The sequence below is a fragment of the Pelobates fuscus genome, chromosome 2 (assembly GCF_036172605.1).
Source record: "Pelobates fuscus isolate aPelFus1 chromosome 2, aPelFus1.pri, whole genome shotgun sequence".
In the NCBI taxonomy this organism is placed as follows: domain Eukaryota; kingdom Metazoa; phylum Chordata; class Amphibia; order Anura; family Pelobatidae; genus Pelobates; species Pelobates fuscus.
This window is the reverse complement of record NC_086318.1, coordinates 385,359,935-385,432,023: the sequence shown is the minus strand read 5'-3', so window position 1 is coordinate 385,432,023 and position 72,089 is coordinate 385,359,935. Positions and strand designations below refer to the sequence as shown.

General features: G+C 44.1%; 1 protein-coding gene across 1 annotated transcript; it reads right to left on the bottom strand.

Annotated features, from left to right (window-relative positions):
* Positions 1–13,482: 13,482 nt before the first annotated feature.
* On the bottom strand, positions 13,483–57,761 carry CNRIP1 (cannabinoid receptor interacting protein 1). The gene is made up of 3 exons (XM_063443792.1): positions 57,326–57,761; positions 53,878–54,022; positions 13,483–15,266 (listed from the first exon to the last, which is right to left on the bottom strand). Exons 1-3 carry the CDS (start codon positions 57,502–57,504, stop codon positions 15,102–15,104), a joined length of 489 nt encoding a protein of 162 aa, XP_063299862.1. The 5' UTR covers positions 57,505–57,761; the 3' UTR covers positions 13,483–15,101.
* Positions 57,762–72,089: the final 14,328 nt, after the last annotated feature.

Genomic DNA, 72,089 nt, shown 5'->3' with positions numbered 1-72,089 from the left:
ACCATGAAAGAACATCGGCTATTACATACTTCAAACCAGGAATATCTGATTTTTGTTTGCATAGCCCAGGAAGGCATTATAGGTGTCATGTGGGTAAGATAGGAGCTCAAGATGCAGAACAATGGGGATGATGGGAGAATCCTAAGGGCAAGGTCAAAGTCCGTTCCATGGTCAGAATCGAAGAATGCAAAATATGCCCGAAGCGTATAGATAGAGGGTAAAATCCTAGAAGCACAGTCAGGGATGTATGCTAGGGGTCATTATGTGAAATAAATAAAGAATTGCATACACAAGTATGTCCCGTCGAGACCCCTGCGCTCATCCCAAGACCTACGCCTATCCTCTGCCCAGATCCCCACCTCTGACGCTCGCCTTCAAGACTTCTCTAGGGCTGCACCTGTTCTGTGGAACTCGCTTCCCTCCTCAATCAGACTTTCACCCAGCCTCCATTCCTTCAAAAAATCTTTGAAAACTCACTTCTTCATTAAAGCGTATCAATTAAACTGTCAGCAGGCTTCTCATCCCCCACCCCATGACTCCTTTCCTGCAACTGTCAAAAATGACCTACCGAGCACTCAATAAACCCTTCTCTAACAAACTATTTAATTCCCCTACTTTAACCCTTTGTGTCACTATACCCCACTCCCTCTAGCATGTAAGCTCATTGAGCAGGGCCCTCAACCCCCTCTGTTCCTGTACGTCCAGTGGTCTGATCTCAATTATGTGTCTGTTAGTCCACCCATTGTACAGCGCTACGGAATTTGTTGGCGCTATATAAATAATAATAATAATAATAGTAACACACACTATCTGAGAGAACATAATGACTGAGCAACTTGTTGAGGTCGTTCTGTGCTTTTAAAGAGAACGCTTGTACAGGAAACACCACCCACCAACCTCCCTGCACCACCCCCAAATCCCAGAGGTTTGGGCATTGGGTTTGGTAGCTGAAAATGCACCAATCAGAGGGTAGGCCAGAGCCCCGCTTCTCCGGGACAACCGGGATTTCCCCTGGATGTCTCAATCCTCCCAGGAAAGTGTACTGCCTCAGACAGAGTGAGGCTGTGCGGCCACTAGTCCCAATTGGTGTTGCTGACCCCCCACAAATGGATTGCCTGAGATATGTCTTGATGTGTTCGATGCCTTTTGTGCTCCATGTGCTCGATGTGCTCGATGCCATTGCTGCGTAGATGGTCCCAGCGATATTTCTCTTCAGTTGAAGTTCAAGAACCAGTGATTTTATAAGTAATATACTTTATTACAATAAGTGAAAAAAAAACCACAACAAGCTTAGGGGTGAAAGATGTTAGAACATTCAGAGAAATGGAAGTGTTTACATTGCTGCCTAAGGACACCTCCAGTGGAAGTCACTCAGATGTATTTATTTATTGCATCTCTATGAAGAGGTGATGATTGGCTCAGCGCAATGTTTTGCGATGCATGCTTAATAGCCTCCCAATGCTGTCCTATGGGAAAGCCTTCTCTGATCTGCTAATGGTGTTATAGGTAACCTTTTCATTGTCTTAGTCAATGGTGTAAATTTCAGAAAAGAAACAGTTCCTAGTGAACACAAAATGCATTTAATACATGAACATCAAGCGCCATCTGCTGGATTAACATTTTTAAAACTTGGGCCTTTAATGATATTGATTTAATATTTTTGGAAACGTTTTTCAAATGATTTAATATTGCAAGATAAACCATTCAAATGTTTTTTCTAAATATTAAAATATAAAAAAGTTAAATCAATATATTAAAATATTAATATGTTGATCAAAACATTAAATCATTTTAAAAGGTTATCCAAACATATTAAATCATATAAAAATCTTGTTACAAATATTACATTGAGACCTAGGTGAGAAATTTAGGATAATACAGCTATGGAGTAACTAATATGAAATGAACATTGTTTGTTTATAGTCGATGAGGCAAGCTCTTTTGAAGACATTCTAACAGAGACAGATGTTAATATAAGAGAAACTATGCTTCAAAAACACTGATGGTTTTTATTGAAACAGAGGAATCTATTTAGGAAAAGTCTGAGGTCTTTGTGAAGTCACTACAATTCTAGTTTCGCTGATGGAAATATAAGAGGGCAAAGAACAGAGACTGTGCCCCATTGCTTCTCTTACCAGAGGATGAATATTAAGAAACAAGTGTCAGATAATCATTAAGCCATTTTTCGATCTCGGTTCAAGGGTTGAATGCAAGACTGAAGCATCTTCAAGACAAGCACTTCCTAACAGTAATGTAAAGGGAATTCTCACATCCATGGAATTTAGACAATTAAATAAAACATTCACCTATAACATATAAAAACTTTTTTTCATATGATGCTTTCCTTTGCAGTTATATTAAAAATGTAGCTCATTACATCAGAGGATAGTCAAGTCCAGGCACAGACAGAGCAAACATTGCAAATGTAGAGACAAAAAAAAATAATAAAAAAATGTTAATTTAGTTTTTTCCTGTATGCTTTCTCTGACTGCTGGGGAAAAAGGACAAAGCTTATAATAATGATTGACCCGAAGCAACACTGTGGTACCCAGATTCAAGATAACAGGTCTGGTTTCTGCATTTATTTCTAACACCTCAATAAAATAAAATAAAAATAATACATATAATACATTTTTTAAAACAATTCTAGGTGACACGTAAATATAATAAAACTCGGATTATGTTTTGTAAATATGTGAAAAAACTAGTATTGTACAACTAAATCTGCATATGGCTTAGTAAAAATTACATTCTGTTGAAAATAAGTGATAAATGCAAGCACAGAAAATTACAGTGGTAAGCAACAGGTAAAAAATGGTAACGTTGTTATAGTGAACATAGCAATATAGTGACAACAAGTTTTAGACAAAGAAAGCCTTAATCATGGATGACATGACTTGGATTTAAACCCCATAAGAAATTCTCATTGGGCAATGATCAATGTGATCATATGACTACATGTGTCACATGATACACTCCAATGTCCATATTGAAAAAGGGCAGAGGACGGAGCAAAATTCTAAATTAAAATAACAATTAAAAAATTAGACTGACTCAAAATTGGGGTGTTTATCTATTACATACAACTGGGAGCAAAAGATTAAGTAGATATTATATGCATAATTGTTGGAGGCTAACTTTTCCAATTTTTATAATAATTCCTGAAAGTTAAAGGCAGAAATAAATAACAGACATGACTTTATTATTTTATGTGTAAGGTGAATGGGAGGGACTAGTGCAGTTTAATGTAATTCTTCTTCTTGAAGCTACAGAATATTAGACAGAAGACCAAATGTATTAGTGTAAAAGACAAAATTAACACATCATTGTTATAAACCTCCCCAGAACATATGATCATAAAACTGCTCTTCAGATTGCAAAGAGAGTGGGGAATCAATGAAAATATTGTATAATACTAAATATGAGTGGCAGGTCCATATGAAGTTAAACTATAACTTTTTTTTTAGGTTGTGGTTTTTTTTTCCAATTAAGAAAAGAAAAATATAACCAAAACAAGGTATTTAGATTGCTTGACTATCTAACTGACCATTAGCGAAACGCGTCAGCTAATATTGACAGAACGTATGCGATTGAGTTAGTGTGAAGCACAAGGCAATATAGTAGACATTCTGGTGAAGATTTTAACCAGTGTGCTCGTTTAGAAGCCGGCTATTTCTTGCGCAACGACCGAGCTTATGTGTCTCTCCACAGCTCTGCCTTTCTCTCTTTTTATAATTGTCTTTATGTCTTTTTAGATGCATTCCTTTCCATCTGTTCACCCTCTGTTCACAGACTATTAGCGAAGAGTTAGTCTGGTCATGACTATTTAATTGGATATACACAGATTGTGATGTATTCCAATGAGGAGGAAGGGGATAATTGACTTAACACGGAGTTTGAATCTAACTAGATAGATAGTTTTCATTTCTGAGAATATAACTGACAAAAAGAACATTGTTGACACTAGAGGTTTTCCTAGGCAGTAATGAAAACACTTATTTTCTCAGAAAAGGCAGTGTTTACATTGCTCAGTCTGCAGGGACAGGATATAGACACCAGAACCACTACATTACATTTTAGTTGTTCTGGTGACTATAGTGTCCCTTTAAGTCTAGTTGCTGCTAATCTCTGTAGAAATAACTCAGTAGAAATAACTCCAAGTCTGTAAACAGCAAATAGCACAATGTACCTATCAGTAATTTTGCTAATTTTGCAGTCACATACTTATGTTCAACTTTTCAAAGGAACACTATAGTCACCTAAATTACTTTAGCTAAATAAAGCAGTTTTAGTGTATAGATCATTCCCCTGCAATTTCACTGCTCAATTTCACTGTCATTTAGGAGTTAAATCACTTTGTTTCTGTTTATGCAGCCCTAGCCACACCTCCCCTGGCTATGATTGACAGAGCCTACATGAAAAAAAAACCTGGTTTCACTTTCAAACAGATGTAATTTACCTTAAATAATTGTATCTCAATCTCTACATTGAACTTTAATCACATAGAGGAGGCTCTTGCAGGGTCTAGCAAGCTATTAACATAGCAGGGGATAAGAAAATCTTAATTAAACAGAACTTGCAACAAAGAAAGCCTAAATAGGGCTCTCTTTACAGGAAGTGTTTATGGAAGGCTGTGCAAGTCACATGCAGGGAGGTGTGACTAGGGTTCATAAACAAAGGGATTTAACTCCTAAATGGCAGAGGATTGAGCAGTGAGGCTGCAGGGACATGTTCTATACACCAAAACTGCTTCATTAAGCTGAAGTTGTTCAGGTGACTATAGTGTCCCTTTAATAAATCTGATTACCTCATGTGATCTGCAAACCCAATGATACTTACCTTGTCAGGGTCCCAGATTATATAACGGACATTAATATGATGACCCATTCCTTGATTATGCATATCATATTTCTCATCCTACCAGTCGAGACCCACTAAATAAAATTGTGACCTATTTCTGCTCCTGATCCAAGAATTAAGGATCTCTGTCAGGGGTGTAATAGGCCCCAATGCTCCCCTAGAAGCAATACATCTGAGTGGAATGTGTGTGGTGACTTAGTGTGATACAGTTGCAATCAAGTTTATTCAAACCCCATTAAAAAAAAAACAATGTTGTGACCTGCTGCAAACGAGATGCATAACTAGACACCAGCTTCTGGCAGCGTTCCTGACTAATCCTGACTAATCTTAGCCCATTGCTCATGAGCAATGGCCTCCAGTTCAGAAATATTCTTGGGTCTGGGTGTTGCAACCGCCTTATTCAAATCCCACCAGGTGACTGTGATGGCCACTAGAATTTTCAAGGACATCTTCTGTAACCAAGCCATGGTGGAATTTGTGGTATGGTTGGGATCATTGTCTTGTTGGAAAGTCCAATAGCGCCCAAGCTTCAGCTTCTTCACAAACGACTTGACGTTTTCTCCAAGGATTTCCTGATATTTCAATGAATCCATCTTGCCTTCCACATGCTGCAGGTTTCCAGTGCCAGATGAGGCCAAGCACCCCCAGAGCATCACCGAGTCCCCATCATGCTTAACTGTAGGCAGACTGTTCTTTTCAGTGTATGCTTTATTTTTCTTCCTCCAGACATACCGCTGATTAGTGATGTCCCGAATGGTTCGCTGGCGAATAGTTCCTAGCGAACATCGCATGTTCGCGTTTGCCACGGACGGCGAACATATGCGATGTTCGGTCCGCCCCCTATTCATCATCATTGAGTAAACTTTGACCCAGTACCTCACAGTCAGCAGACACATTCCAGCCAATCAGCAGCAGACCCTCCCTCCCAGACCCTCCCACCTCCTAGACAGCATACAATTTAGATTAATTCTGAAGCTGCATTCCTTTTTTTTTTTGTATTTTTTTTGTGTGTTTATTATACATTATCCTCCATAGCCAGTAACCTGTGTTTATTATACATTATTATACATTATCCACCATAGCCAGTAACCTGTGTTTATTATACATTATCCCCCATAGCCAGTAACCTGTGTTTATTATACATTATCCCTCCCATAGCCAGTAACCTGTGTTTATTATACATTAAATAAAGATAGGGGGGGGGGGACCTACTGTCCTCCCCCCGGCCCCCACCCCTGAGCGTTGGGTGGGGGCCCTAAATAAAGATAGGGGGGGAACCTACTGTCCTCCCCCCCGGCCCCCACCCCTGAGCAGTGGGTGGGGGCCCTAGATAAGAATGGTGGGGGGGACCTACCGTCCTCCCCTCCCCCCCCCCGGCCCCCACCCCTTTTTTTTGTGCTCGGGTTTTTTATTTTATTTTAAGTTCGTCAGGTATGATGGCTTTTTATTTGGCCTTTTTTTGGGGCTGAAAAATGAAGATTTTAGAAAAAAGAAGACGTCAAATGGTAAGTTTAATTTTTTTTTTACAGGTTAGTTATTTTATTCCCCCCTCACTATTTTTAGGGTGAGGGGGGTAGGTAGGGAATAGCTTGATTTGGGTGGGGCTTGGGACCCCTAGTCACCTTGATTAGGGGGGGATTTTCATTTAGGGCCCCCAGCCGTCACTCAGGGGCCGGGGGGGGGGAGGACGGTAGGCCCCCCCCACCATTCTTTTTTTTTTTTAATTCTTTATTTTTGTTTGTGCATGAATTGAACAATCTGGCTTGCTATGCCACAATAGCTGCAGGAAGCCTTTCAATAGCAGAACATAACATGGCATAAAATACTGTGCACATTTTTTATTTTTTTTTAAAAGGTCGGGTGAAACTAGGCTTTGTCGGAACATATTATAGTATTCAGGCTTTTTCTTTTCATCTGTGATATTGGTACATTGTGCATTACTTACTTAAATTACGCACTAAACAAATTGCCTGCTAAACAAATTAACTTTTCTATATGAATGCTAGGCTAGGTAGACTTATGAGATTATTAGTAACGCTTAAAGTTATGATAAGGTATGTGATATTGCAGTTTCGAGAGGGGTATACAGTATGCTTATTTAACAGGTTAAAACAGATCTCTAGTATGGTGTGACTATATGATCCTGAACATGCTAGGATTAGTATACCCCTTAGCTTGTAATGTCCAAAAGATATAACGCTATACCCGTTTGGATGTGCGAAAGTCCCCTGGGGTTTCCCAGATGTGAGTCCCTCTCTGGGTAAGTTGGTGTAGGGGGGATCGTGTTCCCAGAATCATGATGTGGCGTTGTGAGCCTTGTCAGGTCCCCCTGCTCCTGGACCGTAGTGTCGATGGATCCCCGGCGGTTCACCCGATGCCGCATTGGGGCTGTGCAGAGCCTTGTTGTGGATTCTCGAGGGACTCCGTTGTGGTGTGGTGAGTGCACTGGTGTAGCTGGGTAAACGGGTGTAGCTGGGGTCGGGTAGTAATGTCGCTGTGCCCAGGCAGGGTCACCCTCCGGGTGGTGAGTGGACGGGGTGAGCCAGTGCTTGGTTTCTATCGCTTCACTGCCCTACGCGGGCGAGGTGCAGGCTTGTTCCTCCGCCGCCTATGTATAGTGTGAGGCCCCGTCTGGGCTGCAGGCTGGTGCTGAGGGTTAGGTGGCTGCTGTCTGGGTGGACAGTTTGAGACGACTGGACCTGGAGCCCCTTGTTGTAGTCTGAGCGCTAGCTTGAGCCAGAAATCTTGGAAGATTTTATCCATGTTGGACGTGGGGTGTCTTAATGTCTCGTGGTTGACTGGTGGCTGCATGGTCTCCGCCATCTTAGGTGGGCCCCTCGGCTCTCCAGCCATCTCCCCAGTTATTTTCGCCGTGTTGGGGGGGACCCCCAGGGGTGGACCGGGATCACCCCCGCCGGTCCAGAGGGGGGGGGGTTGCGGGGTATGCGCTTGTGGCAGTTGGTTTCCATGTGGCTCCAGGCTGGGGGATCGGCCGCCTCTCCCGCCCGTTGCGCACCAGGCCGCATGCCCTTGCAGGTATAGTCTGCTGTCTGCTGTCCCTTCATGGGCCGCATCACCGGTTCACCATTAGGGTAGAGGGCTGTTATGTTGCTTGGGGTCGTGTGTTGCTGTTTGTTGTAATTTAGAGGTGCCATTTTAGCCGTTTTTACAAGGGTTTGTGTGGAGCTTCAGTTAGGCACGTCTTCCCTCCATGACAGTCAGGCCCCGCCCCCATGTTTGAGCCACTTTTAACAGCTCAATACATTAGGGTACTCTAAACCACAGGCATACAACACTATATGGAACTCTATTAATCTGGAATGATTCACTTATTCCAAGATTTGGTGTATAAATTATGCCCCTGCAGTCTCACTCCTCAAATCTCTGCCATTTAGGAGTTAAATAACGTTTGTTTCTGTTCTACAGTGTTCCTTTAATATGTATTCTGTAATCTTGTGCCAGGGAGGGTGAGACAGGAGCTGCAGCCTGCATCCAGTCCCCCCCCCACCATTCTTATCTAGAGCCCCCACCCACCGCTCAGGGGTGGGGGCTAGGGGGGAGGACAGTAGGTCACCCTATCTTTATTTAGGGCCCCCACCCACCGCTCAGGGGTGGGGGCCAGGGGGGGAGGACAGTAGGTCCCCCCCCCTTATTGTTAGTTAGTAGGTGTCCCCCCCCCCTTATTTTACGTGATTTACGTGGCCAGAAAGAGTCCCTGTGGGTTTAAAATTCGCCTACCTATGGCGGTTCACCCGTTCGCGAACCGAAAATTTTATGTTTGCGACATCACTACCGCTGATCCATTAGACCGAAAAGTTCCAGTTTTGTTTCATCACACCACAGAAATAATCCCAAAACGTATGTGGATTATTTATATGATTTTGAGCATATTGGTGCTGACTTTTCTTGTGCTTTTGGGTCAGTAGTGATGCACGTCTGGCATGGAGACCTTCTATGTTTAGTACAACCAAAAGTCGCCTAACAATCTGGAAGTCCCCCAGCGGCTGTCTGTTAAACAACCACTATGGGTGGAAATAACTCAAAGTTTCTTAAAAACTGCAATAATGGGGGGGCGGAGTCTGACCGCCAAGCAGCACAGACGTGCGGGGAAAGAGCTCCCGCCGGGCGGACAGAAATAAAGCCGTTACCGGCGACCACACGGCTCCAAAACCCATCGGGGTGCGCCACCCGAGACGGGGGTGCACCACAGAATCGGAGGAACCCTTTCTGGAGCCTGTCGGTGCCTGAGGCCCGACACACGACTTGCGGCCTGCGGGAGTAAGTGCCGGGGAGAGGCGGCCGCTCTCCTCGACGCCGGAACCCCCAGAATCAACTAAGATCTCCAGCTAAACAGCCTACTGAGACACGAGTGTATCAGAGCATGCCTAAAATGGCCGCCCAGCACGGGCCAAAGAAGGAGCACGCAGACAGCTACCAACACTCGCAACACTTGGAAGCCCTAGACCGACTTTGCTCAAGTCTCTACGCGATACTATGTGACAGGGGAGTGTTTTACCTTCGAGCGGCTCAGATGGTGTCCTCATGGATCCGTCCGGAGACCCGCCGACGCCACTACGGAGTTCCACTGCGGGCCTTCGGGGTGGACAGGCGGCCCAAAAAGCACCGGCAACAACGGCGGCGGGCGAAAGCCCGGAGCAAACTGGGTGCATGCAACCACGCACATGCAAATGAGAACGGGACAGCCAGGCAGCCACAAAGCCCCAGCAAAACACCTGGATACAGCACCTTAGACCAGCAAGCCTATACTCTGCAATCATGGTCTACAGCAACCTACCAAGCCACGGCACAGCTTAATGCCGAAAACGATCAAGCCAGAGAGGGACCCTTCCCCTCCCCAGTCGCAGAGACTGTCTATCCCAAGTGGCCCATGTGTGGGGTCGGCTGATCCAGGACTGGAACTGGTATTACCGTAAGGGGCATTGGCGGACACTCCAGTATAATATGTTTATTTAGACGTGCTACCACCTTGCACCTTATACCTAGCAGCCTATGCCTGAGGCCACATCTATACACTAGGCGACAGCCGACACTAACGAGAGGCATACCGCCTTTAATACCCACTACACTTGTTCACAGCTCGGCAATAGCTGGCAACCCAACATTATAATCATATGTGCATATCTACCCTGATAACACATTACTCACTGCATAGACAAGCCTGAACAAAACGATAAACATGCATTTTAGCAGTTGCAGCATTGTTATGCTTAATGTACTCGTCTTACTTAAGATTCAATACTACCTATGTTTTAATTTGTTTTCACTTTAAATATAAAAACGTGCAAAAGCATCTAAATACCCCATTGTCACAAATGTTATAACATGCTCTATAGTCACTACTAATATGGCACATTAGACTGATGGGGTTGATTTCACTCACAGTTGATATTACCTAGCAATTACAGACCAGCCAAACTTGTATTGTTAAGCTTGCATACCCATAAATGCCAACTATACTCACCTGGCAATCTGGGTAATATGTTTTACTCTAACTCCATGCACCGTACCACAAGCAACAGTTACTACTAATATTGGCTTGTCTAGAGTAAATATAACATTATCCGGCTCTCACAGGCCAGCCATAGCCTGTATTGATCTGCTTACTTATTTTTCTAAACGCTAAATGTACCCACCTCGGATTTAAACATAACGTTTACTGGTGCCCACAGGCCAGCCTTAGCCTATAGTGTTCTGCTAGCGTATCTTTAATGGTTATAAAGCAATATCTAACCTATGTTATCTCACACTTAACGTTTCAACATAAAAATGTGCACTGTGTTTTCCTGTGGCCAGATGTATCGGTCCACTCTCTTTAATAGGCAAAATGCGCTAGCCTGTCTATACAGTTAGGAAACACGGCCTAACAGATTACCAGTTAAGCTCATATACACCGTTAGATTACAAAACGATGTTACTTTATTTATCAACATGACACAGCAACGTTTATTGCTCTTCAAAGCCCTGCAGTCTAAGTGGGTACAGTGCAACCTGTCTATCACTAGCCCAGCAGGTCCTACACAAGTAAGACTCATTATCACTCTATTGTCACAGAGGATAGTAATGTGCTGTAGAAAAGCAGTTTCCTGGCATGTTTGACTCGTGACTAGTTATGTTGTTTTTCTCGTTTTTTTTTGTTTGTTTTTTTTCTCCTTTGTTTTTGCTCTTTCACACAAGGAGGGAGAAAGAAGGAGAAAGGCAACCTTAGTTAAGCTTGTGATCCTATAAATTTACAAACATCAGTATGATAACCCGAAATAGTGTTTTGTCTGCCTTCTCTTATAACTGACATGTTGATCTAATCCTTGATGTATCTACATAAAAATATAAAGAAGTGCAATGCTCTGATATGCCTAACATGTCTCTAAATGTTGACCTAAAAGCTGGCAATTGCTGTTGTGGCATTGCTTGCCTCTTTGTATATCCTTGTGCACAATAAAATAAAGAATTAAAAAAAAAACCTGCAATAATTACCTTTGCAGGGTTAAGGGACCTGGGACAGTGCACCCAGACCGCTTAATGAGTTGAAGTGGTCTGGGTGCCTATAGTGTTCCTTTAACTTTGTGGATCATTCTTTTGATTTAGCCATATTTCTAACATGAAGTCAAATGTGATACTCAACAAACCTCTAGACAGTTCAGGTATTTCAAGTGTTCCAACTCAAGCACACCTGGTGCAACTAATGAAGCCCTTTTTTAGTTGCATCAACAGTATTTGTTGAGTTGAGCAATTTCAATTGTTTTTGTTTGATTTGTTCATTGCAAACAGCTGAAGGTCTGTAAATAGTTAAAATAAACCTGATTTTCAATGGGGGTTAAATAATTTTGATTGCAACTGTATGTATGTGTGGAGTTAGGACTGTGAGGACTGGCTGAGTGAGATTGCGTGGATGAATGTCTAGGTGTGATTGTGTTTAAGGTCTGAATGAGTGTGATTTTGTGTGTGGCATTGGCTGTATGTTAAAGTGTGTGAGAGCTAGCTGTGGGTGAGCTTAACTGAGATGGCAGAGTGTGGAGGTTGTTTGTGTAATGTTATCATAAAAAAAAATTAAAAGTTTTCCCCCCTCCCTGCCTTCTGCTTACCTTATTGTACAGAGGGAGATGTACCTGGTGGACCAGCATGAGTGTGATCCCTGGAGGTCCCGTGCTCCTGCTGACCTCATCCCTTGTGGTCCGGATGCAGACCAGATAAGCACTCTTCCAGCCCAGTGCTCAGGCAAAGAGGTAGCGCATTGCTGTAACATCCTGTGGTGAGCGCTCTGAATCGTTCATTGAGCGTAAGAACCATGAAGGAGTGCTTAAAGTACCCCTTGCGTTAATTTTTTTTCCCAATATACTAAATAACTATTCTGCAAGGGGGCGCCCCTTTCGACTGACATGGCCTAGTTGCAATAGCGACGTCTGTGCTAACCATCTTCCATTTACCATGCAACTTTTATATTTTTTCACAGTACATGTGTTTCTATCAAAACCATAAAGAAATACACATCACGCAGATTGCAAAATACAGCAATGTTATTGTAGTTTACCAAAACAGTCCAACCATACCCAATCACAGATTATTCCTTCAGGAGAAACTATACTTATTTTTGGTTACATTTATGTCAATGTTTAATAGGTACTTTTCCACTCAGCATGTTATATTGTGTTTTTTTTATGTAAAAATAACATAGTGTCAGTGGTTAATCTGCAAAATGTGCTATTTACTAAAGAAGAATTTAAAATGAATTTCAAATTTAAAGCAGCACTGTCACCCTAACCCCCCTCCCTCCAGAAAAATTGTATTTCATAAATATAGAATCTTTACTAAAACGGCAGCACCCCCAAGGACAGGTTCAAGTAAAAAATCTCACCTTTACCTGCCCCCTCAGCCACGAGAACCCCAGCGGAAAGGTTACCGTCACGAATCTTTGCGAATTCTGCAAAGTCCCCAGACGGTGACAGTGCCGCTTTAAGGCCACTATAGGTGAATGGAAAGCATGGCTGATTTAGAGAAATTTGTAGTTTTTGAAAAATGTTTTTAATTTTTAGCTATTTTGACCTTAAATTTCTAATTCACCTTGAATTCTTACTTTACTGACTAACCCGTATAGTTTTTGTATTGACTCCTGTACCTTTGAAAAGGTGCAAGTGACCCTTTGAATCCATATTCTAGCACACAATCAAACTACATTTTTATGATCAAAAATTGATCCAGCACTCTTGCTAGAAATAAGAATTTGACAGTATTTTGTTCTGTGTTCAGGGTGACACCATTGTCTTGTGATTCTATGATGTTCTGGAGTTCTCACACATGCCACATGTGCGGTTCCACCCTCAGACATTCCTTTAATAGTGTCACAGGTGGTTATTATGCAGCCAGGTGGAATTGGAATTATAAACATAGCCTTAAGCACCATAGTAAAATTCGATTTCACAATGTAGGGATGGGGCTATTATGAACATACAGGACTGGTTTAGGGGGCAAAAAGTGCTTACTATCCTAATCTGACTAACATATCAATATCATATCATATCAACATATCAATAGGGGTTACCATAATACTGCTAATGTAAAATAATGTTTTATTTCAGAAGTAGAATGAACTAAATTGAACTATAGACATTTAAGGTGGGAAGGAAACATCAATTTATTCAATAGGAGAAAACGCAACTCACCGTTTAAGAACCATTTTGTTACTATTAACCTGACAGTTCAATCTGTGCCATTTTAACGTTATAAGGTATCCATATATTCTGTTATCACTTGCTACTGCAATTTATGGTTATTATATATCATTTTTATTTAGATGCTTTCCTGAGGAAATAATACCACGCCCTTTTCCTCATGGAGGTCATTAACTGTAGGCATCTATTCAGGACTTTTTCTTTAAATGCTTGATAATAGCATTTTTATTTATTTGCAGAGGGAGTTCGTGAAAAATGTATCCTCTTACTCTTGAGTGTTCATCAAATCATTGAGCAGCCGATAAACTGGAAATTGGGGCTACTAGGGGCACCTGAGAAGGCTGTGCCAATTGGCACACAATATATAATTCTGGGCATGGCTGTATTGCACTATTAAAAACTTTAAAGCCCTTTTTTTTAAAATAGGTGTCTCAAATTAATAATGTAGCCATAATCAAGCAATGAGCATGTCTGTTTCTCCATATGAACTGAATAATGCTAACCTGGCACACAGAGCATTAGATAAGCAGTTTTCATTACTTCAAATAAACAACATGAGGAGTAAATGATAAGAAAGCAAATACACTACACGAACACTTAAAATGGTACAAAAATGTATAAAAATAGTAAAACATAAAACTACTCTACTGTACACTGCAATAGGGTTAAAAGGCACAAAACAACAGTTTCCCTTAAACAAAACAAAAAAAAAATGGTCTCCATCCAATAAGAATTTTAGACACATGTACATATCCAGCTAATATCAGTTGATCACAAGGGGTTTATTCACTAAATAGTGATCTGAAGCAAACTAATAAATAAATGCAAAATTTAGACTGAAATATTCAAGATGATCACATGGAGGGAGTTGTTTTAATAAATGTTAGCATAAAATGTTCATTTTGGATTTCAATTTGCTGTATTTTAATGTTTAGTGAGTAAATCCTTAAATTATTACCTATGGTGCAATCACAAAAGCCAAAAAAAATGAAGGACTTCATTAGAGGTTTAACCGCCGAATAATCAGTTGTACTGAGTTGGCAACTGAGGTGCAAAATTAATGTTAAAAAAAACTTTTCGTCCAGGAGAGCAGCTGATTGCATCAGTAAACAACACTGGTTAAAAAGGTTGACAGGGTTAATAAATAGATACCAACTTATAAATAATGATAAAAAAAAAGTATCACATAAAAAAATAGCTAGTTACCTCCACTTTAAGCCATTTTTTCCCCCTTTGTTGAAACAAACATTTAAATACTACTTGTAAAAAAAATAGGATTTCCAAACAGTGAGCAATTACATAAATAACAACAGTATTTATAAAATAATACAATAAGCAAAACAATCTGGAAAATACACAATTAATAGAAACATGTATTTGCACTGATATAGATTATCTAAATAAACATCAAATTAGTCATCAAAGTCAAGAAAGTGGTTCGTAGCTCATGATATGCAATGTATGCTGTGTTCAGTGGCTTTTTTCAGTTGGCTATTAGTGCTGGTTCAAGTTGATCTTCCCGTAAGACTGTCCGTTTCTGGTGAAATTGAATAACCATTAATGGAACATCTCTTTGTTGATCCACATCAGACTGCGTGTCTCATTGGGTTTACACTCGTATTCGATACTGCTGAAGCTGTTCCCCCATTGGCAGTGATCTCTTTTGTGATAATTGTAGAACTTGACTTGCCATACAGTTTCAAAATTCCCAATGTCATCAAACTGTGCAAAAAAATAAATTAAAAAGGAATTAGTACATTAGTCACAATCTAAAATCAGAGCATTAAACCACAGTGTTAGGAGGCTGAACCCAGTAAGTGTCATCTCTTCAGCAATGAAATGTTTGTTTAAAATCCAAATTACAGTTAATTATTAATTACATGTATACTAATATTGTATTACGGTAGGCCTTCATTCTGTGTTGAGACAAGGTTTACGTCTCTCAGTCCAGTCTCATTTATTTAGAATGAGCAGGGAAGCTCTATTCATTTGGTTCACCTTTTGTAAGAGACAGATAGTGCTATATCATCATTTATTCCTATGCAGCTTTTAAATCATGAGTGCTTTGTAGATTACCCTGTGCTTCTCTATTTATATGAGGCAGACATCATTATGACAGATTGCCACACTGCTATGAGATTATTGGCGCCCAGTGGTGGAACTAATGTAGAGAGGGCCCCGGTGCAAGAAATGTTTTGTTGGGCCTCCATCTAGGAATGTAAACAAGTTTTTGTATGGAGTATGTGTGTGTGGATGTAGGAGTGTATTTGCATGTAGTGTTGGTGTTCAAATGCAGGTATACGTTTGTGTATAGTGTAGGCATTTGAATGCAGATGTGCACTTGTATGCAGTGATGGTGTTTGTATATAATTTTGATGTTTGAATACAAGAGAGTGTTTGTATGTAGTGTTGGTGTTTGAATGCAAGATAGATGGACATGTACACAAAGTGCCACACACAAACATACCATCACAGATACACTTACACTCTGTCGCACACACTCACTGCTTTTACTATGCACAAACACACACTATCTCCCCTACACAAACATACACACTACATTCACTGTACACACACTGTATTACCTATACACACTATTTCCACTACACAAACACACACTGCATTCACTACACAAATACTGCATTCAATATACACACTACCTCAACTACACAAAAACACACACTTTGCATTCATTCTATATACACTACATGCCTACACAAACACACGCTGTATCTCTACACAAACACACACTCTAAATTCATACCTGTGGATGGACTCGGGTGTGGGCCCCAGGGGGAGCCCAGATCTCGAGCTGTGTCAGGGGCCCCAAAATTTCTGATGGCGGCCCTGCACACACATACAGATACACATACATACTGACACAGATACACATACGAATCATACTTTACACATTTTTAGCCATCCCCTGCTTCCATACAATTTTGACATAGGAGTGTGGCTTCATTGGAATCTAGACCTGGCTGCTGCCTGACACTGATGGGAGTGTAGTATTGTTAAGAATCGGGTCAGGGCTCTCTCTCCCCCTCCTTTCTCTGTGTCTTCCTAGCTCTCCCTGCACAGTGCTCTGTAAGCTGGGGGGAAGTGTCCTGATCTCTGCTGTGCTGATCTGACGTAGAGTCTGATCAGAGAAGTTGACCGGTGGTCAGTGTCCTCAAGTGTGAGGGACACTCAATGGGCCTCCCAAGCTTGTGGACCATGGTGCAGCCAATTGTTGGCTCATTAACAGGTAGCCCAGCCAGGCCTCGAGTGAGATAGGAGTAATTAACTGGAACTTTCTACGTATGCTGTTTGTAATCTTGTGTACCTGGATTTTAATTGCTCATATTTTGGTATTTAACAATTAAGCACCATCACTACATGTGGTCTATCCATTACAAAGTGACGAGAGACACAGAGAGCTCTATTCTGTGGAACAGAATGCTTGGTGTGATTCATATGTTTATGGTTTTATAAATATAAAGAATACATATTTCCAGACTATGGTTATCTCTGCAGTACTGCATATACGCTCACATACACAAAAGGTCAATTTTTGTTTAGTCTATATATCGTATTTATATGTCCGGTTATGTACACCATACATATACACAGGGGCAGAAAAAGAAGCAATATGCAAAAAGCTAATTACATTTTCCTAGGTACTTAAGGAAGGAAATTGGACGTGTACCTGAGAAGTTGACAAGTTTATATTTTAGGACTTGACAGACACCTGACGAACAGTACAACAAGCCTGACTATTTATTAAACAAAAATAGCAAACTAAACCAAGTCATGCGGGAATGCAGGAAACGGCTAACTTTGATTAGATGTTCGCCACTATAATTTTGCTGATTCAGTTAAAAACAAAACAAAGACACAAAAAAGGAAATAAGGCAAACCAAACATAAAGGAAATAAATTTCGATTGGGAAAATGATTAATTTTGTTTGATAAAGCAGACTCTGAAATATGAACACACTGCATTTTGCTTTTGGAAACATGTTGTTGATAGTACACACATTAACGAGAAAATCTGCTTTTTTGTGTGTAAATTTACTCAGATTCTGTTTATGCAGCAACTGAAAAAACATCCCTGCTCATTCCAACCTGGATAACCCTTGAACTGCAGCCCATAGTGGAAAGGTATTGGTGGGGAGGTCATATTGCCATAGCTCAAAGTTTTAATATGGAGCTTTGCGGAGGGAGGGGGCGGTTTAAGTTTAATTTGTTTTTTATTTGCTTTTTTAACTCTGTGTGCATTATTTAACCCCTAAAGACCGCAGCCAAATGTACAAGTTGTGAGCCAAAAAAAAATGTAAACAAACCACAGAATTTTACTATATGTCTGTTCAACAATAATTTACCTCTTTCATACTAAGTGCACCCACACTTATTATATATCACTTTGTTCAGGGGAAACAGAGCTTTCGTTTAATATCAAACATTCATATATGGAACTCCATTTTATATGAATAAAATCTAAAAAACTTGAAAGAATTAAGAAATCTTGTTATTTTTCAATTTCAGCATGGCAATTTAACTGTTAATGTCAGAATACTGTTCGGTTTTCCTGCAATAAAACATAAATATTTGTATTCAGAAATGTCTCACGAGTAAAACAGTACCCCCCATGTATAGGTTTTATGGGGTTTTGGAAAGTTACAAGGTCAAATATACGGCTTGTCCATTATTTTATTTTCTGCATAGAAATTTGACAGATTAGTTTGCAGTGTCCAGGCTGCCTTTGAGACCGTATGGCAGCCAAGAAATGAAAATTACCTCCATCATGGCATACCATTTGAAAAAGTAGACATCCCAGGGTATTCAAAATGGGGTATGCCCAGTCATTTGTAGTAGTCACTTGGGCACAAACCCTAGCCAAATTTAGCGTTTGTTGTTTTTTTGTGCATTTTTCACATAAAATCTGTACTCTCACTGATAATATTATTATTAGTATATAGTTTACTGCCCTGAAACACTCCTAGTTCTGTTCAGTGATATCTCACGAGCGCCATGGTACCCCCCATGTATAGGTTTTATGGGGTTTTGGAAAGTTACAGGGTCATATATACGGCTTATCCATTTATGCTTTTTCACCTTGAAATTTGTCAGATTAGTTTGCAGTGTCCAGGCTGCCTTTGAGACCGTATGGCAGGCAAAAAATGAAAATTACCCCCATCATGGCATACCATTTGAAAAAGTAGACAACCCAGAGTATAAGAAATGGTGCCGAGCTGGACGGTCGCAAGCCTGAGCAGCTCCTGCAATTCAACACAAGTTACCCTCTAAAAACATGCCTCACCACTTAAAATCAGACCGCCAGAGCAGATACCCAGAGCTGAGGGACTACTGGACCCGGGGAGAGGCTGGCTCACAGAGCTTCAGTCCCTCGGGGGGAGAAAAACGCATTGCCCAAACCGGGGCCTTCTCTTGCAGTCAGTGGGGCGGACGGCCGCTGCCCCACTATCCTGCGCCACGGAACCTAGCCACAGGTACAGACCGTCGCGGATCCGGCTCCGTTCCCCCCCCTCTGTACCGGGGGGGTGATCCCGGTCATCACACTGTGGCCATAACCGCGATACTACAACTGAGGCGGGGAGCAACACCTAAAATGGCGGGCGCCATGTGCCGACAGCAACACCTAAAATGGCGGGCGCCATGTGCGCGGACGGCAGCCTGAAGGCCCCAGCCGGACGCAAGTACCCAAACCGCCAGCGGACAGCAAGATACCCTGAGCCCTGTCACATGGGAACGCAACAACAGAGCCCTGCCACATACCGCGGCAAACTCCTGGCTTACCCGGCTCACATACCCAGGACATGGACCCGGTCTCCACAGCAGCCTTCCTGGGCCTTGAGCCCCTAGAGGACGTTCCCCGAACCGCAGCCCCAAGCCCACGCACACTCCACCAGCCAGGCACCCCGTTACCGGCCAGCAGTGGAACCGGAACAGAGGGCACAAGCGGCCGCTCAAGCAGAGCCCAGGGCTGGCAGAGTGGAATACACCGGGCCAGCCTTCCCATCAAGCCTCCGCTCACAACAACATCGGGTCAGAGGCGGGTGAGCCACGAGAATGGAGGACTCGGCAAGCCCTGCTACAGAACCTGCCCAGCAGCACGATGCAGAGGATCACGAAAGACAGCGTGATTACTACGTACGGACAAGTACAGAACCTGCTTATGTCCAGCACGAAGGGGACGGCGGTTGTTGAATTCTACAGGTCGCAATATGGTGCATACACCCAAGCAGCACCCCGAAATGGCGACACGCCACCAGCGAGAACACAAATATGGAGAACCCTGAAATCCCCACCCCCCAAGCTGGGAATCGGCTGAGAACGCACTAAGATCCCAGATGCTGCGGGGCAAGCTGAACTCTCTGACCTGAGACTCACCCGCACTCGCATTGCTGGACTCCTGTTCTCAACCACTCCTATGAGAACTAGCCGGTTAAGTCTGATCCTTATGTTATTACTCTCTTGACAATCTTAATGGTCTAACATGTAATCAACCAAATATTGGTTTAATAATACCAACTATACTGTACTTAGCATGTAACCGAACGGAAATTTCATAAGTAACTACAGTCATGTATAGTCTAGCATAGTACTCGTCACTTACTTAATACCTAAGCAAGCCTATTAATGTTTTGCCTATTTTCCCTGACCCACCCATGTAATATCTCTACTTTACGCTTAATAGAAACTAAAATGTGAATGATCTAGACAAATCGCATACTAACTATAAAATTGTGCAAGTTCTAACATACCCTTACTGTTATAATTGTCTGGAAAAAGCATGTGGATTGCCGTCGGGGTACCCCATGCGAGTTGTTCCCTCAAATGCACTACAAAAATAAAGAATTAAAAAAAAAAAAAAAAGAAATGGTGCATTGTAAGATGTTTGGTCTAACCACTTTATCAGAAATGAAGGGCCCACATAGCGGTTATAGCTTTATTTGTGTTTTTTCACACACATTAATTCAATTTTCACAGGACATTTCATATTCCTGATATGAGTTATTGCAACAAAGCCTCACTATTTGTATTTAACATTGTCTCCTGAATGTAACAGTACCCCCATGTACTAGATTCTCTGTTTTGGGGGGGGAAGTCACAGGGACAAAAATATTAGATGTCCTTTTCAAAGTTGGCAATTTGACAAAGTGATTTTCTGGGTCTCTCTCGCCTTTGAGAGAGCATCGCAGCCTGGGTAATAACATTTCCACCGTTATGGCATACCATTTTCAAAAGTAGGCAACCCAGAGTATAACAAATGGCATAATTTGAGATGTTTGGTCTAGCCATTTTAACAGAAATGCTGGGCCCATGTAGAGATTTCTACTTTGATTTTTGTCTTTTTAATCAGATAAATTGCATTTTCACTGAAAATGTCATAATACTGATATTAGTTAGTGCACTAGAGACTTGGTATTTTGATTTAACACTGTCTTCTGAATGTAACGGTACCCCCACGTACTATTATTTCAGATTTTACTGATAAGTCACAGGGCGAAATATATTAGATGCCCTTTCAGCTTGTAAGTTTGCCAAAATTATTTTCTGGGCCTATGTAGCTTTTCAGAGAGTATGGCAGCCTGGGTAATAACATTCCCACCGTTATGGCAAACCATTTTCAAAAGTAGGCACCCCAGAGTATAACAAATGGCATAATTTGAGATGTTTGGTCTAGCCATTTTAACAGAAATGCTGGGCCCATGTAGCAATTTCTAATTTTATTTTTGTCTTTTTTTTTTTGTAAATCTTTCTTTTATTAAGGCAAATAAGTTGGGATACAGAAGTAAAAGAAGGGAAATGTGCAACTATAAATACACGTTAGGGAGATCACAACAGAGAATAACATTTCCCAAAGAAACGATGCCTCATTTTTTTTTAAAGTAATGAAACTTAAACATGCTGAACTGTTACAGTTATTGAGTATAGCACAGTCGACTGTGTATGCTTGCCCGACAGAGGGTATGCTATGTGTATACTGTATATGGGGTCCCCGGAGATGAGGCAGAGGCCCACATCCTACAAAAATTAAAACTTCCCATGCTCATACATTATACATTATGGTCGCCACGCCACTAGGATCAGTGCTGGGGGTTCACCCATGGTATTCATTAGTGTTTCTTCACAGCCTAGCTAGCTTGTTGAAACTCAGCTAGCAATCTCCCTAGATTATCTATTATGTACATGTTGGGCTACAAGCAGTCCATCAGGGTGCAGTCAACATAGGTTGGGTTCATGTCGGGCCATGTGAACAGTCCGAGCAGGGCTCCAGGTAGGTAACGGGGCTCACAGCAAGGAGCGACTACGTGTGGGTCCCACCGATATGTGCGTTTCCGTTCAGCCGATGCCCACACGAGGGTGTGGGTGTCCTCAGATGAACGGTGCAGTACAGGGAGGCCGCCCTCCAGCCCCGGGTCGAGAAGAAGGCCCGCACCCTTGATCCACAGACTTGGAGGCCGGGTCTTCCCTTTGTCGGGTGCCCGGGTACGCCCGGGTGGTCTGCCGCCGCCAGCAGCGGTCGGGCTTCGGGCAGTGTGGTCGGTGCCTCAAAGGTACTCTCCGATTGGCCTTCAGCCCAGGATGGCCTGTAGGGTGAGAAGCAGTTGCGGCTCTGCATGCTGTGCCTGAGCGTGCCTCCTTCTGTTTCTGCTTCACTCTCCACTCATCGTGGTTGTGGGTTACCCTCTGGGTGGGAGCATCGGCTGCCTGGTGCTTCCCTGGGTGTGTTCCCTGATTGGAGTGCATGTGGGCTGTTCTCTGGTTGATGCGGTGCCAGAATTTGTGGCATATGTCGTCAAACTTGGCTTCAAACAGAGCCCTCCAGTGCGTTTTGAGTTGCTTTGTTGGGCTTCCTGCATGGCGGCCATCTTGGTCTCGCCTCGCGGTGCGTGCTGTATGGTGCTTCTGCCCTCCGGTTCTCTGTGTGTGTGCCACCCTCTGCCGTTGGTGGACCGGGATAACCCCCACCGGTCCGGGGAAGGGGGGGGGGGGGTGCAGGAGTGTGGCGGCTCCGTGTGCAGGGCCCGTACTCCAGGAGATCGTCCGCCTCTCCCAAATCCAAGTCCCAGCAGGCCGCCACAGGGCTCTCGGGCCATCAGCAACAGTAGTCTTCAGGGTGAGTATTATATCTTGTGACCGGAGCCCCCTGTGAGTGATAGCTTACAAGTTTTCTTACTTGAGTCCTGATTTTAGGCTTAACACTGCTTTTTTCTCTGCTTTATTGCTGGAGCTCAAGCTGCATGCATCTGCTATGTTGAGCAGCCAGGCTCCGCCCCTATTTTTTGTATTTTTAATCAGATAAATTTCATTTTCACGGGAAATGTCATAATCAGGCCCGGACTGGCCATCGGGCACACCGGGCAAATGCCCGGTGGGCCGCGGTGGCCATGGGCCGAGGCCGGCAGGGGAAGGTCCCAGGATCTCCCCTGCCGGTCTATGCGGGGCCGGCACTATCTGAGCGCCGGCCCCGCTGTTTTCAATGAAGGGCCGGTGAGGAGATCAAAGATCTCCCTCACCGGCCCACTTGGAAAGACATGCGGCTGGGGAGGGAGAGGACCCGGCGGAGTTCTATCTTGCAGCTTCGCCGGGTTCCTCTCGCGAGATCCGGCGCGTTGCCATGGCAGGCTAGAGTTCACTCACCCACTGGACCGCCAGGGAAGATACCAGCGTGCCGGTCCCCCCCTCCCACTCACCAGCATGCTAAATTTTATTTTACCCCCCCAACACTCAATCCCTTCTAACATGCACACACAGCACTCTCACTCCCATCACACACAGCACTCTCACTCCCATCACACACAGCACTCTCACTCCCATCACTCTCACTCCCATCACACACAGCACTCTCACTCCCATCACACACAGCACTCTCAAACCCATCACAGCACTTTCACACACAGCACTCTCACACACATCACACTCAGCAGTCACACACATCATCCACAGCACTATCACACTCAGCACTCTCACACACATCACACTCAGCACTCTCACACACATCACACTCAGCACTCACACACACATCACACTCAGGACTCACACACACATCACACTAAGCACCATCACAAAACACATCACACTCAGCACTATCACAAAACACATCACACTCAGCACTATCACACACATCACACTCAGCACTCACGCACATCATCCACAGCACTATCACACTCAGCACTCTCACACACATCACACTCAGGACTCACACACACATCACACTCAGCACTATCACAAAACACATCATACACAGCACTCTCACACACATCACACTCAGCACTCACGCACATCATCCACAGCACTATCACACTCAGCACTCTCACACACAGCACTCATCACACTCAGCACTATCACAAAACACATCACACACAGCACTTTCACACACATCACACACAGCACTCTCACACATCATCCACAGCACTATCACACTCGGCACTCTCACACCCTCATCCACAGCACGGCATTACCCTCAGCACTCACACACATCATCCACAGCACTATCACACTCAGGATTCACACACATCACACTCAGCACTATCACAAAACACATCATACACAGCACCCTCACACACATCATACACAGCATCCATCATACACACACAGGGCCGGATTAACATAGGGGCTGATGGAGCTGCAGCTCCAGGCCCAGGCCCATGGAATAGGCCCATTTAAAAAAAAAAAAAAAAAAAAAATATTTTTTTTTTTTTTTTTACACACTACTCTTAGGTTTGCCACCTGACTGGTATTTTACTGGCACAGCCGGTATTTGAGGCTGTCTGGCCGTGCCGGTATTGCAGTAATACCAGCAATACAAATGCAGGTATTTTTCTCAGAATAAATAAAAAAAGAGATTACTCTGCAATACCAGCACCGGCCAGTAGGGGTCACTGTGTGTGGAGAGAGGCAGGTATAGGAAGTTACAGCATATCTCTGCCTCTCTCTACTACTCACTGATCCATGAGGGAGCAGCAACACAGCACAGAGTCCAGACAACAGCTCTACAGTAAGTGAGGGATGGGGGGAAAGATAGTAGGGACACATGGGGACACTGAGACACTAGGGGACATATGGGGACACAGACACTAGGGGACACTGAGACACTAGGACATATGGGGACACAGACACTGGGAGACCTGGGAACAGACACATGGGGACACTGGAAAACATGGGGACACTGAGACACTAGGGGACACTGGGACACATGGGGATGCTGAGACACATGGGGATGCTATGAGACATTGGGACATGGAGACACTATGTCCCCATTTCTCCCAGTGTCCCCATGTCCCCCAGCCAGTGTCCCTAGTGTTTCAGTGTCCCCAGGTCTCCCAGTGTCTGTGTCCAATGTCTCTCAGCGTGCCTAGTGTCCCCATGTGTCCCTATATGTCCCAGTGTCCCCATGTCTATGTCCACAACTGTCCCCATGTCTCCCAGTGTCTCCCAGTGTCCCCTAGTCTCCCAGTGTCCCCTAGTCTCCCAGTGTCTGTGTTCCCATGTCTCTGTGTCCCTAGTGTCTTAGTGTCCCCAAATGTTTCAGTGTCCCCATGTCTCTCAGTGTCCCCAAGTGTCTGTCTTCCAGCCAGTGTCCCCTAGTCTCCCAGTGTCTGTGTTCCCATGTCTCTGTGTCCCTAGCGTCTTAGTGTCCCCAAATGTTTCAGTGTCCCCATGTCTCTCAGTGTCCCCAAGTGTCTGTCTCCCAGCCAGTGTCCCCCAGTCTCCCAGTGTCTGTGTTCCCATGTCTCTGTGTCCCTAGTGTCTTAGTGTCTCCAAATGTTGCAGTGTCCCCATGTCTCCCAGTGTCTGTGTCCCTAGTGTCTCAGTGTGCCTAGTGTCCTTATGTGTCCCAGTGTCCCCATGTCTATGTCCACAACTGTCCCCATGTCTCCCAGTGTTCCCAAGTGTCTGTCTCCCAGCCAGTGTCCCCTAGTCTCCCAGTCTCTGTGTCCCTAGTGTCTTAGTGTCCCCATGTCTAAGTGTCTGTGTCCCTAGTGTCTCAGTGTCCCCATTTCTCCCAGTTTCCCTAAATGTCTCAGTGTCCCCATGTCTCCCAGTGTCCCCATGTATGTGTTTTCCCGGGTCTCTGAGTGTCCCCATGTCTCTGAGTGTCCCCGGATCTCACTGTGTCCCCAGTGTCCTAGTGACATGGGGACACACTGAGACATTGGGACACTGGGAGAAATGGGGACACTGAGAGACTAGGGGACTGGGCGACATGGGGACACTGACACTGCGATACATAGGGACACTGAGACACTGGGTGACTTGCGAGACTGAGACACTGGGAGACAGGGAGACATTGGGAGCAATCCATCTATACAGCAGAATCAAACTGTGAGTAGTTTGTTGGTGATTTTACAGAATTTTCTCTGATGTCACTCCTTGTTATTATACAAATGATTAAGGCTGGTATTTTTTCCCCAAGAAAGGTGGCAACCCTAACTACTCTTCACATACTCTTGCTTAAAGGAGCACTACAGGGTCAGGAACACAATCATGTATTTCTGACCCTATTATGTTAAAACCACCACCCTGGCCCCTTCTTGCCTCCCTATAGTATAGTAACATATAACTTGTATTCAAGTCTGCAGCTGCTGGCTCTGCCTCTGAACTGACTGTCTGCTGACATCATCAGAAGTCGTGGTCTGAGCAAATTACAATACTTGCCCATAGGATTGGCTGAGACTGTCAACTAGGCAGATCAGGGGCAGAGCCAGCACAAGTCCAACATAGCCCTGGCCAATCAGCATCTCCTCATAAAGATAAATTGAATCAATGCATCTCTATGAGGAAAGTTCAGTGTCTGCATGCAGAGGGTGGAGACACTGAATGGCAGTGCTGCACACTATGCAGTTCTGCCCCAGGAAGCACCTCTAGCAGCCATCCAAGGAGTGGCCAGTGGAGTTATTTTCTCTGAAAAGACAGTGTTTACTGCAAAAGGCCTGAATGGAATGATTCTACTTACCAGAACAAATACAATAAGCTGTAGTTGTTCTGGTGACTATAGTGTCCCTTTAAGTTTGGAAGCTTAAGAGGGATGTATGTGAACAAAACCTGTGTGGACTGTCTGACAATAAAATTAGTTTAGGTAATGCTGTTTGTCTCTCTAACACTGTGGTATGTTCCCTCCTTTCTTCTACACTCACTACATACACCTTTTCTCTGTCTCAGACTGTATACCAGGAACATCTGCCTGCTAGTAAGAAGATAGGAGACAAGTGGACCAGCGAGTGCTAGGGGACAGTCCTTAGAAAGCATGGAGTGAGCGCATCATTAGACGCATTTATGTCAAGCTCAGAATGCTGCCTGCATAGTATGCCCTTAGTTGGCCAGCCTGCAGGATTGGCGGGCAGCCTGACATGCATTCATGCCAGGCTGTCCTTCAAATTCTTTGGACAGACATGCCCCCTTTTTGGGCATGTTCTCCCCTTTTGACCCTTTTACCCCGCCCATTGACTTCCTGCTTCACTGGACACTGCTGTTAGGGGGTATGGATTTACTTGAAAGATGAAAGCATAAATTAGAGAGAAATTAGCATAGAGTATGTGTTTTTTATAGCTGCATCCTATGAGTTTCCCTCCAACACCATCTCCATCAGATACATGACGCTTGTGAGGTATGACCGTTTTAGTGTTTTTGGTCGATAAGATTCTGTAAATAGGCCCATCATAATTGTCAGCACCAGGCCCACTGGGCTCTTAATCCGGCCCTGTACACACATACTGCACCCCTCACATACACACAGAACCTCCCCAACACACTGCACCACACACATACACAATACTTCCAAATAAATATATATACGCACACACACACTACATTCCTGACATACACACTCTGGATCCCCTATACACACACTAGATTCCTTGTAAGCAAACGCATACTACACCCCTAAACACACACTCTCTACAAACACTACATCACATATATACACACACCCACACACACACACTATAGCCTGTATGCACACACTTGCTACATCCCCTATACACACATTCTCTACAGCCCCTAGCCACATATGCATTACATTACACCACAAACACAACACGACTAAAACCGACCTTATTACACAATACCACACCACAATCAGCTCACTCTATACACACACACACACTCCCACAAGCAGGCTCCAAACACAGCACAATACTCTTTCCTGGCATTTTTGTCTCCTGGTATCCATTTATAGAGACACCAGAGACAAGTTGCAAGGAAACACAGTGCAAGCATGTTATTAAATTTGCTTGCACTGTGCAGAACAAATACAGGGCTTTTTTCTCATGCTAGAGATCTTTAGCAGAGCTCTGCGCATGGTCTGCCCTGGCCTGCACTTTGAGAAGGGGGCGTGTTTGTCGTTCGTGACGACAAAACACACCCTCTCTGCCCCGCCCCTTCTTAGTGGGACGCTCTGATAAAAAAAATGCCCGGGCCGAATTTTTATCCCAGTCCGGCCCTGGTCATAATCCTGATATTAGTTAGTGCAATAGAGACTTGGTATTTTGATTTAACACTGTCTTTTGAATATAACAGTACCCACATGTACCATGTTTCCAGGTTTTTGTTATATCACATGAATAGAACAGTACCCCAGATACACTTTGATCTGAAGGCAGAGAGAGGCAGAGAGAGGCAGAGAGATATTTGATATCACATAGAGAGTCACTGTGTGAAAGGTTTGAGAAGTAAAAAAACACAACAATTTTTTGTAACCCTTTCAGTGCTAATCACAGCATTAACCCTGTGATTAATTTTTTATTGGGAAGTCACATTTCAAGTACTACAAATGTAGTATTTTGAGTTGTTTGGTGTAGCCACTTTAGAATGGGTAGCGTAAACAGGGACTGGCCAAGGTCAGGGGAATCCAGAAGTCAGAGTAGTCGGTAAAACAAGCCAATGTACAGGCAGCTTACAAAGCGTAGTCAGGACAAGCCGAGGTCAGAAATCCAGGGAAATCAAGCAAACAAACTGCCAAAGTCCCATACAGAGTGATTCATAAGTTCAGCTCTGTATGGTAGACTTTGAAACAGTCTGTTATACAGAGGGCGTGTAGAGATGGGCAGGTTGGACAATAATAACTGGAGTCCTTTCGGACTCCTTTCTTGTAGCAAACACGGCACTTTCTTTGGGGAGCTTTTTTTACTAGGGGTGGGTGGGATTCGGGAAGGGAAGTGTTTGCCACAAAGTCTTTGGAGATCTCCTGATTCCAAAGTGGGATTGGGGGGCTGTGTAAATAACATACGGGACAAAAGGCTTAATGTGAATTCGAGGAAAGGGCAGGACCTACCTATGACCTCTTTTGTATAGAGGACATAGGCATTGAAAATTGCAATCTGGCTCACGTAGATTGCAATTTTCTTGTACCAGGTCCTAGTTTTTCGGTTCACCAGATAGGGCTGTATGCATTGGTCAGCCAAGTCTACTCCCCCCCATAAACTTGCTGTAGTCTACAATGCACTTCGGCTTTTCCAGATGCTCAGTGCTACCTCTCACAGACACTGGCACTGTACTTTCGTCATGCATCGTAGACAGCATGTATACATCTTTCCTATCTCTGAAGCGAAGAGCAAGCAACTCATCCTGCCGGAGAGCTGAAGAGGAACCTCTACTGCTTCTGCCTCTTGCCAGGGCTTGGGGGAAACCCCTGCGATTCTTCCTCACTGTGCCACAGGCTAGGGTTTCAAAACAATATACATTTTTTAATAATTCTATACTGGTATAATAATTGTCAACCCATAGCCTATATCCCTTATTCAACAAGGGAAGGATTAGATCCCAAACAATCTTGCCACTTGTACCCACAGAATCAGGGCATCCTGGTGGGTCAAAATGGCTATCCTTCCCCTGGTAAATGCGAAACGCCCATGTGTAACCAGTACAGGATTCGCATAATTTATAAAATTTAACGCCATATCGGGACCGCTTAGATGGAATATATTGCTGAAATAGCAGTCGACCTTTAAATTTCATAAGGGACTCGTCAATTGAAATATCTTTATCGGGGACATAATTTTCAGAAAATCTGTCTGACAGGAGTTGGATAAAGGGCCGAATTTTATAGAGCCTGTCAAACAGTGGGTCGTTTCTAGGGGGACACAGTGAGCTATCATTAAAATGAAGGAATCACAGCAGTTGCAGGTCCCTCAACATAACCTCAGGGAAAAGAGGTGTAGCCAGGATGCGTTGCTTGCTCCAGTAGGACCTGATACTGGGCTTTTTAACAATACCCATCATTAGGGTTAAAGCCCAAAACCGTTTCAAAAGTACTAAATGCCCTAATCAGGTTGATTACAGTAATATGCTGTGATCAGCACTGAAAGGGTTAAATAAAATATATATTTTAAAACTTTTAAAAAAATTTACACTTTGTTTTTCACAGGAGCTGCAAAAGCAACAATCTCTCTGCCTCTCTCTCTCTCAGATCGCAGTGAGGGGAGGAGAGGGGCAGAGACAATGTGTCAGCCAGTGATCTGAGATCATTGGCTGACACATACTAACAGTGATCACAGTGACTGGCTGTCACTGTGATCACCTCCTACAGATCACAGGGGGAGTGCCTGGGTGGTACAGGCATGCCCCCCACCGCGATCTGTAGGGGGCTAATGGCTGCAGTTACACGTGTCAGCCAATAGGCTGACACATAGTAACACTGATCGCACTGACAGGCTATGGCAGCCTGTCAGTGTGATCAGACTGCAGCCTGACAGTGCAGATCGCGGTCACTGACCCCAGTGGGGCTGCCTGGGGGGCCAGGCATGTCCCCCGACCGCGATCTGCTGCAGGAGAATGCGGCCGGCTCCATGTGTCAGCCGATTTAAAATCGGCTGACACATGGTAAATACCGATTGCAGTGACAGCCTGTCACTGCGATCAGAAGCTGCAGACCGCGGTCCCCAGGCACAGGGGGGCTGCCTGGGGGGCCAGGCATGCCCCCCGACCGCGATCTGCAGTGGCCATGTGCCGCTGGCCACGTGGGGGGTAAGACCGCCCAGGGCGTTCTATGCCGCCCTGCGGCGTCTAGAGCCGGCCAATTAAGGTCTTAAGGGGTTAATTATAAATCCGGGGGATGGTTTAGGATTTGTTTTAGAATTCATTCTTTCGGGAAAAAATAAGATATTTCAACTAAATTCAGAAAGACTTTAAAGCGTCACTGCCATGCCAAACTTACCTTTCCTCAATCAATTCCTCTTCTCTCCCTCTGTCAGGATCTGCTCTTCATTTCTTCAAGTCTGCTCTAGTTTTCTTTAAAACATAAGACAAAGTAGGGACCTTTTGTCCCCCCCCCCCCACCCCGGATCCCATCCATCAGCGGCCAGCGGAGGCCCTAAATTAAAATGTGGGGGGACCTATTGTCCCCCTCCCGGCCACCACCCATGAGCGAGCGGTGGGTGGGGACCCTAAATGAAAATGGGGGATAAACTATTGTCCTCCCCCCTGGCCCCAACCATGAGTGGCAGGTGGAGGCCCTAAGTGTATAAAGCCTTCCCACACTCTTCAATTTGACTTAGAGCACTCTGATTGGTTGATTCCAAGCCAACCAATCAGAGTGCTCTGACAGGTAAATGAAGAGACTGACAGGTAAGTATCTATATTTACCTGTCACAGCACTCTGATTGGTTGGCTTGAAATCTAACCAGAGTTCTCTGTGTCATTTTACACAGCGTGGGAAAATTCTTTGGAATTTTCCCATGCTGTGTAATTTGACTCATAACACTGTGATTGGTTGCTTTTAATTTTCAACGTATTGTCCCCCCCCAAAAAGCCCCCCCCATTTTCATTTAGGGCCCCCACCCGCCGCTCATGGGTGGGGTCTGGGGGGGGGGGAGGAAGAGGACAATAGGCCCTCCCATTTTCTTTTAGGGACCCCACCCACCATTGCTGGGGCCAGGGGGGACGCTAGGTCCCCCTTCAGTTTAATTGCCCCCACTCGTGTGGCACGGGTGGAGGCTTGGAAGGGGGGGACACTAGGGGACTTTTTTTTAACAGTGAGCAGCAACAGGCTGCTCACTGTTTAGTAGACATGCCCCTACTCATGGCATCGCGAGTAGGGGCATTCGGGAGATTTTAAATCTCCCTTATGCTATTATGGGGTTCATATTGTCCCCCATTGAGTGAGGGAGGACATGGGGGGCTTAGAAAGTGAAGGGGAGCACTGCTCCCTGCCACTCCTATTTTTACATATTACAAGGAGGTAGCTATGAGCCAGTAACCCCCTCCTTGTAATAAACCAAACAAACGAACGTTTGTTGGTCTTCTTTCATTAGTTTGAAATTTCTATTAATTTATTCGTCTTTCTGATGAATCGATAAATAGATTAAATTCCCTTTGAATGCCCAAATGTTTAACTGGGCATGCGTGGAATTTCACAGCGCTATCTAGTGTGGGCAGATGACGTGTCCCACAGGGACTTCATCTACCCACACAAAGATAGTGGTGCCCAGGACTTAGGTCCGGGCATGAAATAAAGATGAAAAAAAATTGGCAATATGGGGGGCTTAGGGGCATTTGGGGGATGGCTAGGGGGACAATTAGATGTAGTGGAGTAGGAAGGAGGGTTAAATAAACAAAACTGGATTCGGCCATGACAGCGCCGCTTTAATTTGCAGAGATTCAGAGATGGTCTTGCTCAATCTACAGAGTGACATATTGGTAATTTTTGTGAGATTTTCTGCCTCTGAATTACTATAATTTATTTACCCAGAATGGATTTCTCAAAATATACCATTGAAAAAAAATCAATTATTTCAAAAAGTAGAAGACGTATTCTTCAGGCACTCTAGCGCTGTACCGTTCTATTTAAGTTACATTGTTTTCCCCATAAGTATATATTTAAAGATAATGTCTTATTTAATTCCATGGTTTATGCAAAGTTAAAGAATTTCGAGCAGACCTAGTAGTTACCTATTTATCTCAGTATACGTTCAAATATAACTATAATAACTGTATTCATCGTCTATTTTGAGAACATATATTTAAATGTTTCCTATGTTATGAGTCATCTAAACTTCGTGGCACAATGCAAAGCCTGATCATGTGCTTAAACAGGATGCTTTATATCTTGTGCTCAAGGATCAGAAAATATCATGTGATCAGAATTCCAATTTAAAGATAAAGAAAAAACTGTAAATGGAATAGACACCATACAGCTATTTTAAGGAACACTACAGACACCATAACCTGAGATTTGCCAGGCGCTCCTCTCCATCTCCACTACAGCTGACAGACAACTGAAATCCCTGCATAGCCTAGTCTGGCTTAGCCAACATAGACAGGTTGGGGCTCCAGGGCATGGCACCCAGGGGACCCCAGTTACAAAGTCAAACCAGTCTAAAGCTATTTGGTTACTTTGATGGGGGCACTAGGGTATATTGACCTTGCCTCAAGAACTCTTCTTTAATGTGTCGTTGGGAATAATTTTTAATGTCTGTTTCACCCAGCATGACTGATGGTGACTAGCTGAGAGTTCAAGGGGGAAGTTAGGCTAGTGTTAGCCTACCCCATGAAAGGAAAGGGTGGATGTCAACTCTGGGTTATGTCAATGCATGGAGAAAAAAAAATGTAGAATTTGATTAACTTTGTACAGGATTAGAGAAATATAGTTTTAATAATCTAAGAACATAAATGTCAGAGGTAAACAAAGTGCGTGTGTCTTTGGGGAGGCGATGTTTAATATATAGAGTTGGAGAGTGAAAATGCAACATTCTTTTCCCATTCCTATAAACTGGAGATAAGAAAATGCAAAATATGGGCTTGATAGCATGCTACCGCTAGCCTCATTAACCCTGGCTAATCAACTTCCTTGCCATTCATTCACTGAAGATGTGTGGGTTTAAGGGCCAGTCCTCCAGAGTGGTGATCTTGAAGAAGAAGAAAAATAGGGCAAAGAAAGACTATGTCCAAAACCTGGGACTCGGAAAAAGGTTTGGTAATCTCAAAGAAGATTTTGCAACAAAGAGAAAAAAAAAAACAGCCACAAAAAATAACGCCCCGGGGGGCGGAGCCTAACTGCCAAAGCGAGCGGTCGCACGATTCTTGAGCTCCTGGAAACAAGGGCCCAAATCGGCATTTTACAGCCTTCCCTACCGGCACTTTGGGGCTCTGGAAAATCCCCAAGCTATACTTCCTACCATGGGAAAGAAAAGTAAGAAGATGAGACCTGATAAACCCCGTGAGGGGATGTCCATCGGTGATATGTGGCGGCAGGCAAACAGCATGCAAGAGTCCAAAATGGCGGCCCTCATGGGAGATTGCTCGGACTTCTCCGACGATCAGTCCACAGACCTGGGCGAGGGGTACTTACCCGCACTGGCAGCCGCACCGCTGACACCACGGTCGATCCCAAACACCGCTACAGTAACAACGGCCATAATGAAAGAGCTCCTAGCTGATCTGCAGCGGAACCTCATGGCTGATATGGCCACTATTCGCAAAGATATACAGAGCCTGACAGGCCGCCTCGGAGACTTAGAAAAAACCTCCATGGAAGGCACTAAACAAATTGCATCCCCGCAAACGGCAGTCCAAGACCTGCAAAAACGAAACCTTATATACGAACGCCGCTTCGCGGCCCAGGAAGACACACGCAGGCGAAACAACCTTAAAATAAGGGGGATCGCAGATACCGTCCCTGAAGAAGAACTACCACACATGGTGAGACGCCTGATAGCAGCCTTGCTGACACCACGACAGGCTAAAACCCTGGAGATAGAGGGAATATTCTGAGTGCCCAAACCGCTGAAAGCACCCCCCGCGGCCCCAAGGGACCTGATAGTCCAGTTTCAAAATATGAAGGACAAAATGGTGCTGATAGCGGCATCCAGGGATAAGCTGCCATACCGCTTTGAGAAAATGGAGGTCAACTTCTATGCCGACCTGTTGGGCAGTACCCTAGCCTGGCGCAGGGAATTTCGGCCGCTCACGTCAATACTACAGCAGCGCAAAATCCGCTACCGATGGCATCTCTCACGGTCCCTAACCATCTTCCATGGAGAAGCAACTCACACAGCCCAGGACGTTAGGGAGGCGTCGGCTATCCTACAAAACATGGGCCTCATTGGAACAGCCTCGACCCAGGACAACCTGCCCAAGGCACCCAAAAACCGGCACCACTGGAACCCACAGACGGCGGCGGTGTTTGAGCCCCGATCCTCAGCGGCGGAACCCTCTGAACGAGCCACTACCTAGAGGCAACAGAACTCACTTCACACTAAGCACCGGCCGGGAACTGGACATTGCAGCTACAATACCCCAAAAAACGAACAGGCTTTGGAATCATATGCCCTCTACAGCACTCCCCCCCCCCCCTTATGCATATGGGTGACTAGGGCACGGGAGAAACTCACCCCAAGTGAAGGCAATCCCACGGATTGGAAAGGGGGGGGGCGAAAGCCTTCTACGATTGACTGTGACCCTAGCTACTGTCACACCATAATTGTTAATCTTTATTGAAAGTTTGTTTTCGCTACTTAAAAAGTTGCTGCTCTTGCTTAGCGTCTGGCATGACATTTAATTTACCCTTTAGGGACAGAACTCACGACCACACCACCATGTCTTCACCCACAGCAGGACACGGACGCACATCACACTACCACGGCTCATATGCCAGCCATGCACAGCCCTCACGCTTTATCGGCTACCGGACAACCCACACACCTGACTGGGGAAACAGCCTTATCTTTTCTTTTCTTTTTCCCTAGTTCTCCCTCTATCGTTAACCACACTACTGAAACCAAGGTTCCACAGTGTTATCAATATAGTCCAAACATGCAGGCATAGAGAGACACCCCCGCGGTTCTACTCAGCGACTTCGGGCATATCTATACCCACTAAGATACTGCAGACCGATCTGTAAATAATGAGCCTACTGGTGTTATCTCGGGCTTAAACCTGTACATCTCACGATGACTACTCCCGCACTGCCAAACGCACACCTTAAGCGAGAACCCTCACACATACTATTCACTTACAGCCTGATTTGTATTCGTAATCTCAACAACATACTGCTTTTACAATGCTGATTGCACTGTCAAATTATCTGGTTTATATATGCTTTTGTTATCGCTTGTGTATACAAAAAACAAAAAACCCTCTCTCTGCATGCCTATCGCTTGTGAAGTATACAAATTGTAACCCGTTCTATACTTATGATCTGTCAATCAATATAAATCGTATTTTTGGCATATTTGCAGAAAGAGAAAAATAAAGAATTAAAAAAAAAAAAAAAAAGAAAAATAACGCCCCAGTGATGAAGGAGTTCATTAGTAAACATTCAGCTGGGGCTTTGATGTACGTTTTTGGGTCTTGCTTTTCAGCCCCACACAGGATACACACACACACACACACACACACACACACACAAACGTTTTGAGATTGGTTTGCCAAGTACTTGGCTTGATCCGTAAATTAAAGCAAGAATTCTACAGCTGCTGTTCACTCGGGCACAGATGGAGCATAATTATGGACCAAGTCTCTGGTTTTCAAACCTGGAAGAACCATTTAATTTTTTTAATTTTTTATTAAAGACTGTGGGTTACTAGTATAGCAAATATCATTGTGGGCTAATATAGGAGGTTATTAATATTAAAATGCTGAATATATCTTCTAATTAATATACAGCGAAAATTTTAACAATTAAAGGATTATTTACTAAACTGAGAATTGTGGGGAATTCAAATTGAATTTCTAAATTAAAGCCAAAGTAACCTAACTGGAGCCATAGCGGGCTTGGAGAATTTTCCCACTTTGGCTATTTTGCCTTTAAAATTCATTTGAATTCCCCCAAATTTTCACTTTAGTAAAAAAAACCTGTAAATGGGTCACTCATCCCTTAAAGGGACACTATAGTCAACAGAACAACAACAACAACTAATGTAGTTGTTATAGGAAGTATGACCAGTCCCTGAAGTCTTTTTGCTGTAAACCATGACTTTTCAGAGAAAAGGCAGTGTTTACATTGCTGCCAAGGGACACCTCCAGTGGCAGTCACTCAGACGTTGATCTTTCTCCATAGTGATGCAATAATTCAATGCATTTCTATGAGGAGTTGCTGCTTGGCCAGTTCCCAACCCCTGATTGGTGTAGCTCTGCTCCCACCCAACCCCCTTGGCTGAGATCATCGGAATTGACGATCTCAGCAAATCCAATCGTTTCCAAATGCATTCCTATGGGAAAGCATTGGATTGGCTGAGATCAATTCTAATGATCTCAGCCAAGGAGGATGAGCAGGTGAGTTTTATCTCATTAACCCCTTAAGGACACATGACGTGTGTGACATGTCATGATTCCCTTTTATTCCAGTAGTTTGGTCCTTAAGGGGTTAAAAGGAGGGCAAGGGGGTTGGCCACCTAAATAGTGTTTATAACACTATAGGATCAGAAATACACATTTGTACACACAGAAAAGTTCTTAAGAGTATGTACATCTACAAAATGGTTGTCTTGATAACCTTTATATACTTCTTCACATGCATGAAAGCGTTCCAGTTCATTACAACTTAGACAAATGTTCACATTGGCACACTTTGAAAAAGAAGACGGAAAAAAAAGTACTGTGCTTTAATACTGCTTAAATTTTTATTTTAGAACACTTGTACTTATCTAGTAAGTTTGTGTGTGTGTGTGTGTTCAAGAAATAGCAAGTTCATGTAATGTAAACAGAAAATGAAGATTGAGACAGCTTCTCATGCAGGTCCTGTAGTTAGAAAATCAAAACCTTATTCTCATTGGAGGGGAATTCACAAAACACTGAATTGTGACACATTGTAATTTGTAAATTGTGAATAGAATCCAACAGCTTCTAATTTGAAAGGAAAATGCCCAAGTTAGTTATTTTGGCATAAATAAAACAAGTTGTCTGTTAACGCATCCCAACTAACTATTTAGCGAACAGATTCCAGAAAACCAGTTAGCAAATTTCAGGCAAAAATAGGCAAGTTGTGATGAGTTTCTAGAATTGTCCAGGTCAGCTAGTATGGCATAGATCTCCCAATACAGTTTTCAAGTCACTACAATTCACTGTCAGGAATTTACCCATTAAAAACTGAATTGTAACAAATTGAAAAACAAACGGAATAGTTTTGCCCAGGGCTGCCATCAGAAATTTTAGGGCCCCTGACACAGCTCAAGATCTGGGCCCCCGGGGCCAGCCCCGAGTCCGCCCACAAGGATGAAGTGTGTGTGTGTGTATAGTGGATGCGGTATGTGTGTCATGGATGCAGTGTGTATAGTGGATGTAGAATGTGTATAGTGGATGCGGTATGTGTGTCATGGATGCAGTGTGTATAGTGGATGCAGTATGTGTGTCATGGATGCAGTGTATATAGTGGATGCAGATTGTACGTTTTGTGTAATGTATGTAATGTTTGTATGCATGCATTAGATGCAGAGTGTGTGTGTAGTGAATGCAGGTGTGTGTATAGTGAATGCAGAGTGTGTGTTTTTGTAGTGGATGTAGTGTGTTTGTAGTGAATGTAGTGTGTTTGTAGTGAGTGAAACATGTGTATAGTGAATGTAGTGTGTGTGTGTGTGTAGTGCAAAGTGTGTTTAGTGAATGTAGTGTGTGTGTAGTACAAAGTGTGTTTAGTGAATGTAGTGCGTGTGTAGTGCAGAGTGTGTTTAGTGAATGTAGTGTTTGTAGTGAGTGCATAGTGTATAGTGAATGTAGTGCAGAGTGTATAGTGAATGTAGTGCAGAGTGTATAGTGAATGTAGTGCAGAGTGTTTAGTGAATGTAGTGTGTGTGTGTAGTGCATGTAGTGTGTGTGTGTGTGTAGAGCAAAATGTGTATAGTGAATGTAGTGTGTGTCTGTAGCGCAAAGTGTGTTTAGTGAATGTAGTGTGTGTGTGTGTGTGTGTAGTGCAGAGTGTGTTTAGTAAATGTAGTGTTTGTAGTGAGTGCAGAGTGTTTTAGTGAATGTAGTGTATGTGTAGTGCAGAGTGTGTTTAGTGAATGTAGTGCAGAGTGTGTTAGTGAATGTAGTGTGTGTGTAGTGCAGAGTGTGTTTAGTGAATGTAGTGTGTGTGTAGTGCAGAGTGTGTTGAGTGAATGTAGTGTGTGTGTGTGTAGTGCAGAGTGTGCTTGTAAGGATTCAGTGTGTGTGTAAAATAGGGGGGAAGGGGAGTATTATTTTATTTATTTATTTGTGTATATTTCAATTTTATTCCCCCCTCCCTGGTTCTTACCGTGCCAGGGAGGGGGGAGATCGCATTTCCTGTTGATCCAGTGGCATGGTGGAGGGAGCCAGCCGCGGTACATTGAAGAGGGGGCCCAGCAGCACACATTGTCTTCCTTTCCAGCTCCTCTCTGACTAAATCTCACGAAACAGGCCTGTGTGCTGTGCGGAGCGTTGCCATAGTAACCCGTGGCAACGCTCTGGCAGCCGCAGGGTGCAGGAAAGTTAGACAGAGAGCAGCTGGAAAGGAGGACAGAGTTTGCTGCTGGGCCCCCTCTTCGTCGTACAGGTAGCAGGGGGCCCTCTGCGCACATATATTTATGTGCTTCTCTATGACAAGCGTTCAGCGTCGACATGCAGAGCATGGAGATGTTGAATGTCAGTGCTGCACATTTTGCAACACTGACACAGGAAGCGCCTAGGTGTTCCTAGGCAGCAATGTAAACACTGCATTTTCTCTGAAAAGGCAGTCTTTGCAGCAAAAACCCTGCAGTGGTAGACTATACTCACCAGAACAACTACATTAAGCTGTATAATATAAATTAAGCTGTAGTTGTTCTGGTAACTATAGTGTCCCTTTATGTTTGTGCGTGCAAAGGGGTAGGGACTGCAGAGGGTGCCGAAAGGAAGGGGCTGTAAAGGGTGTGAGTGGAAGGGGCTGCAGAGTGTACAGGGGGGAATAGAGGCTGTAGTGGGTGCAAAGGGTAATAGGAGCTGCAGTGGGAGCAGTTGGGTAGCCCACTAGCCACTACCAAAAGCGAAACCCTACCATTGCGCACAGTGCAGGGGGTAGGGGATGCAGTGGGAGCAGGGGGGTAGGGGATGCAGTGGGAGCAGGGGGGTAGGGGATGCAGTGGGAGCAGGGGGTAGGGGATGCAGTGGGAGCATGGGGGTAGGGGATGCAGTGGGAGCATGGGGGTAGGGGATGCAGTGGGAGCAGGGGGGGTAGGGGATGCAGTGGGAGCAGGGGGTAGGGGGTGCAGTGGGAGCAGGGGGTAGGGGATGCAGTGGAAGAAGGGGGGTAGGGGATGCAGTGGGAGCAGGGGGGTAGGGGATGCAGTGGGAGCAAGGGGGGGTAGGGGATGCAGTGGGAGCAGGGGGGTAGGGGATATGCAGTGGGAGCAGGGGGGTAGGGGATGCAGTGGGAGCAGGGGGTAGGGGATGCAGTGAGAGCAGGGGGTAGGGGATGCAGTGGGAGCAGGGGGGTAGGGGATGCAGTGGGAGCAGGGGGGTAGGGGATGCAGTGGGATCAGGGGGGTAGGGGATGCAGTGGGAGCAGGGGGTAGGGGATGCAGTGGGAGCTGGGGGGGTAGGGGGATGCAGTGGGAGCAGGGGGTAGGGGATGCAGTGGGAGCAAGGGGGGGTAGGGGATGCAGTGGGAGCAAGGGGGGGTAGGGGATGCAGTGGGAGCAGGGGGGGTAGGGGATGCAGTGGGAGCAGGGGGCATAGGGGATGCAGTGGGAGCAGGGGGCATAGGGGATGCAGTGGGAGCAGGGGGGTAGGGGATGCAGTGGGAGCAGGGGGATAGGGGGTGCAGTGGGAGCAGGGGGGTAGGGGGTGCAGTGGGAGCAAGGGGGGGTAGGGGATGCAGTGGGAGCAAGGGGGTAGGGGAGATAGGGGATGCAGTAGGAGCAGGGGGTAGGGGATGCAGTGGGAGCAGGGGGGTAGGGGATGCAGTGGGAGCATGGGGGTAGGGGATGCAGTGGGAGCAAGGAGGGGTAGGGGATGCAGTGGGAGCAAGGGGGGGGGGGTAGGGGCTCCCAAAACCCTCCCAAACCTTACCTCTCTGGTGGTCCTCTTCTGAAGGAACCTCACAATGCTGACAGCTGCCTGTAAGTCTGCTCAGGGCAGCTCCGCACAGCTCACTCTGCACTGTGACTGATGATGCCACTTCCTGCAGAACAAGCTGCACGGAGCTGCCCTGAGCAATGTTACAGGCAGCTCAGTGAGGCTGTGTTTGGAGACAGGCACACTGAGGGGCAGCCTAGTGGGGTCTTTGGAAGGCCCCTATAGCTGTCCCTCAGTGTGCCCTGCACGGAGGAGATGATTAGTAGCAGCAGGGGCCCGCGGACGGCTGTGCGGGCCCCTTGCTGAGTGCAGGCTGGCTGGGGAGATTGTTTAACTCCCCAGCTCAGCCATTACTTACTGAAGCAGTATGTGGGGCTCGGGGCCCCCCAGGACCGCCGGGCCCATGACAACTGTTATGGTTGTCATGCCCTGATGGCGGCCCTGGTTTTGCCTTCATCAAGCATGTCAAACTCAAAGTGTGGCACAGGCCACATAAACAAGGTTTAAGTTTATGTGGGCCGCACACACACACACTCACTGACAGACAGACATACACACATACTCACTGACAGACAGACACACACACAGACACTGACACATACTTGCTGACAGACACACACACTCACAGACAGAGACACAGAGACACACACACACACACACACACACACACACACACACTGAGACACACATACTCGCTGACAGACACACACACATACTCGCTGACAGACACACGCACTTGCTGACAGACACAGACACACACTTTTCATTATTGCTTTTTACCTTATGGAACTGATGTGGGGCATCTCCCTGGGGTCCTTCCTGCTCCTCACTGCTCCCGAGCGTGGCTTAGTGATGACGGGTGCCGGAATATGACGTCATATTCCGGCGCCCGGCTTCACTTCAGTCGGCACGCGCGAGGGAGCAGTGAGGAGCTGGACAATTGAGCTCCCTCACAGCCATCCTCCCTGGCCAGGTAAATGTTAGCAGAGTAGGCACCTGCAATGTGGGGAAAGCAGGTGCCTACTCTGCTATAACACCAGCATGTACTTGAGTCTCGCCTGGCCGCAAAGATGGTCCTTGTGGGCCGCATGCGGCCCATGGGCCGCGAGTTTGACATGTTTGGCCTACATTGTGCAATCTTTGAATACACCCAAGTGACAGACTCTTTACAAATCATCAATTATTGCAGTTTGGTTTTTGATCCACTGTGTTTATCTCATTGAGAGGAAATCGCAGATGATATTGGTGGTCTCATTTAGCAGACACAAGCGTAAATGTACAGCTTGCCAAAAATCACAGTATGTAAGTTATCATTAAAATACATTCAACAATGGGAGAGGGACCTTGTGGAGGTACTAGAGTGCCGCCTTGTGGGGGGAGATATGAGAGGCAGCCACCATGGTCTCCATCTGTGTGGCATCATACAAGCAGATGTACAAAGAGTGAAGGCTTGTCTACAGGGTCACTTGGGTCAGTGTCCCACCAGTTTTTATGTGGGGGATAAAATGTATTTGCAGTGGTTTAGAAAAATTTAAGTTTCTTTTCCTGTTGGAGTCTGTGCGGCTATTGGGGTACGAATATCATGTGGTGGAAGTGTCCCAAGGTAAATCCCAATTGGAAGGAAGTGGGCAGTTCTTTGGTGGCTGTCTTTCAGAGGCCAATTAATATGGATCCCTAGGCATACCTTTTTCACTCCCCCTAGAGCTGGGATAGGCAACCCTCAGCACTCCAGATGTTATGGACTACATCTCCCACAATGCTCTTACAGCAATAATGCTGGCAAAGCATCATGGTAGTCCAAAACATCTGAAGTGCCAAAAGTTGCCTATCCCTGCCCTAGAGGGTCAGTGAAAGAACAACTTTTTAATAAATTAAAACAACACTATAGTCACCAGAACAACTGCAGCCTTTTGTATTTGTTCTGGTGAGCATAATCATCCTCTTCAGGCTTTTTTGCAGTAAACACTGTTTTTTTCATAGAAAAGGCAGTGTTTACATTACAGTCCACTGGCCACTCATCATATGGCTACTAGAGGTGCTTCCTGGGGCAGTTCTGCACACTGTGCAAGAAATGTGGGGTGCAGGGGGGGCTAGATAGTGTTTTTAACACTAAACGTACAGGAATACAGGTTTGTGGTTCTTACTCTATATTGTTCTTTTAATGATCTCTGCCCAAAGAGCTTTAGAAGAATCCTGGGTCAGGGACAACACTCCCTCTTTACGAGAGATCAGTTCTAAAATAGAGGATAATTACCTGATGGGCAGAAGAACAGTAATAGTTTGGAACATACTTCCCCTTCCCAAAAAGTATGGTAACCTTGGTAAATTAATTATATTGCAAATGATCTGCAAATCAATTCATGGATTTACAATTTTGTGCCTAGCCTTTAGGTCTCCTACTCGATTCGCCTTCCATCTCCTCCCCTTTCCTTTTTATCCCACTTTACTTTTTATCTTCATGTTTATCTTTCGTTTTGGTGCATGTCTTATTCAGAAAATTGAGATACAGTTTGTTTTTTGATACCTCATGTATATTCTTGCTTGTGTACATGTTCTCTCTTAAATAAAATATTACAAAGTATTAAAGGTTAAATTTTAAAATTGACTTAAATTCCTTTACTGGATTTTAACCCCATCTGTTATTCTCTTGTGTAATATGCATGTTTGTGCTATGGAAATGCGATATAGTCACAGTCTTTAAATGTTCTAGGTTTCAAGACAGTAACAAATGATACATACTAATTATATATTGATAATACGTTTGTATAATGACATATGCCAACGTTTTGGCAGGAGATCTATTTTGATTGTATTTGGGAAATACGGAAAGCCACATTTGAAATCGCTTTAGAGACCTGTTTATCATACAAGTGAAACAATAGGAGTGTTTTTACTTGAAGGTTTTGACAAGCCATGTAGCACAATCAGATCTATTGTTGATTCTAAATGAAAGATGCCTTTTACTAGTCTAATCATATAGTAATTTACAAATTCTAAAACTCGTTAAAAAGTTTTTAGTTATGCAGCTCACATTGATCGATATCTAATTAGTTATTTTGTTATGTTTTGTTTTTAGTACTATGTGGTTTAGAGATTCAGAGAATGGTGCCGTCTCAATCTGTTTGGGAAGCTTCCAATTTACAAGATATTCTGTTCCAACATTCCAAAGTTTCCAGGAAGTTACTCGGAGTATTTAAAGCAGTGTTTGCTAATATATCCAAACCAGTACACGGTTATATGCTGAAGAATTTCTAGTTAAAAATATAACATATGTATATGTTTATGTATACAAATGTATCTTTAAACCAGTGGTAGTGAACCTTTTTCTACCTACCACCCACTAATGCATCTTTCTTGATGGAAAAATGTCCTTACCGCCCACCAGTTTTCGTGCAAGTGTGGAATATTTTTTAGAAAGGAGGGTGTTTTAAAAAATAAAAATAAAAATGTACGTACATTTATCTTTTTATTTCTAGTTAATGCATGTTTATAATGTTAACTTTATAAAGTTTAATGAGAAAACAATAGAGTAAATTGAAATTACCTTAACTAGTGATTAATGAGATCCTTGAGGTTGATGCTGCGAGACTAAATATTTGATATCTGGTTCGATTTTCGTAAGGAACAAACGAAGGTCTCCTCTTTCGGTGATCTTCAGACGACTTCTCTGTTTGCGCATAATATGATTTCTTATCTGTGCGTCAGCTCCCCTCCTCTCCCTCCTCAATTCCCCTCCCACTTTTGTTTTTCCTTTTTTCTATTTTTTAATTTTCCTTATAGCAATGCCCAGTAGGAAGGCTGAGCTAGGTAGCCCACTTACTATAGCCCACTATAACAGACAGGCACACATACATACAGACACACACACACACACAGACACATACATGCAAACAGACAGGCACACATACAGACACACAGACATACAAAGACACACACATACAGACAGACACAAGATACACATACAAAGACACACACACACACACACACACACACACACACACACACAACACATACATACAAAGACACAAACATAAAGAGACACACAAGACATACATACAAAGACACATACACACAAACACATTATATTTAAGTCACCCTCCTGTTTCCTACCTTTACGGTGCAGGAAGGTGACTTTCCCTGGGGTCCAGTGGTGGCTCTGGTGGATGGGAGTCAGAGTTCCCACTCTGACTCCCTCTGCTTCCTCCCGCACGGTCTGTGTGTTAGCTGGGAGGAGTGACGTGCAGTCATTCACTTTTGAGAAAGCTTTGGCGAAACGCGTCAAGTGAGGAAGAATTTTGGACTTTTATACAGGACTGGTTTTATAGTTTATTATTCACTTTTTACTTATTGTATTAAAGTATATATATTTTTAAACTATCCAGTCATTTCTCTTGTCCTCCTTCCTATCTAATACTGCTTTGCTGCTATACCTGGGTCCACTATATCCCGAGGTGGGGATTATTCCACCTGAAATTTTCCAAACTAGAGCAGGTCGTTGCTCTAGTATATGTAAGTAGGATCATCCACTTTTACTACAATATTTTATATTTACGTACTATACCATGTGGCGTATTTTACTCTTGTTTTTCATATAACGAATACTTACACCTATAAATTCACCAACGATCTTGAACCTCAAGAAATCCATAGACGGGGATTATTCCGTCCAGGCTCTTAACACCGAGCTGATATAGCTCCTCAAAGTGTGAGTGTGAATATAACACCTTTGTTCTTGTGGAATTATATGGTTCATACATACTGTACCATTATTTGTATTTTTGTTTATCTTTTTTTAAGTTACTCCGCTGGCCAGTATTTCTACTAAACGTATGTACATTTTCTGATCTTTAGCACTGTTCACCTTTCTATTTTATCTGTCCATTTATCACAAGGTAGAGGGAACACCTTGTTGGTGAACTGCTGCTCACCCTTGAGAAGAGAGCGCTTATTACTCTTTTGCACAAGACGTGTGGAACAATGTCCTTTGGACAGACGAGACCAAAGTGGAGTTGTTTACCCATAATACACAGCACCATATTTTGGGTAACAAAACACAGCATATCAGCACAAACACCTCATACCAACTGTCAAGCATGGTGATGGAGGGGCAATGATTTGAGTAGACATGTGCAATTCGTTTCGGCCCGATATGTATTCAGACGAATTACGGACAATTCGGACATTCGGGTACTTCCGAATATCCGAATTGCCGAAGTTCCGAAATTTCCGAAGTGTCGAAGTTGCCGAAGTTCCAAAGTTCCAAAGTTCCAAAGTTCCAAAGTTCCAAAGTTCCAAAGTTCCAAAGTTCCAAAGTTCCAAAGTTCCAAAGTTCCAAAGTGTCAAAGTGTCAAAGTGTCAAAGTGTCAAAGTGTCAAAGTGTCAAAGTGTCAAAGTGTCAAAGTGTCAAAGTGTCAAAGTGTCAAAGTGCTGAAGCGCCGAAGCTCCGAAGCACAGTATTGGGGACCCCTAGTCACCTGGGGGGGGACATTTTTTTTAGGGCCCCCACCCACCGCTCAGGGGTGGGGGCCAGGGGGAGGACATTAGGTCCCCCCCTTATTAGTATTTAGGGCCCCCACCCACCACTGAGGGGTGGGGACCAGGGGGAAGAACATTAGGTCCCCCCCTTACTTTACTGTAGGGCCCCCACCCACCGCTCAGGGATGGGGGCTGGAAGGAGGACATTAGGCCCCCCTTATTATAATTTAGGGCCCCCACCCACCGCTCAGGGGTGGGGCCAGGGGGGAGGACATTAGGTCCCCCCCTTATTCTGATTTAAAGCCCCCACCCACCGCTCAGGGGTGGGGGCCAGGGGGGAGGACAATAGGTCCCCCCCCCATCATTGGTGGGGGCCGGGGGGTACTATTTTTTTTTTTTTTAAACAGTGAGCAGTCACAGGCTGCTCACTGTTGACTAGACATGCCCCTACTCGCGGTATAGCGAGTAGGGGCAAATTTTACTAATACTAAGTAATTTTTACTTAGTATTAGTACATTTGTCTGAAAGACCAATTTAGGTCTTTCAGCCTTTTGGTAGATAACTCCCTAATACCGTGGGAATTAGGGAGTTATCTACCAAGCGGCTGCAAGAGACGTCCCAAGGTGCCGAAGTCCAGAAATTCTGAAATGCCGAAGTTCCGAAATTCCGAAGGGTTGAAGTGCCGAAGTTGCCGAATTTCCTAAGTGCCGAAGTTCCGAATTTCCGAAGTGCCGAAGTTCCAAAGTCCCGAATTGCGAAAATCCCGAATTTCGGAATGCCGAACCGAACCGAAAATTTTCCCCATGCACATGCCTAGATTTGAGCTTGTTTTGCAGCCACAGAACCTGGGAACCTTGCAGTCACTGAGTCAACCATGAACTCCTCTGTATACCAAAGTATTCTAGAGTCAAATGTGAGGCCATCTGTCCGATAGCTAAAGCTTTGCCAAAATTGGGTCATGAAACAGGACAATGATCCCAGCACACCAGCAAATCTACAACACAATGGATGAAAAAGAAAAGAATTGAGGTGTTGCAATGGCCCAGTCAAAGTCCAGACCTAAACCTAATTGAAATGCTGTGGCAGGACCTCCACAGCAATGTGAGAGACTAATAAAAATCATACTGAAAACAATTACGTCAAGTTATTGCTGCTAAAGGTGGTTGTACAAGCTATTGATTAATAAAATGTACTTCGTTTTTCACACATGGCTTCTCCATTTTGGCTTTATTTTTGTTAATTAAATCATGACATGGTGTAATATATCATGTGTTGTTGTTCATCTGAGGTTGTATTTACAGAAATTTTAAGACATAGTTACATAGCTGATAAGAGACTTGCGTCCATCAAGTTCAGCCTTCCTCACAAATGTTTTTGATGTTGATCCAAAAGAAGGCAAAAAAACCTAGTCTGAAGCGCTTCCAGTTTTGCAACACACTAGGAAAAAATTCCTTCTTGACCCCAAAATGGCAGTCAGATGTCTCCTTGGATCAAGCAGCTATTACCCCACTAATTAGAAATGATATCTTTGTATGTTAAGTTTTTGGAAGTATTTATCCAATTGCTCTTTAACCCCTTAAGGACACATGACATGTGCGACATGTCATGATTCCCTTTTGTTCCAGAAGATTGGTCCTTAAGGGGCTAAACATCTGTATGGACTCTGATAAAACCACCTCTTCAGGCAGAGAATTCCACATCCTTACAGTTCTTACTGTAAAAACAAAACAACATTTTTTTGGGCTTAGATTAAATCTACTTTCATCCAGCCTAAACGCATGACCTTGTGTCCTATGTATAGCCCTCTTTATGACAATGGTTTTGTACTGGCCCTGAATATATTTGTATATTGCTATCATATCCCTTCTGAGGCGCCCGTTTTTCCAAACTAGAGAGATTTACATTTTTTAACCTTTCTTCATAACTAAAGTGCTCCGTTCCTTTTATCAATTTTGTAGCTCATCTCTGCACTTTTTCTAGTGCCATGATATCCTTCTTTAGAACAGGTGCCCAAAATTGCACAGCATATTCAAGGTGTGGTCTTACCAGTGATTTATAAAGAGGCAAAATTATATTTTCATCCCAAGAATTTATGCCCCTATTTATACATGACAAAACCTTACTGGCTTTAGCAACTGCAGATTGACATTGCATATTGTTGCCTAATTTTGTGCTTTTAGCAGTGTGGGCAGGTGCCAAGTCCTGCTTGAAAATTAAGTCAGCATTCCCATAAAGCTTGTCTGCGGAAGGAAGCATGAAGTGCTCCAAAATCTCCTGGTAGACCCTGCGTTAACCCTGGACTTAATGAAGCACAGTAGACCAACACCAGCAGATGACATGGCTCCCCAAATCAACACAGACTGTGGAAACTTCACACTGGACTTCAAGCATCTTGCAGTGTATGCCTCTACATTCTTCCTCCAGACTCTGGGTCCTTGGTTTCCAAATGAGATGCAAAAGTTGCTCTCATCAGAAAAGAGGACTTTGGACCACTGAGCAACAGACCAGGTCTGTTTTTATTTAGCCCAGGTAAGACGCTTCTGACGTTGTTTGTTTGGCTTGACAAGAGCAATACGACATCTGAAGCCCATGTCCAGGATCTGTCTATGTGTGGGGGCTCTTGATGCACTGACTGCAGCCTCAGTCCACTCCTTGTGAAAGTCCCCAACACTTTTGAATGGCCTTTTCCTGACAATCCTCTCCAGGCTGCGGTCATCCCTGGTGCTTGTGCACCTTTTTCTTCCACACTTTTCCCTTCCATATAACTTTCTATTAATGTGCTTTGATACAGCACTTTGGGAACATCCAACTTCCTTCGCAATTACCTTTTGAGGCTTTCCCTCCTTATGGAGGGTGTCAATTATGGTTTTCTGCACAACTGTCAGATAGCAGTCTTCCCCATGATTATGATTCCTACTCAACCAGACTGAGAGACCATTTAAAGGCTCAGAAACCCTTTGCAGGTGTTATGGCTTACTAAGCTGATTAGAGTGGGACACTGTGAGCCTAGAATATTGTACCTTTTCACAATATTCTAATTTACTGAGATTGTAGATTTGGGGTTTTCATGAGCTATAAGCCATAATCATCACACTTATGACAAATCACGGCTTGAACTATCTTGCTTTGCATGTAATGCGTCTATCTCATATATTAGTTTCCCCTTTTACGTTGCATTACTGAAATAAATGAACTTTTGCACAATATTCTAATTTTTCGAGTATCACCTGTATGTTAAATAGAAGCGGTCCCAAAACAGAACCCTGCGGGACACCACTTACCACTTTTGTCCAGCTTAAAAATGTACCATTAATGACAACTCGTTGTACTCTATCCTTAAGCCGATGTTTTACCCAAGAACAAGAATATTCATATAGACCAATTTCTTTTAGTTTGAAGACTAACCTTGCCTTGGCAAAATCCAAGTAGATCACATCCACTGCAAAACCCTGATCTATACTTCTTCATAGAATGCAATTAGGTTAGTTTGACATGACCTATGTTTCATAAAACCATGCTGATTGTTGATAATAACAAAGTTCTTCCCAATGAATTCCTGAATATTATCTGTTAATAGACCTTCAAATAGTTTCCCAGTCACAGAAGTTAAGCTCACGGGTCTATAATTTCCATGCAAGGATTTTGAACCTTTTTTAACCCCTTAAGGACACATGACGTGTGTGACACGTCATTATTCCATTTTATTCCAGAAGTTTGGTCCTTAAGGGGTTAAAGGAACACTAGAGTCACCTAAACAACTTTACCTTAATGAAGCAGTTTTTGTATGTAGATCATGTCTCTCAGTTTCACTGCTCATTTCTCCACCATTTAGGAGTTAAATCACTTTGTTTCTGTTTATGCAGCCCTAACCACACCTCCCCTGACTCTTATTGACACAGCCTGCATGAAAAATAACTGGTTTCACTTTCAATCAGATGTAATTTACCTTACACAATTGTATCTCTTTCTCTGTAAATTGAACTTTAATCGCATACAGTAGGATCTTGCACGGTCTAGTAAGCTATTAACATAGCAGGGGATAAGAAAATCTAAATTAAACAGAACTTGCAATAAAGAAAGCATACACTTTAGATGACTCTTTACAGGAAGTGTTTAGGAAGGCTGTACAAGTCACATGCAGGGAGGTGTGACTAGGCTTTATAAACAAAGTGATTTAACTCCTAAATGGCAGAGAATTGAGCAGTGAGACTGCAGGGACATGATCTATACACCAAAACTGCTTCATTAGTTGTTTTGGTGACTATAGTGTTCATTTAAATATAGGAACTACATCTGCCTTCCTCCAATCCTCCCGTACAATACCTGAAACAAAATAATATTGAAAGATTAAATACAGATGTTCACTTATTTCCCCACTTAGCTCCTTAAGTACTCGTGGGTGAATACCGTCAGGTCCCGGAGCTTTATTTACATTAGTTTTCTTTAACTGCTGTAGCACCTTGTCTCGAGTCATCCAATCACAAGTTATCTGCAAGTTTTTTGCAGCAATCATTTGCATTTCTCTTGACATAGGATCCTCATTAATATATACTGAAGAAAAATAGTTATTTAAAATGTCTGCCTTTTCCTGGTCTTCATTAACTAACAGACCCATCTCTGTTTCCAGTGTACCTATACTTAAATTTTTTTTTTTTTTTTTTAGTTGATGTACTTGAAAACATTTTTGGGGTTGGTTTTGCATTTTTTGGCTATCAATTTCTCATTTTCTAGTTTAGCCACTTTAATTGCCCTTTTGCAAGCAATATTGGCTTTCTTATATCTTATAGAGGATGCCTCTGATTTGTCCGATTTAAATGCCCTTTTCTTATTTTTATATTTCTCATTTTACTTATTTTTTAATCTCTTGTTTTACTTTTCTACTAAGCCACATTGGTTTCAATTTGTTTCTTTTATATTTATTACCCAATGGTACATACTGAGAAATGTACCTTTCTAAGAACCAATCACTGTGCTTGATCATTTGAGTAATATGTTAGCTGTCCATTTTGAGGCAATGCTCAATTAAAAATATACTGTGAACTTATCAAACTGGATCAGATGCTTCTCATAGAGATGAAATCAGGAGACACGGTGCATGCATGGCAATCGCCGCAATCTGACAATCCAATGCTTATAGAAAAGCACTACATGTACACAGTGTCTTGCATGGAAAGGGAAGTGATATTGTTGCCTTGGGTTCCTCTTTAATAATTGTCTTTTGTCCCTACAAACAGCAGATCTGAAGATACCTTTCATGTAACTGCTCATAGAGCACTTGACTTATATTGCAAAAACTATGGTTTCATGGAACTATTGCACTTTCCCCGTAATAATTTTAGAGAAGTTACAAGTTTGCTAAATAATTAACTGTTAAACTGTACTTTGTTCCCATTTTGTCTATCATTCACAAAGTTCAGACACTGTTTACAGCTATTTAGTAATCGCTGCGTTAGAGAGTCAAAGTATTAAAATGTGAAAAAAATAAATATGAAGCCAAGGTAAAAAAAATAATATTTTTGCACGTGCAATATTCTTTGTGGCTACCTGTAGTGTTGGTTGTTACTGGGAATGCTGTTTTTTGGGTTCTGTGTATAGGAAGGCTGCTTGTGCGTTTATGGGTGTGCTGGTAGGCTGTGGATGAGGCTATTTGGGGTGTAATAGGTGTGTGTACTTGCACGTGTAAATAGGGGCTGTACCGTGTGTGTTTAGGGATGTAGAGACTGTAGGGTGTGCTTAGAGGGATAGATGCTATGGTATGTGTTTGGGGAGAAATTGGGGCTGTAGTGTGTGTAGTGCGGGTGGGAAATTAGAGCTGTAGTTTGTGTTTGGGGTTGATAGGGACTTGGTTTGTTGAGGGGGGATACGGGCTGGTGTGTGTTGGGGGCATAGGGTCTGTTCCATTGGGGGTGCAAGGAGTAGATTTGTGTTATATGAGGGGCTGAAGGTATCCCTCCCTGAATGTGAGCTTTCCCTTGTGTTCCCATCATGCAGTGGTGCTTGGTTTATAGGTGCATTAATGTTTGGAGGTCTTTGCACTTAACAGTGAATTATAGATATTTGTTTCACAGTATACTGATAATACTGGATATTTTCCCACCATTTGGCTTACAGATCAAAAGAGAAGAAGTAACCAATAGCAGAAAAAAAACAGGAGGAGCAATAAAAAAGAAATCTATATTTATACACTTATTACATATAAATGTTTTTACTGCCTCTCCTTTCTTTCACTCTATTGGTCACTTCTAAACTGATCTGTGAATTAAATCAACATTTAGTGGCTGTCCCCTAACCATCAATCATCTTCCCCCTCACACCCCCACCCCCTGCTTTTTTTTTGGTTATTTTGAGGTGTTGTCATAAGGCAACTCACAGTTATGGAATTCTGACAAACCGCAGAGAACCTATCATTTTGAATAAAAAATAAACCAATTCACATGAAAATGAATGCAGACATCTACTTAAAGGAACACTATAGTCACCTAAATTACATTAGCTAAATAAAGCAGTTTTAGTGTATAGATCATTCCCCTGCAATTTCACTGCTCAATTCACTGTCATTTAGAAGTTAAATCACTTTGTTTCTGTTTATGCAGCCCTAGCCACACCTCCCCTGGCTATGATTGACAGAGACTGCATGAAGAAAAAACTGGTTTCACTTTCAAACAGATGTAATTTACCTTACACAATTGTATCTCAATCTCTAAATTGAACTTTAATCACATACAGGAGGCTCCCGCAGGGTCTAGCAAGCTATTAACATAGCAGGGGATAAGAAAATCCTAATTAAACAGAACTTGTAATAAAGAAAGCCTAAATAGGGCTCTCTTTACAGGAAGTGTTTATGGAAGGCTGTGCAAGTCACATGCAGGGAGGTGTGACTAGGGTTCATAAACAAGGGGATTTAACTCCTAAATGCCTGAGGATTGAGCAGTGAGGCTGCAGGGGCATGTTCTATACACCAAAACTGCTTCATTAAGCTAAAGTTGTTCAGGTGACTATAGTGTCCCTTTAACAGGTTGAACCAAGCATCATAATCATAGATCCCGCAGTAGATGTGATGATGCCAGGAGTAAGATGGCCTGGTCGGCCCATTACTGGAACAAACTGTTTAGCATTAATTTGCCCTCTTGCCTGGTTCTGCCGGGTGTCATGGATCCTTTTCTCCTGGCGGTGACGACAACCGGTTTCAGCAGAGCTGCAGCAACCGGGTGCCAAGCCAACGGGCCATTCATTACACTGCACACTCTCAGCCTAAGAATGACATTCTATCCACTGACATTTGATATTAGCCAGCCTGGAACTCTAGTTTTGGGCTGGCTGATGACACCCCATTGACTCTAGGTGAACTTACACCTCCAGCAGATGAGGTTAAAGGACTACTCTACACCCATAAAGCACTTCAGCTGTAAGTGCTTTATTTGTGATGAGTATCCCATCTTAAATTGCATTTTCTATGAGATATAGGCACTTTTATGAAATATGTAACACAGACAGCCAGGAAAGTTCTTTCTCTCCTTCCGTTAGTTCCAATAAACAAATGGAAGTGGCAAGTGCCCTCTGCTAGAACAAGCTTGCCACTACTTACCCTAGTCATACACTCTGGTGCACATTTCCACTGGACTCCTTCTCTGGCTCCTGTGGCTGCCCTGGCTCTCCCAATCACTGCGCATTTAGAAGTGTGCGAGCATACATGCTCATAGCTGAGAGACAGAGGCTTCTCAATGCCCCGATTTTACAGCTTCTGCTCTCTTATTTGGTGTTTGTCAAAGCAGACAGCCAACAAATTGGATAACTTTTTGTGTCAATAAGAATTAATGCCTATTGACATCATAAAATAAAGAGAATTACCACGTCACACATACAACACATTTATGACATCCCATTCAGTAGAGTTCAGAGTTCAATACCTGAATAATGACTTGAAGGGGTTGTCTCTCCCCACTTTTCGTGTGTGCCACCCCTTCTGTGTCATAGGCTGCTGTGTAACAGACAAGTTGAGGATCCCGTGATTTCTCTTCCAATGGTATAATCACGCCACCTAAGTTCATAGTCCTGGAAACAAAATAATGGAACATAGATTGATCAGATGCTTCAGCCCCCATGGGAAATCAAAATCATTGATTATCACAAATGAATAGTTCAACGTATATATATTTCTCCTGGGAAATTAGCCTTAAAGTGACATATGTGAAAACTTTCATTTCATAGAAATATGTTAAAGTGACACTATAGTCACGAGTACAACTACAGCTTTTTGTATTTGTTCTGGTGAGTATAATCATTCCCTTCAGGCTTTTTGCAGTAAGCACTGTCTTTTCAGAGAAAATGCAGTGTTTACATTATAGCCAAGGAATACCTCCACTGGCCACTCCTCAGATCGCTACTAGAGGTGCTTCCTGGGGCAGTTCTGAACGGTGTGCCGCACTGCCATCCGGTTTCTCCACTCTCTGCATGCAGACACTGAACTTGTCTCATAGAGATGCATTGATTCAATTCATCTCTATGAGGAGATGCTGATTGGCCAGGGCTGTGTTTGGCTTGTGATGGCTCTGCCCCTGATCTGCCTCCTTGACACTCTCAGCCAATCCAATGCTTTTCTAGGGGAAAGCATTGTGATTGGCTTTACTCAACACTTATGATATCAGCTAAGCAGGCAAATCAGGGACAGAGCCAGCACACTGGATTAAAAGTAAGATTTTACTATATACAGGGAGGGAAACATGGGGCTAGAGTGTGATTTAACACTATAGGGTCAGGAATATATGTTTGTGTTCCTGATCATATAGTGTTCCTTTAATTCCGATTTGATTTGGGGTAAGAGAATGACTTAAAAACAATAATCATAATTGTTTAATATCTATGGTCAGAAGGTATGCACAACTTAATGGATGAATCCCCTTGACATTATGTATCCGTAAAGACAACTGTAAGAAGACTAGGAGGATAGAGATTTGGCAAACAGTGCCGAGTTCAGCTTGAGTTGAGCCAAGTTGCACCTACTAAAGAATTCTAAATTGAACTGCAATTCAGCTACTTTTATAGGATTAGCAGTTCCCTAGTCAGTCAATTTACCAGAATTCTAAGTTTTTCATGATATAATTAATATATAAATATATTTAGAATGGATAGAAAAAAAAGCTTCAATTAAAAGCACACATTTATTTAAAATACTGAGATTTAGAAAATGAAACAAATACAACGGGGGCCATACGGGGCCAATACAAACCATTGTGTGGAAATCTATTCACAAACCGGACTTTACATAGGACACAAGGTCATGCGTTTAGATTGGAAGAAAGAAGATTTCGTCTGAAGCAAAGAAAAAAGTTTTTTTTTACCGTAAGAACAATAAGGATGTGGAATTCTCTGACTGAAAAAGTGGTTTTATCAGAGTTCATACAGATGTTCAAACAGCAACTAGATGCATACTTGCAAAAAACAGAATATTCAAGGATATAATTTTTCAATGTAGGGTGATAGCTTCTTGATCCAAGGATTAATCTGACTGCCATTCTGGGGTCAAGAAGGATTTTTTTCCTAGTTTGTTGCAAAATTGGAAGTGCTTCAAACTGGGTTGTTTTTTTGCCTTCTTTTGGATCAACAGCAAAAACCAAATGTGAGGAAGGCTAAACATGAGGGACACAAGTCTCTTTTCATCTATGTAACTATGTAACCAATTGATATGTGACAAGATAAATTAAATGTAGCCATTCATTCTTTTAACAACCCCTGAAGAAAATGAACGAATGACAATAAAAAATAAAAAACGGTTTCATGTGTTAAAAAAAACAACCCAATAAATAAATAATATATCGCATTGAGGTGACATATGGTACTTTATATTCGCTGTTATCTCACTGCATTCAAATGGTGGTAGAAAAATGATGGGTGATGCTAAATTAGTTATTTATATGAAAAATAAGATCATTCTCTTTTTGCCCTGTATTGATGACAGGCCTATATTGGTCTCTTGTCTCTCTTGTCAATCATAAAGAATAAACATATATTTTATTTTTCTACTCAAATAAGCATTTTGCAATATTATCGCAAATCTTTGTGACAGCTTTCGTTTTCCGTTTTTCCAATTTTGTCCCAAGATAGCCTTCGTTTGGAACTTCAGTAGACCAGGAGTTCTATTAGAACAGAAGTCATGCCAAGTCAGTGATCTCCATGGTAACAATGATGCAAAATGGTACAGGCTTGGTAAGACATTAGTCTAACAATGTAGCTTGGTGTCTTGGAGGATGCAGTTACAAGAGGTGAGTTCTGTCTGCCAGTTATACCACTCTAGTGGTAAGATCTGTCTAGGGGGGTCGCTCCATCTAGAAAGTAGTATTGAGACCACTTCTCCTCCCCCCCCCCCCCCCCAAAAAAAAAAAACATGCTCTGACTGGTGGGAATCTGGTCCTGTTAGTTTAGTAAAACGCCAGCATTTTACAAAATAACATTATTTAGCTACACTATGCTACATTCATACTGCACATAATGTACCCTGTCCTTATATAAATGACCCCAGACTAAGAAATCCATCCTTATTGTATCTATGCAGTTACAATGTAACCTTCATTAGACATTGAAATTTAGTCTCAAATCCGATACGTATAAAGGTTGGATTATGCGGTTTCATCATCCCTGCAGAGCCTTCTGCCCAATGGCTGTGTACTGCCAAAAGACACATCAACTGCCTGTCATCTGCTCAGGGCCTTGCGCTCCTTGAAATTATGTATGGTCTTTTATTATAATGCATAGCAGGGTCCTAGAATATATTGCATGGCTCTTTATATAATGCATTGCAGGGTCCTATAATATATTGCATGGCTCTTTATAAATTGCATGGCAGGGACCTTTAATATAATGCATGGCTCGTTATATATTGCACGGCAGGGACCTTTTATATAATTCAAGCCACGGGTGGCCCTTCATATAATATGGCAGTGATGGGGCCAGCCTGGACCATATAATCTGTATGTCAGGGATGAAGCCAGGCGATGGATAACAGGCACTGTGAAGGTACCTGGATTATAAATCATTACCATCATTGCATTGAAAATATATAGATTTATATAAATAAATAAATAAATAAATATATATATAGATTCATATAAATATATAGATTAAGCATTCTGTGCCTAATCTAAGAACAAAAGAATCTAAAAGCAAATCACTGGCTCTGTGTATTAAATTATATGTTTATCTATAATTTCCCCGTCTCTGGCAGATTTGGGGAGGGGGGAGGTGTCTCCCACAGCCCCAGCAGGTGTATGTTGAGCTAGCTGTGATTAATAGCAATAATGGAATAATGAAGGTGAATGGTACCGGCACACACCGTGCAATCCATAAACCCGCTTTACTTACTTGGCTCTGACTGCCCCCGGTTTGAGGACCAGCTCGATTTTGTATTTCGCCCCTGTTAGCAGTTTGATTGTTCGGTTCTGGCCGAACCTCTGTCCGTCCACCTTAAAATAGACCGGACCGTCATTGGGCTGGATCTTAAGGGAGACCGCGATCTTCACTAAGCTGGGGATCTCCCCCATGTCTTGGAGCAGGGTGGCTGCGTGTGATGGGCTGGGTGTGCTGAGCTGGTTGTTCGAGGAGAATTAGTAGATCTGAGCCATTCACCGCAGCTCCAGATTGGCAGACCCAATCCCCTGCCAATACCTCTATCTGTGCACTATAATCCTCCTCCACCGACTGCAGCATGACAGTCTGCACTACAATCCCTGCCCAGGGGGAGGGAGAACTTGGTCTCCTCCCTGCACACACAGCCCAGGACTGGCAGATAAGGAGGAAGCTTGCTGTCTGTGTGACAGGAGGAACGAAGATTCACCCAGGAGATCTTCTCTGCTAATCCCAACCCAACCGACCCCACCCTATTCCCTGCCATCTGGCAGATTTACACTTATAACCATCCCCTGCATGCCAATCACAAAGTACACTCATTAACCCCTTAAGGACACATGACATGTGTGACATGTCATGACTCCCTTTTATTCCACAAGTTTGGTCCTTAAGGGGTTTAGGGGTCACAGCATGAGCCTGAGACAACTTGCTGTGTAAGAATGCTCTCATTTTTGTGGGTTATTTTTTTTCCCCAGGTGGCTGATACATTCACAGTACTGTGAGTATATAATATGACCTGATTAAAGGGGAACTGTCACTTTAATTTACACCAGGGAATAAAATTCAGAAAATCACCTATAACTTGTGTTAACCTTTTTGTTCATGAGATACTCTATTTATATATATATATATATATATATATATATTTGTGGTCGGTTAATATCGTATAGTGAAATACCTTGTGATTGGAATTAAGTCGGTGTGGTGTGCCGGAACCGACGTAGAGGGTAGGCCTGAAAAAGAGGGCCCCCCTGAATGAATTGTATAAGAAGGAGAGGTGGGTGGGGTGAACAGCGTGCATACGGCAGGTAGGAAGGGGGGGGGAGTAGCGTTTATATGGAACGCTTAACTCCTCCCACAAATACAGGCCTTACGGCCTTAAACTTGTGGTCGGTTAATATCGTATAGTGAAATACCTTGTGATTGGAATTAAGTCGGTGTGGTGTGCCGGAACCGACGTAGAGGGTAGGCCTGAAAAAGAGGGCAAAAGGAAATGCCAGAAAAAACACACTTATAGCACTATATAAAATCCGTTGTCTTACTACTCATGCGTTGGGAATGTTCCTGTATAATATAGCCGATTCCTAGTGCCTCTAATTGTTGTTCCGGCGTACTGGATGTCGTGCTTATAGAATGGATGTGAAAAATAGGAGCCAGTGGTCCTACTTACTCTAATGACAGGAGTGTGAATGTAGAATCGTATTTAGAAGTAGTTAGGGAATGATTAGTAGGTTAAGTGTCTCAATTGTCTGGTTCGAACGTTGACGTGACGCGGAGTAGTGTTTATACCTTCTTAAATTTTCCTTGGGGAGACATGACTTACCTGTCTGATTAGTTGTGATCGTGGAGTTGTAGGGTTCCCGAACCCTTGTATGGTTGCAGGCAGATAGATTTAAGACCTGGTTGTGTGGCGCGAATGCTGTTTTTGGGAGTCTGATACTGCCCGGTATTCCCACCTGTGTACGTACGTTACTGTGGAGCGATAAACCAATTATCTTTGATATCTTGTGTAAAAATGGGGTATGGTTTGAAAGGCTTGTCAGAAACGTGTACGTCAGTTCGGAATAGTGCGATCATGTACGTATGAAGGTTTGAATAAAAGGTGGCAAAAATGTAGAAAAGACTACAGGGTGATCAGAATGCCAGTGGAAGTCATGCTCCACTGATTCTTGGAAGAATGTCACGATTCTGTGATATGTATCTTAGAGCAAACGAATAATGTTCTAGATGATAACTTGTGTTGAGCCCCAACAGCCGAGTGACCGGAAGGGGATGCCAAAATGCGGATTATGCCTGAGAGATGTGAGTTGGGTGAGGTACGAGACTGAGCGACTCATGGATAGTCGGGCCTAATAGACACGAAAATGCTGCAATCCCTCGTCTGACGTTGCGTTTGTAGGACATCCTGAAAAAGAACATGACAACAACAATGAACTCAAACAACAACAATACGGTTAAGCAAAATAGAACTGGCTGGCTAACTAGTGCCGAAGCGAAAAGCTCACTACCCCGTGACAAGTGAGGCCCTGCTAGTAGCCAAGCGGCTGGTGAGAGGCTCTACCTATGATTTGGGCGTGGGGCTCGAGCCACTAGCGTGGTGGCGGGGTGGTGGCCTCTCGGTGACAGTAAAGATCCAAAAACGTGTGGCCGTGTCAGGTGAGGCCCTAACTATAAACCCGAAAGGTGGGTGAATGCGAGGCACTAACTATGATTTGGGCCGAGGGGCGAAAATCTCTGTGTTGAGATTGGGGAGTTGGCCTCGCGGGACCAGCTACGTTGTACAGCTAAGGCCAGCTCCTAACCCTAGATAGCCAGTTCTCTGACCCTAGACGGGGGGCTTGATAAGGGGGTAACGTAACGTGCTTGGAAACCCAAGTTGTAGATAGGTACCCGGATATTCCCAGATAGAGACAGAGGAAAAGAAGGGAGAGAAAGGAGGAAGAAAGAAGAAGGAACTGAAGTCGAGGGAAGGAAAATAATGTGCAGTATAGTGAAGTACTATGGAGATATAGCTGATAGTGCAGTATCGATAGACCTTGAGGGTGCTGAAGATTCTCGTGATGGTTACTATATAAACCTGAAAGGAGATGAATGAAGGCGTTGTGCCAAGAAAACGCCGTAGCAGCCGACGGAGAGAGGAGGGTGAAATTAGCAAGGTAGTGAGTAACAAAACGATTGTTACGGGTAGTGAGTACGAATGAAGAGTTGTGGAGTGGAGCCGTGGCCTGACGAGGCAAGGCAGGAATCAAGCCCCCGTACCCCAAACATGTAACAACGTGGCCTAGTAGAGGCAGTTGTTTGGAAACACAACGAAACAAAACCTGATAGAAACAGGTGATAATCGTTTAACAAAGGTCAATTGTGTAACAATTGTAGGAAATGTGAACGCAAACACATTTATACCAGATAGAAACAGGCGGCAATAGCGAACCAGTAATTGTCTACTGCTAGCAGATGACAAAATGAAACTAATAGTAATTGTGATTGTCGGTTCGATACCCCATCGTGTAACAACGTGGCCTTGTCGAGGCAGTTGTTTGAAGTGTGGACGAAACAAAATTGTACCTGATAGAAATAGGCGATAATAGTGACCTAGTGACCGTCTAATGGTAACAAATGACCTGGTTAGATCTTGTTACAGATATCGCCGATCTGATAGAAATCTCAGCTGTAGCCAGAGATTGACTATTTTAGCCTGATTTTTTTTTTTTTTGTCTGATCAAGTCACTGTTTAGGCAGTAACCCCCAAATTGAATTTGCATGAAAGGTGCTCTGTGAGCATCCTGAGCCCACACTCTCCTAAAATCCTGATGGGTTTGTAAACATTTTGTTTATACAGCGTATTGATGCTGCACTGAGTGTATAGATGGAGCTTCAGTGTCATGTAATGGTATTTCACAATTATACATTCCTCTAACAGCCTGAGATTTAACAGTTGATTATTAATAAAATGCAAACCTAAATAAAGTAATAATTACGGTTGACAAAGTAAATTTCACCTACCACCATTGGGATTTAAGTAATTATTAAAGGTAGCTGGTGATAAACTGATTTATTAAGAATTACACAATAATGATCACTTTATCACTTTAAACGCAATGATATAGTATGTTGGCAAGTATGGTAATTTTGAAAATGCGAACGGCGGGAGTAGCCCGAACGTGGCTATACCCGCCGGTACCTGGACTTCAGCTGGAAGCGTTTCGGTAGAGTTTCCCCGAACGGAGGGGGGAACTCTGAACCGGCGGGACGTGTGGCCGGAAACCGGAAGTGCGGGGTCATCGAGGAGGACCAGTGAATCCGGAAGTTCGGCTGTCACGAAGGCGAGGTGAACAGCGTGCGTACGGCAGGTAGGAAGGGGGGGAGTAGCGTTTATATGGAACGCTTAACTCCTCCCACAAATACAGGCCTTACGGCCTTAAACTTGTGGTCTGCAACATAAAAGCTGTGAAATAACACTAGTAATGGTGCAAGTGGGTTGTGGTAGGGTAGATCTGTGAATACAAGAGGACCAGGAGGATAAAAATATAATAAAGGAAAATTAAAGAACGCTGCCAGCAAATTTTATTTAGTTTAGAAAAACGTCGCCTAAGAGGGGATATGATAACATTATACAAATATATTTGTGGAAATCTATTCACAAACTGGACTTTACATAGGACACGAGGCCATGCGTTTAGACTGGAAGAAAGAAGATTTCGTCTAAGGCAAAGGAAAAGTTTTTTTACTGTAAGAACAATCAGGATGTGGAATTCTCTGCCTGAAAAAGTGGTTTTATCAGAGTTCATACAGATGTTCAAACTGCTACTAGATGCATACTTGCAAAAAGAGAATATTCCAGGATATAATCTTTCAATGTAGGGTAATAGCTTCTTGATCCAAGGATTAACCTGACTGCCATTCTGGGGTCAAGAAGGAATTGTTTTTCTAGCTTGTTGCAAAATTGTGCTTCAAACTGGGTTTTTTTGCCTTCTTTTGGATCAACAACAAAAAACAAATGTGAGGAAGGCTGAACTTGATGGACGCAAGTCTCTTTTCAGCTATGTAACTATGTAATAACAGGAGAGGTGGGTGGGATGACCAGTGCGGCACGGCCCAGATATAAGGGAGAAATGGGGTTATAAGGGAACATCAGGGGTTATGTATAAAAAGTGGTTTGTTTTTTTCTTCGTTTGCACCAATATTTTCCGACCGTCACAGTTTTCTATGTATAAAACTCTGTGTCACTATTTCTACGTTGGTATTTTTGTTCCAGTTCTGCTAGACTGACTGTGGCGTAATAACATGCTGGGTAAATGGGCTTGGAATGGCGGTTTCTGGAGCGCACCTCTAATTCTGTCTGGGAAAAAAAATACTCAAAAAACATGAAAGTGTCATTAGGGTGCAAGGAGAAAAAAATGTGCACATCAAATGGCAAAGGTGCAAATTGAAAATGTAATATGCAACACCTTATAAATGTCTCTTGTTTAATTTCTCATTTTCTCTGTATGCTTTGTCTATCCTGAATGGCAAGAGCAAAGAACATAGCTTATAACAATGACTGTTAGGGAGCTAAGATGGAGGCACCCAGTTGCAGGATGGAGAAGTGAGCATTTGTACATTTACAGGGTAATTTACTGTTACAAAACTGTTACCAATCAGGATTAGTGTTGTCGCGAACCCGAAATTTTCGGTTCGCGAACGGCGAACGCGAACTTCCGCGAATGTTCGCGAACCGGCGAACCACGCGAACCGCCATTGACTTCAATGGGCAGGCGAATTTTAAAACCAACAGGGACTCTTTCTGGCCACAAAAGTGATGGAAAAGTTGTTTCAAGGGGACTAACACCTGGACTGTGGCATGCCGGAGGGGGATCCATGGCAAAACTCCCATGGAAAATTGCACAGTTGATGCAGAGTCTGCTTTTAATCCATAAAGGGCAGAAATCACCTAACATTGACACCTGTCCTCAAAGCCCTGCCCTGATACACACTGACACAGAGCAGAATAGAGACTGTTCCCCGTCCTCAGAGACCATGATACACACTGACACAGAGCAGAATAGAGACTGTTACCCCTACATAGGGTCACTTGGCAGATATGGCGGGGTCGTGGGAGGGGGAGGATGACTTTCACCTCTTCCCCTGTTAGATTCCCGTTGTGCTGTGACATCACCCTTATACGCTGTGTAAAGCATACTATTTAATTTGATCAGCATGGCCACTTGAGTTTTTATAGTTTTCACGCTGCTTGTAGTTTATATATGGTTCACAAAAATCAAACAAACGATAAAGTAAACGTGTAAGGATTCAGAATATTCTTTCAAACCCTTACACATTGTGTGTACATATTTTTTTGTCTTAAGTTTGTGGCTTTAAAGAGGTTTACGTTGTTTCTATGATGTGCATAACATGTTCTTGTAAATGTTTGTTAAATTTTTCCTGGAATTGTAATTTTTCAATCTGAATAAAGATAGTCAAATCCCTGATACACACTGACACAGAGCAGAATAGGGACTGTTCCCCCTACATAGGGTCACTTGGCAGATATGGATTGACACCTATCCTAATGATCCCTGATACACACTGACACAGAGCAGAATAGAGACTGTTCCCCCTACATAGGGTCACTTGGCAGATATGGATTGACACCTATCCTAATGATCCCTAATACACACTGACACAGAGCAGAATAGAGACTGTTCCCCCTACATAGGGTCACTTGGCAGATATGGATTGACACCTGTCCTCAAAACCCCTGATACACACTGACACAGAGCAGAATAGGGACTGTTCCCCCTACATAGGGTCACTTGGCAGATATGGATTGACACCTGTCCTCAAAACCCCTGATACACACTGACACAGAGCAGAATAGGGACTGTTCCTCCTACATAGGGTCACTTGGCAGATATGGATTGACACCTGTCCTCAAAACCCCTGATACACACTGACACAGAGCAGAATAGGGACTGTTCCCCCTACATAGGGTCACTTGGCAGATATGGATTGACACCTGTCCTCAAAACCCCTGATACACACTGACACAGAGCAGAATAGGGACTGTTCCCCCTACATAGGGTCACTTGGCAGATATGGATTGACACCTGTCCTCAAAACCCCTGATACACACTGATACAGAGCAGAATAGGGACTGTTCCCCCTACATAGGGTCACTTGGCAGATATGGATTGACACCTGTCCTCAAAACCCCTGATACACACTGACACAGAGCAGAATAGAGACTGTTCCCTGTCCACAGAGACCATGATACACACTGACACAGAGCAGAATAGAGACTGTTCACCGTCCACAGAGACCATGATACACACTGACACAGAGCAGAATAGGGACTGTTCCCCCTACATAGGGTCACTTGGCAGGTATGGATTGACACCTGTCCTCAAAACGCCTGATACACACTGACACAGAGCAGAATAGAGACTGTCCCTGTCCACAGAGACCATGATACACACTGACACAGAGCAGAATAGAGACTGTTCACCGTCCACAGAGACCATGATACACACTGACACAGAGCAGAATAGGGACTGTTCCCCCTACATAGGGTCACTTGGCAGATATGGATTGACACCTGTCCTCAAAACCCCTGATACACACTGACACAGAGCAGAATAGGGACTGTTCCTCCTACATAGGGTCACTTGGCAGATATGGATTGACTCCTGTCCTCAAAACCCCTGATACACACTGACACAGAGCAGAATAGAGACTGTTCCCCGTCCACAGAGACCATGATACACACTGACACAGAGCAGAATAGGGACTGTTACCCCTACATAGGGTCACTTGGCAGGTATGGATTGACACCTGTCCTCAAAGCCCATGATACACACTGGGGGGAGCTACTGTCCTCCCCAACCCCTGCGCGGTGGGTGGGGGCCATAAATCACAATGGGGGGACCTACTGTCCTCCCCCCCTCGGCCCCCACCCCTGCGCGGTGGGTGGGGGCCATAAATCACAATGGGGGGGCCTACTTTCCTCCCCCCCGGCCCCCATCCCTGCGCGGTGGGTGGGGGGCATAAATCACAATGGGACGGACCTACTGATAGGAGTGGAGTATTGTTCATATCAGTTTAATACCTTCCGCGTCTCCTATCAGTGGACGTGTAAATGGCAGAGATTTTTAATTGTTGAATCACCTCCCCTTTTTAGGCCAAGGTGGGAAGATGCTTAGACCACTGGTATATTGGTGCCATCTTGGAGGATTTTTTTTTGGTTTGGTTTTTGAAGCCACAGTGCTGCACCAGTGGGCCTAAAAATTAGGCATGTACACATGCCTGAAAAATTTGGTATTGTTGCAGCCGCTGCTGTAGCAGCGGCCAGAAAAATTGATGTTTGTTTCACATGCAGAAAGTCCCCTAAAACATGGCGGCTTGAACCCTAGTTGGTGGCGGATAAGTCACGCAAGTCAAACGTCATTCAGAGCTAAAATACAGCAGCGTGTGGACCATTTTTAGCCCAAGGCAGCTCATCTCATCAGGCCTTTTTTAAGCGAATGTATCGCCCAGTGTCAGTCCCTTCGGGATCCATCCCTCATTCATCTTAATAAAGGTGAGGTAATCTAGACTTTTTTGACCTAGGCGACTTCTCTTCTCAGTGACAATACCTCCTGCTGCACTGAAGGTCCTTTCTGACAGGACACTTGAAGCGGGGCAGGCCAGAAGTTCTATCGCAAATTGGGATAGCTCAGGCCACAGGTCAAGCCTGCACACCCAGTAGTCAAGGGGTTCATCGCTCCTCAGAGTGTCGATATCTGCAGTTAAGGCGAGGTAGTTTGCTACCTGTCGGTCGAGTCGCTCTCTGAGGGTGGATCCCGAAGGGCTGTGGCGATGCATAGGACTTAAAAAGGTCCGCATGTCCTCCATCAACAACACGTCTTTAAAGCGTCCTGTCCTTGCCGGCGTGGTCGTGGGAGGAGGAGGAGGAGGAGGAGGATGACTTCCACCTCTCCCCCTGTTAGATTCCCGTTGTGCTGTGACATCACCCTTATACGCTGTGTAAAGCATACTTTTTAATTTATTTTGCAAATGCTGCATCCTTTCCGACTTGTTGTAATTCGGTAACATTTCCGCCACTTTCTGCTTATACCGGGGGTCTAGTAGCGTGGACACCCAGTACAGGTCGTTCTCCTTCAGCCTTTTTATACGAGGGTCCCTCAACAGGCAGGACAGCATGAAAGACCCCATTTGCACAAGGTTGGATGCCGAGCTACTCATTTCCCGTTCCTCCTCCTCACTGATGTCATTGAAGGTATGTTCTTCCCCCCAGCCACGTACAACACCACGGGTACCAGATAGGTGACAACGAGCACCCTGGGATGCCTGTTGTGTTTGGTCTTGCTCCTCCTCCTCCTCCTCAAAGCTACAATCCTCCTCTGACTCCTCTTCCTCACAATCCTCTTCCAGCGTTGCCGCAGGTCCAGCAAGCGATGCTGATAAGGCTGTTTCTGGTGGTGATGGTGACCACAACTCTTCCTCTTCCTCTTCACGCTCATCTACAGCCTGATCCAGCACTCTTCGCAGGGCACGCTCCAGGAAGAAAACAAATGGTATGATGTCTGTAACGGATCGCCTGGCACCCCGACTTGGTACCTCCGTTAATGGATGCTCCTAGTGCTTCCTGAGGACTCCAAGCACTCTGGCAGACACCACAATCACCGAACCGATGCAGCATATGAACCTTCTCAAGCATAGGAATGCTGTAGACCGTTGAATAGGAACCATACGAATAGGCTTGCACTCCTAGCAGTCAACTGGAACAGCATGCAATAAATCCTTCCCCCAATAATGAGACGACACTTCACTTTGAGGGTAAAAACAGGAACTCAGGACTGTCTCATCCAGCCTGGCTTTTATTACAATAATACACATACAGGCCACACCCAGGGGGAGGCATAAAATAACCAATCACATACATGGTTCAGCCCACACATCCCCTCCCCTCAGATAACATTAAACCCAATTATCCGGTACACTTTTTCAGCCAAGTTCTGGATGTACCCCAAAACCCGGGGGTACACCTTTAAATCCAGCATCGCTGGATAGCCCTTATTCAGGGGGACAACATATTCAAAATTCAAGTCATTCGGATGAACGGTTCGTGAGATATGGGGTTCCAAAGATTTGACCGACCGCATGGGTAAAGTATCCGAAAACAGTTCCATGCATTTTGGCCCTGCGGTCGGTCACAAACAAGGGAATGAAAACAGACGAATTGCCTGTGTTATAGAGCCTGGAGAGGGTTTGAATGAATTCCCTTGTTTGTGGGGTTCTTTCTACCGAACGGCGGGTCATTCGGTGGTTTCTATACGAATTTCTGGAAGTATGGAGGTCTCAGCGGTGTTTGCCTAGTCAAGTGTCCGATTTTAGTTCCAGACACTCGACGGCAAAACACCGCTGTTCGGTAGTTTAAGATGGCCACCGCCACGTGTTTGTTTCCCGAATGGCGGCCACCCAGAGGACAAAGAATACATTACACTGATTGCCAATTACCCGTTTGCAACATTGTTGCAAACTGTAATTGGAGGCACACTTATTCCTGGGTGGTCTGGTTGTTCGGTAGTTTCACTCAATATAATGAATGGAGTGATTCTACCGAACAATCAGATGAATGCTGCATACATATCCCAGGTTAAACTCAACACATAAATACATATGTAATATTAAAGGCAGTATACTGGAATATGCTCCACAGTCTTAAAGGGACAGTAGTCCCAAAAGTCCCAATATGTCCATCGCTGATTTTAAAGGGCCAGTAGCAGCAATATAAAGTAAAATATGCCCCAAATAACCCAGGGGCCATAGTCAGCAGGTAGGAGGCTAGCAAACAGGCTTCTCCAGGGCCCAGTGGCGAGGTTGGTTTCGCCACAATGTCGCTGATGGTGCCTTCGTTGCGACTGACTAGGTTTGTCACCTCCTCAAAAGGACGCATGAGCCTACAGGCATTGCGCATGAGCGTCCAGTAACATGGCAAAAAAATTCCCAGCTCCCCAGAGGCTGTCCTAGCACCCCGGTCATACAAATATTCATTAACAGCTTTTTCTTGTTGGAGCAGGCGGTCGAACATTAGGAGTGTTGAATTCCAACGTGTAGGGCTGTCGCAAATCAAGCGCCTCACTGGTATGTTGTTTCGCCGCTGGATATCGGCAAAGTGAGCCATGGCCGTGTAGGAACGCCTGAAATGGCCACACACCTTCCTGGCCTGCTTCAGGACGTCCTGTAAGCCTGTGTACTTATGCACAAAGCGTTGTACGATCAGATTACACACATGTGCCATGCACGGCACATGTGTCAACTTGCCCAACTTCAATGCCGCTATCAAATTTTTTCCGTTGTCACACACCACTTTGCCGATATCCAGTTGCTGCGGAGTCAGCCACTTTTCCACCTGTGCGTTCAGGGCGGACAGGAGTGCTTGTCCAGTGTGACTCTCTGCTTTCAAGCAAGTCAAACCCAAGACGGCGTGACACTGCCGTATCCGGGATGTGGAATAGTACCTGGGGAGCTGGGGGGTGCCGTTGATGTGGAGCAAGAAGCAGCGGCACAAGAGGACTCAGCCGAGGAGGTTATGGAAGAGGATGGAGTAGGAGGAGTAGAGGAGGTGGCAGCAGGACTGCCTGCAATTCGTGGCGGTGTCACCAACTCCTCTGCAATGCCACGCATTCCTTGCTTGTCAGCCGTCAGCAGGTTTACCCAATGCGCAGTGTAGGTGATATACCTGCCCTGACCATGCTTTTCAGACCAGGTATCAGTGGTCAGATGGACCCTTGCCCCAACACTGTGTGCCAGACATGCCATGACTTCCTTTTGCACAATCGAGTACAAGTTGGGGATTGCCTTTTGTGAAAAGAAATTCCGGCCGGGTATCTTCCACTGCGGTGTCCCAATAGCTACAAATTTTTTGAACGCCTCAGACTCAACCAGATTGTATGGTAAAAGCTGGCGGGCTAATAGTTCGGACAAGCCAGCTGTCAGACGCTGGGCAAGGGGGTGACTTGGTGACATTGGCTTCTTACGCTCAAACATGTCCTTGACAGACACATGACTGTGGGCAGATGAGCGGGAACTGCTCAAGGCGGGAGACGGAGTGGCGGATGGTTGAGAGGGGGCAAGAAGGACAGCAGTGGTTGACGTGGCTGAAGATGCTGGACCAGAAGGAGGATGGCGGCTTAGAGTAGGCGTGCTGCTTGTACTCATGTGTTGATCCCATAGGCGTTTGTGATGTGAGATCATGTGCCTACGCAAAGCAGTTGTACCTAGGTGGGTGTTGGACCTCCCACGACTCAGTTTCCTTTGGCACAGGTTGCAAATGGCATCGCTGTTGTCAGAGGCAGACACACAAAAAAAATGCCACACTGCTGAGCTCTGCAATGACGGCATTCTGGTGGTGGACACAGCATGCGTTGATTGGCGTGCTGTCGGGCTGTCCCCGGGTGCCGATGCATGCTGTCTGACTGTGCCACTAGCTCCTTGCGACGACCCCCCCCTGCTTCCAACTCGTCTCCTCCTCCTCTCTGTCTCCCCATCTGAACTTTCGCCCTGTTCTTCTTCTTGCCGAGCGGGCACCCACGTGACATCCATGGACGCATCGTCATCATCAACCGCTTTGCTTGTATCTGACAACTCAGAAAAGGAAGCAGCAGCGGGTACAACATCATCATCATCACACCGTACCTCCATGTGTTTAATGCTGCCTGCCTGAGACATATCCCTGTTATCTACATCCTCTAGCAATAATGGTTGCGCATCACTCATTTCTTCAAACGGGTGTGTGAATAACTCCTCTGACATACCAAGAAAAGCGTATGTGGTGCTAGTTTTGGTGGTGGCGGCAGGCGGGTGAGTGCTATCTTGAGAGGTGCCTGAAGCTAAGCTGGAGGAGGATGGTGCGTCAAGGTTCCGAGCGGAGGCTGTACAAGATTGGGTGTCCTGTGTTAGCCAGTCAACTATGTCCTCAGAACTTTTCAAGTTCAGGGTACGTGGCTTCTGAAAACTGGGCATTATTCTAGGGCAAAAGGGAATCATAGCACCAGGACCACGACGGCCCCTGCGGGGTGGCCTGCCTCTGCCTGTCATTTTTTGGGGGATTAGTGGTACTATGCGTGCAAGCTACTGTGAGACAAGATATGATTGGCAATGTGAACTGTAACAGTTCTGCAGAGCACACACTGTAGGCCTGAGACACCCGCTTGAAGACAAGTAACTGCTATTCAATCTATAACAGTGAAAAACAAATTTTGGTTTTAAAAGCACGCTATAGAGACACCAGATATGATTGGCAATGTGCACTGGAACAGTTCTGGAGAGCACACGCTGAAGGAAGGACTGACAGAGCCGCTTGAAGGACACTGACTGGCTGCTATTAGCTTACACTAGAAACCTTTTTTCTTTGTAAAAGCACGCTAAAGAGACACCAAATATGATTGGCAACTGTCAAAGCACACTGGAACAGGTCTACAGAGCACACGCTGAAGTAGGCCTGACACCCAGACGCTTGCAGACAACTAACTGCTCTTCTATTACAGTGAAAAAAAATTATTTCTTTTAAATCTAAAGCTTAAGCTATTGTAAAAACAGATATGAGTGGTGGCACTGGGCAAGAGGGCACAGTATCCACTGTGAACCTCACACATAAGCTGGCAGGCAGGCAACTGCTCTTCTATTACAGTGGAAACAAAATTTTGGTTGTAAAAGCACGCTATAGAGACACCAGATATGAGTGGCAACTGTCAAAGTACGCTGGCAGGGTTGTGCAGGGCACACGCTGAAGGAAGGCCTGACAGAGCCGCTTGAAGGACACTGACTGGCTGCTATTAGCTTACACTGGAAACCTTTTTTCTTTGTAAAAGCACGCTAAAGAGACACCAGATATGATTGGCAACTGTCAAAGCACGCTGGCACAGGTCTGCAGAGCACACACTGAAGTAGACCTGACACCCAGACGCTTGCAGACAACTAACTGATCTTCTATTACAGTGAAAAAAAAATGATTTCTTTACAATCTAAAGCTTAAGCTATTGTTAAAACAGATATGAGTGGTGGCACTGACTGTGCAAATGGGCAAGGCATCCAACCTGACACAGAAGCTGGCAGGCAGGCAACTGCTCTTCTATTACAGTGAAAAAAAATAATTTCTTTTAAATCTAAAGCTTAAGCTATTGTAAAAACAGATATGAGTGGTGGCACTGGGCAAGAGGGCACAGTATCCACTGTGAACCTCACACAGAAGCTGGCAGGAAGGCAACTGCTCTTCTATTACAGTGGAAACAAAATTTTGGTTGTAAAAGCACGCTATAGAGACACCAGATATGAGTGGCAACTGTCAAAGTACGCTGGCAGGGTTGTGCAGGGCACACGCTGAAGGAAGGCCTGACAGAGCCGCTTGAAGGACACTGACTGGCTGCTATTAGCTTACACTGGAAACCTTTTTTCTTTGTAAAAGCACGCTAAAGAGACACCAGATATGATTGGCAACTGTCAAAGCACGCTGGCACAGGTCTGCAGAGCACACGCTGAAGTAGGCCTGACACCCAGACGCTTGCAGACAACTAACTGATCTTCTATTACAGTGAAAAAAAAAGATTTCTTTACAATCTAAAGCTTAAGCTATTGTTAAAACAGATATGAGTGGTGGCACTGACTGTGCAAATGGGCAAGGCATCCAACCTGACACAGAAGCTGGCAGGCAGGCAACTGCTCTTCTATTACAGTGAAAACAAAATATTTCTTTTAAATCTAAAGCTTAAGCTATTGTAAAAACAGATATGAGTGGTGGCACTGGGCAAGAGGGCACAGTATCCACTGTGAACCTCACACAGAAGCTGGCAGGCAGGCAACTGCTCTTCTATTACAGTGGAAACAAAATTTTGGTTGTAAAAGCACGCTATAGAGACACCAGATATGAGTGGCACTGTCAAAGTACGCTGGCAGGGTTGTGCAGGGCACACGCTGAAGGAAGGCCTGACAGAGCCGCTTGAAGGACACTGACTGGCTGCTA

Bases quoted from the DNA above. Each gene is read 5' to 3' on its own strand.
- CNRIP1 (XM_063443792.1), bottom strand. From the start codon at position 57,504: ATGGGGGAGATCCCCAGCTTAGTGAAGATCGCGGTCTCCCTTAAGATC. The intron at 54,023-57,325 runs GTAAGTAAAGCG...TTTTGTTTCCAG, and splicing joins CCGGGGGCAGTCAGAGCCAA to GACTATGAACTTAGGTGGCG. The intron at 15,267-53,877 runs GTATTGAACTCT...TTTTTTGCACAG, and splicing joins CCCTTCAAGTCATTATTCAG to TTTGATGACATTGGGAATTT.